The 68,609-nt window shown below is 32.1% G+C and overlaps 3 protein-coding genes across 3 annotated transcripts; 2 read left to right on the forward strand and 1 right to left on the reverse strand.

The window, feature by feature from the left end:
- Nucleotides 1-14,117: 14,117 nt before the first annotated feature.
- Nucleotides 14,118-42,706, reverse strand: LOC115879827. The gene is made up of 4 exons (XM_030896834.1): nt 42,497-42,706; nt 35,861-36,059; nt 17,890-18,274; nt 14,118-14,129 (listed from the first exon to the last, which is right to left on the reverse strand). Exons 2-4 carry the CDS (start codon nt 36,010-36,012, stop codon nt 14,118-14,120), a joined length of 549 nt encoding a protein of 182 aa, XP_030752694.1. The 5' UTR covers nt 36,013-36,059; nt 42,497-42,706.
- Nucleotides 42,707-44,559: 1,853 nt separating this feature from the next.
- LOC115879821 (adenosine deaminase-like protein) lies at nt 44,560-47,468 on the forward strand. Its single transcript, XM_030896829.1, has 5 exons — nt 44,560-44,646; nt 45,352-45,865; nt 46,796-46,948; nt 47,010-47,110; nt 47,246-47,468. The coding sequence occupies exons 1-5, from the start codon at nt 44,605-44,607 to the stop codon at nt 47,432-47,434; spliced, it is 999 nt and encodes a 332-aa protein (XP_030752689.1). The 5' UTR covers nt 44,560-44,604; the 3' UTR covers nt 47,435-47,468.
- A 7,441-nt stretch (nt 47,469-54,909) lies between these two features.
- LOC115879828 lies at nt 54,910-55,650 on the forward strand. Its single transcript, XM_030896835.1, has one exon. It carries the CDS (start codon nt 54,910-54,912, stop codon nt 55,648-55,650), a length of 741 nt encoding a protein of 246 aa, XP_030752695.1.
- The last annotated feature ends 12,959 nt before the right edge of the window (nt 55,651-68,609 follow it).

Genomic DNA, 68,609 nt, shown 5'->3' on the forward strand with positions numbered 1-68,609 from the left:
CATTCGCGAATTTCAAGTTCCAGAGCTTTACGCCCTGGGCTACTCAGAACGGTTCTGAAAGGAGCTGAGCGCGATAGTCTAGGATATGGGTGTCCATATGGCGCGGAACAGTTCTGAACTTTATAACTCAATTGATTGGAGTGAGAGTATCGCGTTCTTGAACAGTTCAGAGCTGCACAACTGCATGAATGGAGGACAGTAATAATAATGCATTTTCGTACAACAAACTTTCATTCCCTATTCTACTCCCTATGGATATGAATTTCATAAATTCGCTATGTCCAAATAATTTCGCTTTTCTTGATATACTCTCCTGATTTTATTTTATTTTTCCAGAGTACTAATACTCTCTTTATATGCTATTTTTTATTCCTAGAAGGATGATTTGAAAAATAAATATTTCGTTCATATTGTTGATGTCACTAAATAAACCCTTGTATAATATGTTATACTTCTAGATGTTTTAGTAATGCATTTTCGTACAGCAAACTTTCATTCCCTATTCTACCCTATTCCCAATTCATACTTTTAGTATGAATTTCATAAATCCCTATGTCCAAATAATTAACTCATATTTTTTAAATGATCATTTGTGCAAATTTTTATGTGTATAATCCAGATGTCACGAAGGTTTATATAATTTTTTACTAACCTTACCCATTTGGTTGATGAATTTCAAAAATTTCTTCTTATTCTTCTTTCTGTAGAATTTCATTCTTCTAGACCAGATGGTAAATGATTTTCATACAACAAATCGTTCGACATAATTTTACACTCTAAAAGGATGAATTTTCTAAAATCGCTTTGCATAACTAATTCACTAACCACTAATGTCCTTTAAACGAACCTTTGTGCTAATATTGATGTATCTAAAGCTGGTGGTATAAACTGACCCCTAAAATATCTAAAAACTTGATATATAATCTAACTGACACACCACTGACAATGACAAATAATTGATTTCTGGAGGTATTTTGTGTAGGTGTTTTTCAGGTATGTTTTAATATTTATTCGTTTTACATAAAGAAATACCGATTAAACGATATAATAATACTTCATAACAAATCTAGACATATATACCTTTCATTTAAAAAAAGAATCATCAAGATTGGTGAGGCGGTTTCGGCGGGATGGATGTAACAAAAAAACCCGTTGATCTTTTATATATGCATCCCACTTCGGTGTCACAAGCTGAATTTTTCAGGGAAGGAAGTACAAGTACGTGATATGGGGACCCTTATTCCAAAAGTAGTACAAAATTAGACCGGGAAAAAGGGCACTATCATCAAAAATCGATATATTAATACCACCGTATAGAGAAAACAAATACTTATTTTTTGGTCTAGTACAAAATAAAGTCTTCGTAGGGAGTAATTTTTTATAATTATTTACAAAAAAACATTTCCATTAGCGCTTATGACCGAAAAAAGCTTTAAACATGAATAACTCATTTCAATCATGCGAAAATTTGGTTTAAAAATAGATTTTTTTTAATATAAGTTTCATTTAACGAAAAACGAAGGCCTAAATGAAAAAAAGAAACAATTTAAAAGTTTCGCTTGTGTCTTGACAAGGTAACAAAGCAAACCCCATATTTTTTGCTTTTAAACTAATAAAGATATATCAATAAACAATTAGCGATGTAATGGTTTTTGCGCGCGCTGGCCGACTGCCGCCGCTGCGCCGAGATTTCCTATACCCTTGTATATATGACGTCATGGTGTGGCAAATGTAGCATTTTAATTCGATTTGGGCTCCCTTATATAGGATAACAGAAACATTTTCAATGTTAAAAAGCATGCGGTTTTTATTGACCATATACAATAAACAATATTACCTAAGCGCCAAAGAATGTTAGTTCTTAAAGGTTATTTCTATTTTTTCACCGGAAAGTATGTCAAATTAATGAAAATACGTATCCGAATATAAATAAAATCAGATTGTAAAGATATTTTAATTCAACTAAGATAATTAGTGTCAGAAATTCCTCAAAAAGAAATTAATTTGAAAAACTACCTACCACTTCCCTAATAAAATGTTGCAGGCGTTGTTCAGTGTTTTAATTTCCTTTAAAATGTATCTCCGAACGAATGCTTTATGAAAATGCGAAACTTTTAATTAAACAGGAGCAGATGCGATTCGAATCTGCTATCTTTATGTCGTTTTTACTAGTCAGTCACATTTAGTCTCGACTATTCCCGACTGGATAAAATGTAACATACGAAGTATAAATTGCTCACGAAATATTTTTTTAATTAACTCTTTAGAGGGCTTTTAATTAGCGGGGAGAATTTTAAAATTAAAATACTTTACACAACTAAGAGCACCTAGACATTTTTTTATTTTCGTCTCTGTTTTTTTTTGTAGAGCGTATTATTAAAAATACTTGGAAATATAGAAAAAACTCATGGTATCTGGAAGTTCGCCCAAATTGGATAATCAATAAATCATAAATAACTTGAGCAGCCATTAGCAGACAAGATTCTTCACTTTAGACTACACTTTTTTCTTTTAGAAATATAACCTTAATAAAAAGTCAAAGTCTTGTTCAATCTTAGATTTTTAAATATATTTTTATTTAATTTACACTGAAAATTCATGAGTTAAAATTACACTTTTAGGTCTTTAAGTTTACTTTTTTTAAGCAATTGAAGTTATAAATTTGACAAATTAATATAATAATAAAATTCCTATATACAGGGTTGTTCACCACATACGACACGGAGTATTGTAGCTAAACGATTAGATTTTTACAAATTGTAAGTTCTGGGTTCGGTGAAAGGCTATTAGAGCTATAATTTAAAAATAATTTTGCAAAATACCGAGTGTCTCAAATAAGTAAAAAATATTATAGTTGTATTTTTTTAAATTGAACGCCCTGTATATTATTCTATTTTTAGATTCTACAGTTGAAATAAAGGTAAATTTGATCAAGGTTTGTCGCACTTAAACCTTACCGTTTTTGAAATTTTTTTAATTTTGTGAAATTGCAGTAAAAAAATTAAGGCTTCATTTCTCCAAGTGTATTAAAGGTTTTAATACTAAATATTTAATGAAGATTATTTATTGATAAGATATTAATGTTGCTATAATAAACATTCTTCTTCTTCGGGTTCCATCTCCTAATAGAAGTTGGAAATCAACATGGCAATTCTAACTTTGTTAACGGCTGCTCTGAATAACTGGTTTCAAGTCATTCCAAACCATTCTGTCAAATTCTTGAGCCATTATGTTCTTCTTCTTCCTTGGCTCCTTCTGCCCTTTATCTTTCCTTCTATTATGTTCTGCAGCAGGGCATATTTAGGTCCTCTCATTATGTGTCCAAAGTACTCAAGTTTTCTCTGTTTAAGGGTGTTAATCACCTCTTCGTCCTTCTGAATTCTGCGTCGCAGTTCTACATTTGTAACCTTGTCAGTCCATGCAATCCTCAACATTCGCCGCGCCGATAGCACCATCTTTCGAATGCCTCAAGCTTCTGCATTCCAGCCTTTTTAAGTGTCCAAGCCTCTGAACCATAGAGTAAAGTTGCAAATATGTAACACCTTAGCATTCTTAATCTAAGCTTTAGAGATATTTTGACTTAAGCAGAGACATTTTTTGAGTTTTACAAAGGATGCTCTGGCTATTTCTATTCGAGCTTTTATTTCCGCTGATTGATCCAAGTTTTCGGTCAACCATATAGATATTTATATTTTTGTACTCTCTCCATAAAATTTTTACTGCAATTTCACAAAATTGAAAATATTTAAAAAACGGTAAGGTTTAAGTTTGATAAACCTTAATCAAATTTACCTTTATTTTAATCGTAGAAACTAAAAATGTAATAATATACAGGATGTTCCATTTAAAAAAATACAACTTTGATATCTTTGGTTTATTTGGGACACTCTGTATCTTGTAAAAATATTTTTAAATTGTAGCTCTAATAGTCCTTCAATAAACCCAAAACTTAAAATTTGTAAAAGTCTAATCGTTTAGCTACAATATTTCGTGTCGTATGTGGTGTGAACAACCCTGTATATTTTATATCAATTAAATTTTTAGTTACGTAATCGAGGGCGCGAATTTTAAATTCATTGCTGCCAACCACGGACATACTCGGTGCCGTGTTGATTAACTGCAATTTAAATTTTGCGCTGGGGATTCAGGTGGTAGCTCTGCTGTAAAAAATGTCAAATTGTCGCGTTTATTTATTTATTTCCTGACATTGTCATTCGTTTTGACAATTTAGTTTTGTATATGAGTTTGTGGTTTAAATAAATACTGTTGTGATGCTTTCAGCTTAAAAATGTTTACTAGCAGACCTTGCAGTCGAACATTGTTCTTTTTAGAACCTCTTTTAGTGAGAGGTGTACAAGATAGCTTAATAGTCGTAAAAAACTCATCGCAACTTTATTAAAATATTTCGAAAGGGAAAGCGGTTGTAATGGCCCTTTATGTCCTTTAAGTGCTGTTAAGAAGGTGAGTTTTGTTGATGTAATAATAACTGTTTATATATTTATAATTTATTTATTTTTTGTTTCCTAAAATATTTTGATTAAAAGAAAAAATATAAAAGTTGGCAACGCTGTGCCGGTCAAGCTAAATCAGGTGACTAAAACTTTATTTGGTATGAAGAGTATAATGCTATCTATTTGAAATGAATACATATTCATGAATAAGAGATGGAATCGATATCATCAACCCCGCTCTTGGCAGTTTTAAACCATTCAGTCAGCTCTAACTTAAACTTCAAATGACTTAAGTTAATTCTTTGACTTAAATAAATTTTTGTAAAAGCTTATAAATCAATACAACGTAATTTAAGTCGAATATTCTATAATTTGTTTATGCAATTATTATTTAATTTAATTTTTCTTTTGCAATTTAAAGGACGATTGCAAAATACAAGTACAATGCGGTAATAAAAAAACATCTGATGACGTTTTTGCGCCTATTGTAAACTCTTAACAACCTCTTGTGCATATTAGGCTCAATAGTTAAATATAACAACGAAAAATGCAGTTATGGTTACGACTTAATTAATAACCATATAAAAATATAAGACCGGCCAGAGATTTATGTCTTTATCACTCACTTGACACAAAATTGCATAAGTATTGTAGTACAATGCTGCAATATTACTGTTATTCTATTCTTCCTCAATATCACCATAAAAACTAACTTAAAAATATAAACACTGACGTCAGATACAACAACGAGAAATATATAATTGAAAATAAAATATAATAAGGGGATCAAAGGATCAAAGGAGATCAAAACTATATTAGGTATTTAGATGGTCTGTTTTTGCTTTGCTATAAATATGGTAATCGTTAATCATTCAGGATATTCAAAATTCTAAGCCAAACTTTCTTCCAAATTGTCAGCTTCTTTTTCTTAGGGCGACGTCTACCTTCGGAGGTTGGCGATCCAACTGGCTATGATGGTGCGTGAAACCGCAAGTAACATATAATTATCAGCAGTGATTTTTTTGCTTAGGCAAAATTTGTAAATAAAATAAAATGAAAAATATACGAAATAATATACATGTAATGATTTCTTTCAAAAATCGACAACTATGAAACTATGAGCCCTTCCCGGACACAAACGGTACATTGTAAGACAGGAAATTGAAGAGGGAAACAAGCCCTATAACATAGGATACAACATTTTAATGAACACTGCTTTTCATAAAATCAATAAAATGAAAAATATACGAAATAATATACATGTACTGATTTCTGTCGAAAATCGACAACTATGAAACTATGAACCCTTCCCGGACACAAACGGTACATTGTGAGACAGGATATTGTAGAGAGAAACAAGCCCTATAATACAGGATACAACATTTTAATGAACAGTGCTTTTCATAAAATCAAATAAAATGAAAAATATACGAAATAATATACATGTACTGATTTCTCTTAAAATATAAACACTGACGTCAAATACAAAACTATGAACCCTAATTGAACATAAAATATACATTGTGGGGATCAGGAAATTGTAGAGAGAAACAAGCCCTATAACATAGGATACAACATTTTAATGAACACTGCTTTTCATAAAATCAATAAAATCGAAAAATATTCGAAATAATATAAATGTACTGATTTCTTCGAAAATCGACAACTATGAAACTATGAACCCTTCCGATGGACACAAACGGTACATTGGTGAGACAGGCTATGATGGTGCGAGAAACAAGTAACCTATAATTATCAGGATGATTTTTTTTAATGAACAAAAATTTCATAAAATCAATAAAATGAAAAATTATACGAAATAATATACATGTACTGATTTCTTTCGAAAATCGACAACTATGAAACTATGAGCCCTTCCCGAACACAAACGGTACATTGTGAGACAGGAAATTGTAGAGAGAAACAAGCCCTATAACATAGGATACAACATTTTAATGAACACTGCTTTTCATAGAATCAATAAAATGAAAAATATACGAAATAATATACATGTACTGATTTCTGTCGAAAATCGACAACTATGAAACTATGAACCCTTCCCGGACACAAACGGTACATTGTGAGACAGGATATTGTAGAGAGAAACAAGCCCTATAATACAGGATACAACATTTTAATGAACAGTGCTTTTCATAAAATCAATAAAATGAAAAATATACGAAATAATATACATGTACTGATTTCTTTCGAAAATCGACAAATATGAAACTATGAACCCTTCCCGAACACAAACGGTACATTGTGAGACAGGAAATTGTAGAGAGAAACAAGCCCTATAACATAGGATACAACATTTTAATGAACACTGCTTTTCATAAAATCAATAAAATGAAAAATATACGAAATAATATAAATGTACTGATTTCTGTCGAAAATCGACAACTATGAAACTATGAACCCTTCCCGGACACAAACGGTACATTGTGAGACAGGATATTGTAGAGAGAAACAAGCCCTATAATACAGGATACAACATTTTAATGAACAGTGCTTTTCATAAAATCAATAAAATGAAAATTATACGAAATAATATACATGTACTGATTTCTTTCGAAAATCGACAACTATGAAACTATGAACCCTTCCCGAACACAAACGGTACATTGTGAGACAGGAAATTGTAGAGAGAAACAAGCCCTATAACATAGGATACAACATTTTAATGAACACTGTTTTTCATAGAATCAATAAAATGAAAAATATACGAAATAATATAAATGTACTGATTTCTGTCGAAAATCGACAACTATGAAACTATGAACCCTTCTCGGACACAAACGGTACATTGTGAGACAGGATATTGTAGAGAGAAACAAGCCCTATAATACAGGATACAACATTTTAATGAACAGTGCTTTTCATAAAATCAATAAAATGAAAAATATACGAAATAATATACATGTACTGATTTCTTTCGAAAATCGACAACTATGAAACTATGAACCCTTCCCGAACACAAACGGTACATTGTGAGACAGGAAATTGTAGAGAGAAACAAGCCCTTTAACATAGGATACAACATTTTAATGAACAGTGCTTTTCATAAAATCAATAAAATGAAAAATATACGAAATAATATCATGTACTGATTTCTTTTGAAAATCGACAACTATGAAACTATGAACCCTTCCCGGACACAAACGGTATATTGTGATTTACATATGTGTACATTTTTTTATTAACTAGCTTTTTTAACATAAGCTTTATTTGTCCGTTTGCAGACAAAAAAAATGCTTAACGCTTCAGGAAGTATAAAGCTTGATTTTCATGCGTCCGTTATCCGTTGATACGATGGTCTGACGGCGCTCTGATTGGTCATAGCGTTTTCGCGCTACTTTTCATACATTATTGTAGTTCACTACTGCGCATCACATCTGTAAAGGGATCCCATTTTCGTTTGTTTTATGGGATTTCTCGTTTATGAATAGAGATACAATGATGCGATTATCATATTACTTTGGTACTTTTTTATGAAACTAAATATGCTACACATAGGTTTGTTAGTTCCTACCTAGACTCCTGAGTTCCTGAAATACATGGTGAATATGTGATGCGCAGTAGTGAACGCAACGTCTACCGGCAGCCAGACAGGAGAGCAAAGCAAAAGACAAGCTTTCTTATAATTCTCTCTCGAAAACTTTGCCAGCTCTTAGACTATAAGTAAAACAGCGAAGTCATTAGGGAAATGAAAATATAAAATATCACCAGTCACAAGCAAATCGTATATCCGATGAACGGAGGCATGAAAAAATGCAACTTAAAAACTGCGTAATTTTCTGACCAATCGAAGTCTTTAAATTCAACCAATAAAATTAATATCGTATCATCGCATCGTCGGACAACGGATGCATGAAAATCAAGATTATCTCTTCCCGTCGTCGGAAGCAAAAAAACAACAAGAAAAAAAACTATTTAAAATATGTAAATGCAACTATTCGAGAACACTTTAGTTTTTTTAAACAGATACGTCTATAAAAACAGTTGTGTTAAAAACGTTCTGTTAAAATGACATCATATCCATGAATAATATCAGAAAATACAATTTACTTTTGAATTAAAATCATAGACAACAATTCTCATTGTCAGGAATACTATCGTTAGCAAATTTTACAGCAATCACATAGCAGATGATATGTTAAAGTAATTTGATAAAAACATTTTTTCAAAAACTCAATAAAAAAATGTTTTCCAATTGTTAACTTTATGATATAACTAGTAAATTAAGGTCGTGTTTGTCATGAAGAAACCATTAAAATGATTGCAATACCAAAATATCAACGACTTCCATAATACCCAAACGTCTAACTCCCCCGATGTTGGTTTAAAATTTCAGCAATAAATAGCGTTTCGTTATCACGCCTCGACTGCTTAATATTTCGCACAAATAATGGCATTTAAACTTTGAACGATGAAAGTTCCAGCCATCCGACTGCTTCTGCTCTTTAATTAGAACTATACATAAATTTAAACTTCACTTTAGACTTACATAGCAACACACAATGGGAGAAATCGCGATGACTGATTCGCTAAACAGTTTCCGAATGCGGATAAAACTGGAAACTAAGTTTTACAGTAGTAGTAATAATAATAAAAGGATCTAATGTTAATCGAATTATAAGTTTAGGATTCATTGTTTAAACACAACAATAAGGCCCGTCGCAAATTGAACCCAGCCCACGCACAGCACACGCCCAACCCATTCTTGTGTGACGACTTTTCTGTCGTTACCCAAATAGAATGAAAAAAGAATCCGTTGCTCAGGGTTAGAGGAAAGCTGGGTTCGTAGGTAAGGCTTCTGACTCATAGTGACTTTCTAATGTTGTTAAAAAATAAAAAAAATGATAACATATAGGCTGCAGAGATTTTAATATTGATGTTAAGAATTCAAATAGGTATGGTCAAAGACAGTGACAGAAGTGGATGCAGATGACTATGGCAGGAGAAGTCTTCGATATCAGCCAAAAGAACGACTGTAATATCAGGAACACCGTCTTAAGGTCTGCATAGGCCCATACAAAATGCAAGTGGGTGAAACATACAATAATTACTGCATTATTACTGCATACCATGTGGTAATTACTGAGTACCATGTGGTAGTTACTCTATAAATAAAAAATAGTTCTCAGGACAGATACTCAATAAAAAAAAACAACTTACGGTCTGAAAATCAGCTTTACATAAATATATTCAAACCATATACCGATCCAAACCAGTAATTAAATACTCAAATAAACGAAATAAAAAACGGAAATAACTGAAATAGAATTTAGTTTAGATAGGGCTATATAAAATGGTGGATAAACTTACGGTGGTCATTCCAAGAAGAAACCAAACAAATACGATCTATACTCTAGATTGCATACTTTACAAGGTTTTCAAATCTCCAAATCGGATACCCATGCAATGGAAATCGAAAAGTGGATTCAGAGTACTTTTCACTGAAAATTTGTCGGACGCCGAAACACGCGTCTTCTTCAGATCCAAATTCTCAGAAAAAAAAGACCTTCTTCTCAGTTTCAGAACCGAACTGTCATAAATGAAGTTCTATTCTCTATTCATCTAGCGAATATATCTCTATTCATCTAGCGAATAGATGCGCTAATAAAAATTAAATATCGGGACAAGTGAAATGCAATTAAGGAAGTTTAGCATATAGCGAATAGATGGCGCTAATAAACAAGACAAGTGAACTGTAATAAATGAAGTTTGATATCTTTGGCATCTAGCAAATAGATGGCGCCAATACTAAGAAATTTAAATAAAAATAGATTTTTAAATTCAATTTTATTAAAGGAAATAAAAAATGCTACACTTGATTCCACGCACACGTTCTCCTTAGCACCGCATATTGAACACAGCCCAGACCCAAGTTTTTAGTTTCGATCATGAGTGAATACGAGCAACTTCTTGATTTAGAATCAGGATCTGAGAACGAAGAAGGATTCATTTTACTTCATTTGCTTAATAAATAGAGAAAAAAATGTAAAAAACGCATATTTGCGAAAAAAGCAAGCAAAGGAGAGTTTAGATTGTCTAGCGAAGTTCCAGACAGTCTATTTAAAGAGTCTTTTCGATTAAACAGGAGACAGTTTTTTGAAGTATATGAACTAATAAAAACAGACATTACCTGTAAGGAATGCAACGCCCGAAAACCTATTGGAAGTGAAGAAAAACTAGCGGTTTTTCGCAAAAGTCGCAAAAGTAGAAGGGGAAGGAACCCACGACCCACGAAAACTGTGTTTGAACGCAACTAGATCCACGAAAAGGCTGTGCTAGGCGTGGAGTGTGTTTAATTTGCGGTACTCCCTTCTTTCCTGTGTTTTACAAAATTCCCCAAGCATGGGTTGAGCATGTGCTGTGCGTGGGCTGGGTTCAATTTACGGCGGGCCTAAATATCAGTTGTGCTACAAACATTAACAATGAAAAAATACAGGGTGTCCCAATATTCCGTGAATATAGAACTACTACGTTTGCCAACCATACCAAACGAAGCAGTTTTCTATACAAAAGTGCTTAAACAGGAAATTATTATTTTTTATTACTTATTATTATTTATTATTACTTATTTTTCTATATAAAAGTGCTTCGTTTGGCCGTTAGAGGGCATTCACTTTAAAAAAAATAAACACATTTCTTCAGATATTTTAAGAACTGTTAGACCGATTTGAATGAGATTTTGAGTGTCTATGTTTTGCTAAGTGCTTTAACATTTGACTTTCCCAAAAATCAAGAGAAAGTACGGGAAGGGTAAAAACTACCCCCACCCCTACGTAAATCTATACTAATATATAAAATCGTTAAGTGACTGACTCACTGATTAATCACGATCCTGCTCAAACCAATCAACGTAAGAAGCTCAATATAGGCATACAGGTTAATTCTAGGGTGTAGAGGTTCGATAAGAAGGGATTTTTCGAAATTCCAGTTCCAAGGGGGTGAAACCACCCCTCAAATATTACAATACTTTTTATTTAAAAAACGGTAAAGTTTCCGCTTAAACACGTATATTTCATTTTATTTTTTTATATATTTTAAGATTTTTTAAAAATGTATACAGGGTGTTTCGAAAAATCTGGTCATTGATTAATCACGATCCTGCTGAAAGCGCTTGACGAAAAAAGCTGATTTTTGGAAAACGGATTGACTTTAGGGTGCAGAGGTTACAATGGATTTTTCGAAGCTCGAATTCTAAGGGGGTGAAACCACCCCTCAAATATTAGAATATTTTTTATTTTAAAACCGGCGAGTTTTTCGGAAAAACTCTTAAACACGTATACTTTATTTTGTTGTTTTACATATTTTAAGATTTTTTAAAAATTTATACAGAGTGTTTCATAAAATATGACTATTGAATAACCACGATTCTGCTTAAACTGCTTGACATTTAAAGCTGCTTTTTGGCAAACGGATTGACTGTGGGGTGTAGAGGTTCGATAAAGGAGGGGTTTCCCGAATCACAAATTCCAAGAGGGCGAAAACGCCCCTCAAATATTACAATATTTGTTGGACACGCATAATTTATTTTGTTTTTTTTACATATTTTGAAATTTTTTAAAAAATCATACAGGGTGTTCCAAAAAGTTGGGTAATTGATTAACCACGATTCTACTTAAACTGCTTGACCTAAAAAGCTTATTTTTGGCAAACGGCTTTTTCGAAAGTCAAATTCCAAAGAGATGAAACTACCCCTCAAATATTACCAAGTTATATAATAATATCGCAATATTGTTTTTTCTCATGCTGACATAAATGTGAGAAAATGTTATCCAGTTTGTATGTTAATAGAAATTCTTGCTTTGATTTATCATCACCATTACAAATGATTAATTCGACGTAAACGAAGTCGCGGGTACACGCTAGTGTTAGTATAAATATTTTCCAATTCAACCGACGACCGATTTCTTTTTTTGTAAAATGGTCCCCCTAGGATTTACTACATTTTTTGCCCCTTGTAAAAAACGCCACATCGCATAGTTTTTGAAAAACAAAATTTTTGGAGAATTAATTTTTCCAAAGCAGACCTATAAAATATAGAGGGAGTTCCAATATTCCGTGTACATAGAACAACTACGTATATTTTGAATCAAAATAAGTTAATTACACATAATTTACCTTTATACAAAAGTGCTTCGTTTGTACCTTGAGGGCATTAACCAAAAATTAACCCGAAGTTCTAAGCTTATTGTCAAATATAATTTGTGGTACTAACATAAAATTCGATATTTTCACCAACTAGATTATTAGAGCATAATAGATTTTATAATAGAAAGTATTATAATAAAATCTCGAAATTGATAGACAGACTTCTGTTTCTGTTATATTTTATATCATTGAAATTAAAATCATCCAGCTGAAAAAAATCAGTTAGGAGAAACAAGTCCTTACAGACACATTACAAGCATCTGTTGCTTGCATTGCAACATTAGTCTTATTTATACAGAAAAATATTATGACATTAATCTCAAATGCATTATTTTATCTGTCCAAACCAGGCTGCAGTTATTCATGCTGCTCTATCATAAATAATATTTGGTTGACGTAAAAGAATACTTCATTAGATTTAAAATAAAACTGCTCAGAGCAAATGCAATCATAAATAAGAGAAACAAATTTCTAGTTTGCATCACGCAACTCGAAAAATATAAATTATATACATTCTTTTGTAATATCTGTAAAAGAACCTGGAAATTCTTTTATCGTTAAATATTCAAAAACAACAAGTTCTAAAACTCTTAACAACGACTCTTAAGAATAAAACTGTTTATATAAATATTTAAAAAACGTAAAATACTCTAAAGCATTTTTGGGTTTCACCTTATTTCAACTAAGAATTATGTATATAATGTATGTAAAAAAATGCCATGTCTAGCAACGATGTTAGTCCTCTATAAAAATCTGTATGTGTGTCATGTTTAAAATATTGTTTTCTAACAATTAAAAAGTCTTTATTCAAAATTATTGATTTGATAGGTATAGAACCTAGAAAAACAAGGTATTTCCCTAGATTAGGTATATCCCTAGTTATTAATTTATCAAATACCTGAAAACCCGAAGTTTAAAATAAAGCAGGTGCTCTTAAGCTATTTTTGATGTAAAATCAATAAAGTTTAATAAAAGGAACAATTATTATTAGTTGAATTCGAATACAATTCAGAATAATTCGTATATTCTAAGTGAAATTCAATTATTTTTCATCATATTATAGTGTATAATACACGTCTTTATATTTTTATTCTAATATTTTTAAAGTGCGCGCGCTGGGAGTAAACATTCAAGGCCGTGACACACAAGCTAGCGAGACGAAAAGTGGTAAGGACAGCTTACGGCTTAGAAAAACGTAGTGACGCGACGTGTATTTGTCAGCAGTCCAGATCTTTATCAAAAATATTGATATTTTAATACAACTTGTTAATGATTAATGGTTGTGTGAAATATAATTAAATGAAATAACAATAATTTCGTTTGCTTTAATATTCATATTAAAATACATATATGTACGTATTATTCTAGATAAATTTTAACTAAAATAAATAGTTAAATATTGTAATTTGTAATAATCAAAATTTTGTTTCATCATTAAATTTAATCAATATATTTTGAAACATTCATATTTCACCACCCACAATATCATACTTCTCTATAATATTACGGAGTTTTCTGAAAATATTTACAATCAAATTCTACTTATAAAAACTTTTTTGCCAAATTTGAGCAACTTACAGAAAATTGCTAACAAGGATTATCAGGGTCATTCATAAGGCCAGAACCCTTCTGCTGTGCTGCAAAAGCAATCACGAGAATGGCCATAAAACAGTGGGTGACCAAAAAATCTCTAGAATGTTAGAAAAATTCACCAGAGCAAAAACAGGCGAAAAAGTTCATGGTATTTGCCAAAATTTAAGACCTGATAAGCAAAGACAGAAAGACTGGCGTAGTGGGTCTATTAACAGAGCATTGTAAGCTTAATTGGCATCTTAAGCTGATGGGATTGATGTTCAGATTTTGTCAATCTGAAGAAGAAATAACAGAACATTTTATGTGACGCGACAGCCTGGGAAATATATACAAGTGGAAATATATACAAAATATATACAGTTTCCAAGTTGTTTTATTTTTTGAAAAAGATAGGACTGGGAGAATCTAACCTAGAGGTCAGAAAAAGAGCACAACAGTTCTAAAAAGGTGGTAGTAGATCAGAACGATAGCCTCCTCAAAAATATCATTTAATCTACAAAAAGTTGTGTTTTTAAGAGTGGTATGCACTGATTTTTTAAAAATTCTAACACAATTTGCAGATATATGATTCGCCGTTCTTATTTTTCAATATACGTCATGACAACCCATACAGCACATCAAATCACATTTACGATGTGTATACATTATTAGATGCAGACACAGGGTGACACAATTCCCCCGATGTAAATATACTACGTTTACACATTGTAGTTCAACACGTATGCACACAGGTTAAACGTCCGCCTCACACAATGTAGCCACAGTATAGCACTTACGTATACACAAAGTAACGGATACACAGTGTGCCATAGGATACACAGTGCTTGTGTATTACGTTTAAACTCTGTTTACACATTGCAGTTGTGACTACCGCATGTATACGTATGTATTTTGCTTCGTATATACATCTTGTGCTAGATAAAACTACTCCTTATGAACAAATTTAGGAAATAATACAAGTTTTGATGCCTAACTTTTCGTTCTTTTTAAGAATTATTTATTCAATGATCCCAATTATATCTTTTTAGAACAAAAATTAGGAAGGCAAAACTTTGTATTTTCCAAAAGAAAACACTGTAAAAGAACAGAATTTGTGTTAAAATTTATTAAAAATATAAGTACCTAGTATAACAACATACTAAAATGGTAAACACTGGTATATCGCCACGATTTGGTGGACCTCGTTTAGTCATTTTTTTCCTCTTTTCCTTCCAAGCAGTTGGTTTGTTAGCATACTCATTCATCGAGCACTCTGTTGGACTTTGTTGTATTTTATTTCCAGATTAACAATCTCACACCCTTAAATTTTATATGAAACTGATTATTGAATATTAAACATATCTGTATATTGATCCATCAATAACTTACCGAATATCAGTGTAAGAAGTTCTTTGAAGTGTTTAAATCTTTCTTTCTGGCTGCTAACACATACCACCGCTAGAAAGGAGAAAGGAGAGAGGACACATAAGATACACTTGGTCGGTGTATCTACGCTGAGGCTATCCGCGCGTGCGGACACCTTCATTTCATGCTAGAATGTAGACACAACAGTACACTATTACAAAGTGTCTATATAGATATTTATATTATGTGTATACGTCACATTTTTACAAGGTGTATACTATAAGCACAACTATGATACGAAGTATCACACATTCATATGACTTATACATTGTATGTCTCATATACCGACGTCAGATTTCATCATTTTAATAATTATTTGTTACGTTACAAAAAACTCTTTAGAATCCTGAGTGCACACGGTATACAACTAGTAAACACTGTATCACACAATTCTATCAATATAAACCTGCGTGTATCTCATATGTATATGTTAGAACTAGATGAACACTTAGGTTCACTTTAACATAATTTGTTTTTCATGTGTCTCCCTTGTAGAAACGTAATTTCATTTGGACGTGCTGTATGGGAAATTTTGTTTATTTTTTACATTTCTTCTCATTTATAATAACTCTAAATACAGGTATAAAACAATAATATGAACTTATACAGGGTGTTTGAAGAAACATTTGCCATCTCTCTTGGGGAGATTCCTGACGTAAAAATAAGATTTATGTTTTACATCAACATAGGTCCGATTCTGCTTTGTTTCGTAGCTGAAGTGGAATAGGAAGTTGAAATATTCGTTTTTTTTTATTTATTATAATTTTCCTACAAATGCTTACCGTGATTCGAACAAAATTTTGAGAGTAAAAGTTAATATAAAAGCGAAATATTTTAATCTAGAAAAATGTCAACTGATTCACCACGGACGTGCATTGGAGTTATCACTGGAATATTTTTTAAAAAAAAATAGACATGTTCATCAGTGATATTTTTCATTACCTATACCATTTTGTCACCAAAGTTGTATAGGCCGCATAATGCCGATTAAAATTAAAACTCGTATCATAATAATAACGCAATTTTATTAATCACAATTAAAGAAATTAATATATAAATAAAACTCTAATAAATTATTTATTTAATCTAATTTACTATTAAATTTTAATAATAAAATAAGTGCAAATATTTCCAGGACCGATAGATATCGATAAAAGAAAAAAGAAAAAACATATTTTTTCTTTACCGTTTTTCAAATAAGTCGAAAATAACCGAATTTTACGTTGAAAATTTCCAAAAAAAATATTTTTTTGTTTGAATTTTGAGAACCACAGGATCTTTTCTGTTTTTTTTTTGTAAATTTAATCTACTACCCATGATGCCATATTATCAAGAAACTATGTTTTTAACTAAAAACCGAGCTAAAAACTAAAAAAAATCAATTTATTTTTCCAAAAAATCCAAATTTTCAAAAAAAAATTTCGCGAAAAAAATCTCAATTGTATTTCCCGAGTCAAAATATACTATCCCTAAAAATATTTGCACTTATTTAAAACTCACCCTGTATATTAACACTGATGTTCAGTGCTACCTAGAGCAAATTAGAAAAAATAACCGTATTCAAGATAATTACAAAAGACCAATTTTTAAAAGTTTTAATATCCTGTAACTCTAAATCTATGCATATCCGTACCTATGTTTATAAGAACTTGTTTTATATTTTTTGGCGAGGAATCAATAAGTACTTAATTAACACTTTTAATGACATTAAAAAAGTTTAAAAGGTTTGTCTCATCAAGGGCACCGCAATCGACAAAATATCAAAATACAAAACTTTTAATCGGCATTAAACGACCTTCACCATTGTGATATCAAGAAGAAGAAAAAGTCAGTTGGGCCCATCCTTTTTTTAACAAAATATTCCAGTGATATCCCACATGCACTGCCATAAATCAATCGACATTTTTTTAACAATAAAATATGTCGCGCTTATACTAACTTTTATACTCAAAATTTCATTCGAATCGCTAAAAGCACTTAGAAAAAAATTGTAATAAATAAAAAAAAATAAAACCTCTAACTCCCTGTAGCTACGAAACAAAGCAAAATCGGACCTATGTTGAGATAAAAAATAAATCCTTTTTTTACATGTGCATATCTTTTGAAACACTCTGAATAAATCATGTGACAAATACGGAAATACTTATTACAAAGTAGTACAACAGTAGTTTAGTAAAGGGTAGTATAACTATCCGCAACGTCATAGATGAGTTAATCAGAAAATGAAAACATATTAACAGTTTTATCAAAGATAAATTTATAGAAAACAATAACTTACCGGTATTCGACTGGTACTCGAAACCCAAATCCAGTCATCTCCAGGACCTTGTCCAGGATGTTCAGGCTTTTTCTTTCCATCACCACCAGAGTCCTCAGCTACAGCTCTTACTTTAGGACTTCGAAAACGTCTATAAGGTTCCTCAGTGTTTGCATCTGCCAAATAATTGTATTCGCTAATCCTACCCACACTTCGTTTTTTTCTCGCGCTTGTTGTCGGTTTCTGATCTTCGTTCTTGTTTAGTTTTGCTTCGTTTTTGGCGTTGATATATGTCACTATTCGGACAATTTCTTCTCTGAAGAATTCCGTGCGAATTTCGTTTTGGAAGTTGTAACGAAAGTCGTGCTTGCTGAGGTAATTTTCTTTTATTTCAGAGTTTATGAGTCTGAAAAGAATAAAACTGTTATAGAAATTGCCAAACATTAATTTCCACATAATATAGAGGGTGGCCCATTAGCCAGAAGAAATCCAATAGTGTTGTTACCAAAGATATGAAAAACAGTTTTATATAAAAGTGCATATCAAGGTGTATTTCATAAAAATATTTGGTTGTATAGAGGGTGTCACAAAAGAATAAAGTTGAATGTGGTCTTTTTAAACTTAACCAAACCGAACTCCCATTTTTCTGTACAGAATTGCGTTCAGCATAAAATTCTGCTTATAGTACACTACTTTTATCTAAAGTACAATGCGGTGTTGCCATTCTATTTCCTATTTACTGAAACTTTAGTTAAAAACAATATATCCAAAAAATGGTTAAAACCTGGGGTGAATTTAACTTTATAAATATACTTACCCCTGTAGCACAGCCAATATTGGTAAAATATTATATTTACACATATTGGCCCAACGATGGTAACGACAGATTTTTTTAATGGCTCAATATTATTTTTCATATGAATCTGATATTGAAGATAAATATTGTCCCAATATTCCAAATTTATATATATCCAATATTTGTTTTGGGAAAAGGGCCAATATTTAAGTTTTATATTGGGGCAATATACAGGGTGGTCCGAACTGTATTCCGGAAACTTCGGCAGCATATTCTGCAGATAAAAATAAGTAAAAAAGTTCGTATAAATGTTCGTCCTAAAATGCTTAGTTTCGGAGATACAGGGTGTAGAAATATCATTTTTATTTCATTTTTTTCCAAATAATTTCTGCAGTAACGTCAATATTTGGATAAAAATTGGTGTCTGGGAGTTTTTTGAGATGAGAAATTTGATTTTGATGTCAATATGACTCCTACTAGAAGAGGTAGTACATATTTTTTAAATGTTTGAAGAGTTATAACTTTTTGTCCGTACCTGTATAAAACTACTGAGTAAAAAAATATACATTTACGACAGTTTTTACGTAAAAAATGTCTCTTGGTAAAAATCGCTACGAGTATTGGTTTTCGAGATATTTCGAATCAAAATTATCAATACCTGTCGCCATTGACATAAATTAAATATGTTGACTGAATAGTTATTAGACTGAAGTCATAAATTTGAAAGCTTTTGTGTCATAAGTTCAACAGAAACTGTTTTATCAATATTTTTTGGCAGAAAAATTTATAATTAATTTAAAAAAATAAAAATTTCTCAAATTTATTATTTCAGTGAAATAACTATCTACTCAACGTGTTTATTTTTCGTCAATAATGACATGTATTGACTATTTCCATTCTAAATATCTTGAGAACGGTTACTCGTAGCGATTTTTACAAAGAGATATTTTTTATGTAAAAAGTCACAGAGATGTATATTTTTTCCTTCGGAAGTTTTATACAGGTACGGACAAAAAGTTATTAAGCTTCAAAACAGATAAAACACATGTAGGTGGCGCCCTCTACCAGTAGGAGTCATATTGACATCAAAATCAAATTTCTCATGTCAAAAAACTCCTAGATACCAATTTTCATGGAAATATTGACGTTACTTCAGAAATTATTTAGAAAAAATTGAAATAAAAATGAAACTTCTACACCCTGTATCTCTAAAACGAAGCATTTTAGGACATACATTTATACGAACTTTTTTGCTTATTTTTATCTGCAGAATATGCTGCCGAAGTTTCCGGAATACAATTCGGATCGCCCTGTATATTTTATATTGTATAAGCACAATATATACTTTATCGATATGGAATTAATATACTAAATCTATATTGGACCCTTAAAAAATGTTGTTTCCAACATTTGACCAATATGTAAATATTATGTTTAAGCAATATAGCTGTGTTCCTGTATTCTGTATATGAGATCAATTTGTAAATACCATATTATGGTATTAACTAACTGACGTGTTGTCCTTGTCTTACATAGATATCCTTATTAGCTACTGGCATTCGATATTGCTACAAAATATACTAAACACAAAATTGTTTGGTACAATTGTTTTATTATGTCAGAATATAATTTTACAAAAAATTTTTAATAACGATGGCAAAAATATTAGAAAACTGATACCAAAAACCAATGTTATAAACTAAAAGGACTTCGGACTTAATAAATCTTCGTGTAATAAATATCGATAATAAGAAAATTATCGATACAAGTAAAAATAAAATTACAAACAACATAATTTGTTCGCAATTAACTAGAACTGAAAAGCCTAATTTTTAGATTTTTTATGCTGCTTGCACATGTGTACACGTAATCTCGCTACTGAAATAATGAACCTGGTGGTCGTTACAAGGCTTTCTTCTCTCCTGCCGATCCTCCTTGAAGCCGCTTTGTCATTGGCAATGCAATTATACGGGGATTTTCCTTCGCCTTTGTAAAGATTGTTTTCCTTTTTCCTTGTGTCAGAGTTATCTCGGTGGATTGAAGGAAATTTTTGTAACGATGTTGTTACGCACTAAAATACCTCTTCAGTGATTTTTTGCTTTATATGTAAACAATCCTGCTGTTTCGAGTTCAATAACAAGTTATTATGAAATAATATAACAAGTAAATAAAAATCGTTATTTATAACAGTTGTTTCTGTCATTTTGATGTCATCTTTCATAATCTTCTCTGTCTTGTTGGACAGGCTGTAGAATAAACAATCTAAGACACTTAAATAAACTTTTTTCTTTCAATAATATTCATGCACAGACAGTTTTTTACCATTAATACCGTATGATATGAAGTAGCATTTTCACAGAATCGAAACAAAATCTCTGCTGAGAAACATGGCGAAACAGTTTCGTCACATTTTTGATACATAATATGTTTCGAAACATTTTACCAAAATATGGTTTCGCTACATAAGCTGTAACAATAAAGATCTTAGTGTCACAAATTTTTCGAAACTTTTAAGAAATAAATGTGGCTCACATTTACAGGTTTCGTACCCGTTTTGTGCCCGAAACGTTTCCATAATTTATTTGATATTCTGGCAAATATGAGAACTTAACCTTACTTTATTGTTTCGATTTTGTTCTGCAGTTTTTGCATTTAAACATTCTTCAAGTTTTTATAGTACTATAATTAAAAAAGCCGAAGGAAAAACATTATGGCGAGTACAAAAATTCCGCCATGTTGGCTAGTGATAGCGTTTTTAACTAAAAATGTATGTTTTTATCGGCTATTGAGTTTTTAAACTCATAAGAACGCGTTCTACATCCATTGATTTATATGTTTTTATTTTCAGAACCATGATATAGAAATAAAAATAAAAATCTATATTTCAAACAAAAATATTTTGTAGTAACAAATAATGATATATGTATAGAAGAGGCATTAAAAATATGAAAGTACATTATTGAATTAAACTGTAAATTTGCTTTTGCCAGACAGTTTTTGTGTGAGAAAACATATAAACAAAGATTTTAAGACAATGAGGTCGACATTGTTGATGGTTGTTTTCATTTTGAAATCTACACACAGACATAGACCATTTTAGTTTGGTATTTTGTTTCTTCACATTTAGAAACAGTGGCTGCTTAAAACGGAAACATCTTGGACACAAATCGCAGAAAATGTTTCGAAATGTTTTGATTCCGCATGGAAACATTTCAGGAAACGGCTAATGCCAAACCACAAAAAATATATAGGTTTCGAAAATGTTTCCTATTTGTGCTGGCTGAGGCGCGCCGTTGACTCAGGAGAAGGATCGATACGGCCACCGCGTGGGGTTTAAGATTATTATTTGTTAGGCATTGTATTGTCAATTCTGACGCGTAGTGCATCTCTCGCCTAACTCTGACGCGTAACACGTGCCCGACGACTTCAGAAGTGGTTGAGAACATTTAGTGTTGGTGTTTTGTGAAGTTTTATCTGTTCCAAGTTCAGATACTCAGTTATAAATCCCAATCGCAAAATAAATCATGTTGTGAGTGGTGTCTTTAGAAGAAAGCTCTACATCGAAGTCTCAATAGTACAAAACACCGGATCACACAGTACACGTCCACAGTACTGTTGTCCACAGTACTTTTGAAATAGAAAAACGGCATTACCATAGAAAAACGACACTTGAGGACCGATACTGAAGGCTCCAGTAGACCATATGAATGGTTGGTCTGTTTTGGGTAAAAGTTTCTTGAAAAGGAATTGTCTGTTTAGAGGATATAATGATCCAAAAGTTAAGGTAAATTAATTAAAAATAAAAATAATTAATAAATTGGAACGAGACCCTCAAATAACTTATCGGTTTTGCTATATCACAATTTTAGTCGCCATCTTAGGCAAAACAGTGATCGCCATTTTCGGCACAATTTTAGTCGCCATATCAGGCAAAACAGTGATCGCCATCTGAGGCACAATTTTGGTCGCCATCTCAGGCAAAACAGTGATAGCCATCTTAGGCACAATTTTGGTCGCCATCTTAGGCAAATGATCGCCATCTTCGGCACAATTTTGGTCGCCATCTCAGGCAAAACAGTGATCGCCATCTTAGACACAATTTTCGTAGCCATCGCAGGCAAAACAGTGATCGCTATCTTAGGCACAATTTTGGTCGCCATCTTAGGCAAATGATCGCCATCCACACAATTTTGGTCGCCATCTCAGGCAAAACAGTGATTGCCATCTTAAGCACAATTTTGGTCGCCATCTTAGGCAAATGATCGCCATCTTCGGAACAATTTTGGTCGCCATCTCAGGCAAAACAGTGATCGCCATCTTAGGCACAATTTTGGTCGCCATCTCAGGCAAAAACAGTGATCGCCATCTCAGGCACAATTTTGGTCGCCCTCTGTAGGCACATTGATCGCTCTCTTCTGGTATACTGACCGCCCTCTCCTGGCATACTGATCTGAAGCATATTGATTGCCTTCTCAGGCATTCTCGTCACAATTTTGTTTGATCGTCATCTTGAGCATAATCTTAAATGTTAAACTCACGCATACTTTGTCAATAATTGTTGGTCTCTCGGTTGGCCTAAATTATTATTCTTTTTTGCTTTGTTTTGTCGCTACAGAAAACTAGCTTTCGAGGACGAAAGTTCTACAGGATGGCCGTGCTGGCTGAGGCGCGCCGCTGACTCAGGAGAAGGATCGATACGGCCACCGAGTGGGGGTTTAAGATTATTATTTGTTAGGCATTGTATTTTCAACTCTGACGCGTAGCGCATCTCTCGCGTAACTCTGACGCGTAACACGTGCCCGACGACATTTGTGGGATACCGTTTACATTTTGTGTCTAGACAGAGTCACAATTATTAGAAACATGTGTCCAAAAATATAAAAATGTGTCCAGAAATATCTACTTGAGCGTCAAAAACTGCTGGAGAATGACCATCAAGGTTTTGGTAAAGTCAATCTATCATTTACTAAAAATTGACACATAAAACTTGTCAAAAATTAGCACTAATTATAGGAAGATTTTTCCAGCACACAAATCTATTTCCAAAAAAGCAGCATTTTTTTTCTGGAGTTTTAAACTACACCATTTAAAAATCATTTTGATTCAATAAAAAACTATAGGAAAATTAAAACAACTTTCGTTGCACGTCATCAATGACACTATGCGTCGTCTTATGGAGTTTGCTGGTGGTCGTATTATGATGTGCAACGAAAGTTATTTTAATTTCCCTATAAATTACAACCTTCTTAATGCCAAGTGGCAGTAAACTCCGTAAAAAAATCTAGGGCTTGACCTAGCCAAAAATTTTATCGATTGTCATTCCCCAGCCGTCCTCGACGCCATTTTTTTTCGATCATATGGTACTTGTTTATAGTAAAAAAATAAATTCCATTTTTATACAAAATTTCTACAGTAATTAAAACATAAATCTAATAGTTTTTTTCCACATGTCTGCAGTATAACTACTTTTTTTGGAAACCAATCCTATTTAAACCCACAAACAAATTTATATCCTCATTTCACGAACAGTCGTTAAAATTTTATACCGACAGATATAAACTTTTCGCAATTTAAGCACTGGAATAATATTATCACGGCGGCCATATTTGTTTTTTACACGAATGTGATTGGAAATCACGATATACGGATTAGCGGTGCCATTCTAAAAAAGTCTATATTTTTCAACTAGAGGCAAAAATTTAATTTTGCTTTTTTTTTAATTTCGGGTGTATACATATTTTACAAAAATAGTGCATCAACAACAATACTTTTACTGGTTTACATGTTTGAAATATAAATATTTGTTTGTTTTACATTTCGGCCCCAAAAATTTAATACAACACTGAAACAATCAGTTCATAATAATTCAAAATATTTGTTCGTTTTTGCGTAGATGAAAAATCGTGGAGTTATTAAAAATTTATTGTAATAATACAGGGTGTTTCAAAAAACATGTGCCATCTCTCGTGGGGAGAGTCCTCACGTAAAAATAAGACTTATTTTTTATATCAACATAGGTCTGGATCTAGATTCTGCTATGTTTCGTAGCTACAGAGTGTTAAAATCTTAATATTTTTTGATTTATTATAATTTTCTTCCAAGTACTTTTGATGATAAAGGGCCTTTCCTAAAAATGGGTCGACATATTCACCAGGAACGTGCATATAGGTTATCACTGAAATATTTAAAAAAAAAAGTATGCACGCCACTGACTAGTAGGGCCCTTTATCTGCCCCTAATGGAACCCAAAAATATATTTGTCCCACAAGACGCTGAAGTTATCAGCAAATTTTTCCAACCAATTTCGAGAATAATTGAATAGCTAACCAAGATCCCAGCCGTTGGCCGCCGAGGCCGCCAGACTTAGAGCCTATGGATTTTTATCTTTGCGGAAGAATAAAGGTTCTTACTTTCAAATTGCCCGTATAATCTAGACAAGAATTAGAAGTACTTAGCGGTTTTGCGAGGGTATCTTTTACCCCCACTGAGTCAATGAATTCCGCGGGAAATGTTGAAAAACGGTCCCGTCTGTCCATAACAGACGTCAACATGTCAAACGCCTGTAGCAAAATCTCATATCTTGGGTTGTTGTTAATTTTTATTGTTATTAGATATAATTTAAATGTGTTGATGTTGTTTTTTGAAATATAGTTTAAATTTTTATAAAATTCTGCATTCTGCATCTCTCATTGCAAATATTATTTTCGTTTTAATTGTTACTCACAGCTAGAATTTTTTTTCATTACAGCCGGCGCCGTTCAAAGCCTACTTATCCAAAGTGGGCGAATTTTTAAAAACTCGACCTCGAAGAGGAATCGAGCAAAATATCAAGTAGTATGCTATATTTTTGGAAAGGTTATTTTAAATTCTTTTCAATAAATTAAAATTATTAATAATAAAAAAATTCTACTTAAACCATTAAAATCTACATAAAAAAGGTGCTTTGGAAATATTTTCATAGAAATATAAAGTTTTCCATAGCAAAAAAGTTACAGCAATTTGTTAAAAATTTTATTAACATATTCTTGAAAAACACCCCGTAATTCTGAAACGCTAACAGATATCGATGTGCGGTTTTCACCATCATGTTTTTGATAAAAATTGAGCTCCAGACACCGATATTAGTTTACATTTAAAAGCGTCCAGTTTGGCGCACCCTATATACAGGGTAGTCCGAACTGTATTTCGGAAACTTTTTTAATGGCTCAATATTATTTTTCATATGAATCCGATATTGAAGATAAATATTGTCCCAATATTCCGAATATATACCCAATATTTGTTTTGGGAAAAGGGCCAATATTTAAGTTTTATATTGGGGCAATATACAGGGTGGTCCGAACTGTATTCCGGAAACTTCGGCAGCATATTCTGCAGATAAAAATAAGTAAAAAAAATCGTATAAATGTATGTCCTGAAATGCTTAGTTTCGGAGATACAGGGTGTAGAAGTTTCATTTTTATTTAGACTTTTTCCAAATAATTTCTGAAGTAAAGACAATATTTGAATGAAAATTGGTGTCTGGGAGTTTTTTGGCATGAGAAATTTGATTTTCATGTCAATATGGCTCCTACTAGTAGAGGGCGCCACCTACATATTTCTTAACCGGTTTGAAGAGTAATAACTTTTCGTCCGTACCTGTATAAAACTACTGAGTAAAAAAATATATATTTACGACATTTTTTACGTAAAAAAGGTCTCTTGGTAAAAATCGCTACGAGTAATGGTTTTCGAGATATTTGGAATCGAAATTATTAATACCTCATTGACATTAATTAAATATGTTCACTAAATAGTTATTAAACTGAAATCATAAATTTGAAATATTTTTGTGCCAAAAGTTCAACAGAAACTGTTTTATCATCATTTTTTGTAGAAAAATTTATGATTAATTAAAAAAAAAATTTTATTTTTTACTTTCAGTGAAATAACTATCCACTCAACGTGTATATTTTTCGTCAATAATGACATGTATTGACTATTTCCATTATAAATATCTTAAGAACGGTTGCTCGTAGCGATTTTTAAAAAGAGATATTTTTTACGTAAAAAAAAGTCACAGAGATGTATATTTTTTCGCTCGGTGGTTTTATACAGGTACGAACAAAAAGTTATTACGCTTCAAAACAGTTAAAACACATGTAGGTGGCGCCCTCTACTAGTAGGAGCCATATTGACATAAAAATCAAATTTCTCATGCCAAAAAACTCCCAGACACCAATTTTCATCCAAATATTGACGTTACTTCAGAAATTATTTAGAAAAAATCGAAATAAAAATGAAACTTCTACACCCTGTATCTCTGAAACTAAGCATTTTAGGGCCTACGTTCATACGAACTTTTTTATTTATTTTTATCTGCAGAAGTTTGCGGAATACAATTCGGACCACCCTGTATTGTAGTTGTATTGAATAATAGTGTTTTTTTACATGGAAAATTGTGTCAAAGATAAGACAAAGCCAAAAATTTGACTATATCCACTACTCGTTAAAACTGCTTTTCTAGTTTTGTTAACATCAAACAATTTGCCCTTTATAATTTATTTTCATTGTCAGTTCGAAGTTCGAATTCATGTAAATTTTGCGAAAAAAATATATTTGTTTAATGATTTTATCGTTTTAATACTGCACGCATATTTGTATTTGTTCGAATGGGATTATAAATCATGATATGTAGGATAATACTGCAGTATGCAGTATATTTTTCCGCTATCAGCAAAAACATAATTTTGCATTTTTAATTCTACACGCGGGAATAGCCTACAGAAATATGGTCAAACGAACAGCTGCTTCGAATATTCAGGTTTGAAAGTCAAACAAAATATTATTGTATATCAAAAAAAATTGTGTGTGCACTATGTGCGCATATTTGAAGCAAAAACTTCTTACTGACAGCACTGACAGCTATTAAATTGAAGGACATGTTTGAAAAAGTGTAGTTTGAAATGTTGAAAAAGAAACAAATTAAAAAATATGTTTTACGCTATTTATAGTTGATATATTGGGTGCCAATATCTTCAGACAATGAGTTATATCATTCTTTGGTTTTGACTGCTCACTTGTTTGCTAAGATAAGCCGGGACCCCATTAGGCCTCACGCCGCGCTACGCCAAGCTATCCCACGTGAGCCCACGTGTTGCGACTTGAGAAAGAGTGAATACATGAGATCTGAGACAGACGAATCGCCCATCACACGTTTGATAGCGTTGGACGGCGTGGGGTGGCGTGTTGCCTAGTGTGTACGCAATACATGTAATTAAATGGAAAAACATACGCACCACAGATCTTCATGACATGGGACGGCATGGCGTGGCATGGCGTGGCATGGCGTGGTTGACGTGTTGGCTAATGGGGTCCCGACAATATTCGCCCAATCACAGTTGTTAAATATTAGTACACTCAACGAGGCCCTTATCCCTTATCGTCACATTAAGTCATAACCAAAGAATATTTTAATTTTAAAAATATGCTTTATTTAGTCATACTGAACAAAAAGCATCGACACGAATGGACAGTAAATGATCGTATTTAGATTCAATTTTAAAGAAATCATTCACAGCATAAATCGAATCCATTAAATATATACATTTGTGATATTATACCTTTAAGCCCCATACTCACACTTCGCTATTTCACTTCGTTCCTTCCTTGCGTCCAAAATCATATATTTACTATGGGAAAATGTCGATTTTATGTGTGTACCTTCCTCCTTCGTCAAAACGCTACTTCGTCCGTTTACTTCCTCGAAACGCTCCTTCCACGTATTGTCAGTTTTTGGAGGAAGTAGCAAAGGAATTATCACGAACACAAAAAAATATTAAAATATATAAAATATATAAATCGATCTTAGATTTCATTCGTAGTTGATTTCTTGATTTGGCAGTACGTCTGTACAGGGTGTCCCATTTTCGTGTGTTTTGCAGGGTTTCTCGTTTATGAGTCGAAATACAAAGATGCGGTTTTCACATTACGCTGTTACTTTTTATGAAACTAAAGATGCTACATACAGATATGTCCTAGCTCTCTTACTTCCTAAAATACAGGGCGAATCTGAAATGATTGCATTTATCGATCCCCTTTGTATCATAACTTATCGAAAAGGTGAAAACGGTCTCCCCTACAATTTTTCACGTAGAATGCAGTGACGTAACTATTTTTTCGTTGGAATCTGTCTTTTTTAAATTGACTAAAACTTGTTTTTTTAAAAAATATGTTTTTTTAAATATGATATTTTTGTATATTATTTTATTTTCCTTGTTACGAGCTTTCTAAAGTACTTATTTTCATAAACGGGGTAAAAATGCATTATTTAACTTTATTACATAGTCGGCCGGTTTAAATTAGGTAATCAAAACAATCAACTAATTTATTCGACGTAAAATGTTGGTTATTGGCATGTTATTTAGAAGCAGCACAAGTTCAGTTTCCGTGTAGTTTATCAAAATATCACGATGCAAAGCAAAATTATATGGTAAAATTAAGTTAAATAAAATAAGAGCCGTTTAGCAGTTTAGCAGTACCTAAATAAATAAATATAGAGTATATTATAATTTTCGAAAGCTCATAACAAGGCAAATAAAATAAAAAATAATATATAGAGTGTCCTGTTTAAAAAAAAGAACATAAGTTTGAGTAATTTTTCGAAATAGACAGCTCCCAACGAAGAACCACTTTCGTCACTGCCATTCTACCTGAAAAACGAAACACGGGCGGTGGGTAAGTACTCAATAGGTAGAACAAAACAAAAAATCAGGATATCCGGTATATACCTCTACATTTAGATGAACAGTCTAATTTTATAAAAGGTATTTCCAACGACCGCATAGTAAATACCCGATATAATACCAGTAATGTCAGGAATACGAGTATATCGACAATATTTCTTATATATATTGTAGATATTATGTATTGGTAAATTTCTATTCCCGGTATTATACCGGGTATTTACTATGCGGTCGTCGGAAACTCCTTTTATTAAAATTAGGATGTTCATCTAAATTTACAGGTATATATATATATATATATATATATATATATATATATATATATATATATATATATATATATATATATATATATATATATATATATATATATCAGATTTTATTTATCTACAAATTGGGTACTTACCCACCGCCCAGCACTGACCCTTTTCACCTTTTCGATAAGTTATAAGATAACCGAGATACAAAGGTTATCGAAAAATGCAAAAATTTCTACTAATTAAAAAATAAAAATTAAAATAAAGAAATAAGAAATAACTTTGAACTAAGAAGGCTAGGATAAATACATATTTATCCTAGCCTTCTTAGTTCAAAGTTATTTCTTATTTCTTATGTAGCATATTTAGTTTCATAATAAGTAGAACAATGATGTGAAAACAGCATCTTTATATCTCTACTCATAAACCAGAAACCCCATAAAACACACACAAATGGAACATCCTGTACATCTAGCAATCGCCAGTCGATATAAAAATAATTCACACACAATAGTCCAAAAAATTGAAGAAAAAAACAATATTGTCTTCATATTTGTGGAAAAATGCACGTCCATATTTATGTAATCGTAGCGACAAAAATAAAAAAATAGAAATAATGTGCATGATGCCTTTACAAATATATCTGAAGAAATGGGGATTGACATCATTAACGTTTAATTAGTATGTCATATTTCATGGTTTCAATATAAATTACATAATAAACTTTACTCTATTGTTTCACTCGCCTTGTACATTCATACTGATATACCTTGTACATGATACTGAAATATTTGGATTTATTAAAAAAAATATATTATTAAAATTCAATTGTTATTTTTGACACGACAAAAAATTGCAGTTTTATAAAATAGAAATTATGCGCCTTTCGGATTTTTTAAAAATTTTAGAGGTTACCTACTAGATATTTCGTATTAAACATGTAGCTGCTATATTAAAAATATTTTGTGGTGTGTTGTTGCATAACTGACTAATTTCCAAGCATCGAATGGACGAAGAAAGGAAGCGAAGAGACGAAGGAACGCGAGGAAGGAGGGAAGTGTGAGTATGGGCCTTTTTGTCAGATCAAATAAATAAGAAAAAGCTTTAGCACATAACATTTCAACAGAAAAATAAATGCTTTAGTTAACACTACTTAAAAAATAATAAGGAAATATTTACTTTACCTTTAATAACATTCTTTGTCACAATAACCAAAACTTACAAACCAAAATAACATCAATGCGTCCCGAACGGTAGTCTAAAAGCTATTACCTAATCCCTATCATCTCTACTCTTTGTCTAATTTCCCACTCCCTAGTTTACAAATAATATTTTATAAATCAATAATTATTTACGTATACAGAGTGTCTTAAAAGTAAATGTTTTGGATTTAAAGAAATATGGTTATTTTTAAATAGGCGGGTTATATCTCATCAGGGTTATAACTTCATGTTATTTCTTTATCATTTTTTAGTTTGCAATGTGTTAATTATTATGTAATAAAATGTATAAAATAATTTAGGGTAGGTATAATTAATAGAAGGAATAGTTAGCACAATTAGAATTTGCAAAAGCCGAAACTCATTATTTTCTGAAACAGGTCGACGACACGCTACTATTCTAATTAGTTCACGTCGTTTCTCAAATGATAGTTTGATTTAGCTAGTATAAATTTCGCTGACTATATTAATTACTTTCCTGTTAATTAGCCGATCATGAACAGAACCCCTCGATGCGTATAATACACATTTCTGGTTCAAATACAACGTATAGATACGCATACATACTAATGCAAGACATTCTAATAAATAATACAGACAACACTTTATTAATTAATAACATTATTTTAGTATTAACACTAATAGCACAGACAAGACATTCTAATAAATAAAACAGCACTGGAAATAGTAGAAGAATACATATATTTGGAACAACTAATACACAGCTCGGTATCTCTACTATCAGAAATCAACAGAAGAGGTAAGTTAGCATGGAGAACTTTTCGAAAACTCAATAATATTCAAATGTAGAATGCCGGTATCTAAAGAAGAAAATATTCGGCCAATGTGTACTACCAGTCATGACCTATGCATGCGAAACCTGGACACTTAAAACGGATATCATAATAAGGAAACTGCAACGCTCAATGGAACGAAATATGCTGGGAAGAACCAAGAGAGACCCTAAAAGAATAGAGTGGATACGGCAAAAGACCTATGTAATATATGTCATCCACAGAGTCAAATCCCTCAAATGGCAATAGGGCGGACACATGGCAAAATCCAGCAGAAAAGCTTGGGCATTATTACGAAAACTGGGTGGAGATAATCAAAGAACAAGAGTGGACACTCCTGTGACTCCAAACGAAATCGCCTCTAATATTGCTAATACCTCAAGAGCATCAAGGGACCGTGCACACACAATCGAAATCAAGCGACAATTAAAACAGCTTAAATCATCCTGTGCTGAGGAGACAGCATACTCCCAGCCTTTTACCTTCGAAGAAGTATTAGCTGCATTACAACATATTAAGGCTGGCAAAGCTCCGGAATTTGACGGCATCCATTCGGAATTCCTTCTGAATTGTGGTGAATTTACAAAGCGATGGTTGATGCACTTTTTCACCGACATAATTAAAACAGGCACTATTCCACAGTCACTAAAAAGCGCTAAAATCATTGCCATCTTAAAGCCTGGTAAGCCTAACGACAAGCCACAAAGTTATCGCCCAATCGCACTGCTGAGCACAATCTACAAGCTTCTGGAGAGACTAATCTACAACAGAGTAAGCCCAAAGATAATAGAAAGTATACCGATTGAACAGGCTGGCTTTCGTCCTGGACGTAGCTGCGTGGATCAGTTTCTGTCCCTAACAACTTACATCGAAGCAGGATTTCAACGCCAAGAAAAAACATCAGTTGCTTTTATTGACTTGACCGCGGCGTACGATACAGTTTGGAGACAGGGACTGATCTGTAAGCTAGCTAAAGAAATCCCCTGCCGAAGGACCGTCAGCCTGGTCGACGATATGCTCCGAAATAGACTCTTTCAGGTAAAACTGGGAGAGAAAGAAAGCAAAAAGATGAAACTTAATAACGGATTGCCACAAGGTTCTGTCTTAGCTCCATTGCTGTTTAATTTATATATCGCTGATATGCCTGCTACTTCAGCTAGAAAATTTGGGTATGCGGACGATTGGGCAATAGCTACAAGACATAAAAACCTCGAGGAGACAGAGGCTGTTCTTGCGGAAGACCTGTATTCCCTGGGAAACTACTTCCGCCAGTGGAGGTTGCAACCGAGCGCGGTAAAGACGGAAGTTAGTTGTTTCCATCTTAATAATAAATTAGCAAACCAAGAACTTAAAATAAGGTTTGAAGGTAACTGGCTGTCCCACAACAACACCCCAAAATATTTGGGCATTACACTAGATAGGACCTTGTCCTTTAAGAAGCACCTCACACAAACTGCAGCTAAGCTCAACACTCGGAATAATATCCTCCATAAGTTAAGCAGCACCACGTGGGGGTCATCCGCGACTACCTTGCGCTCCTCTGCGCTGGGTTTGGTTTACTCTACTGCTGAGTACTGTGCCCCGGTGTGGCTCAATAGTTCTCACACAGGAAAGGTGGACGTCCAATTGAACAACACAATGCGTATTATATCAAGAACAATAAAATCAACTCCCACCCCATGGCTTCCTATTCTAAGTAATATTCCTCCACCACATATACGCAGGCAGTATGCACTTTTTAGAGAATACACTAAAATTACTAACATGCCGCAACTGCCGATACATTTGGATGTCCATGACCTGGATAGGAACAGACTTCGTTCAAGACGCCCAACATTAGCAACCGCAAGCAGCTTACACCGGGACGGTTTTAAATTAACGGAGTCATGGATTAGGGAATGGGAATCAGAGTTACCAGACCACGCCGGGAATATGCCGGTTATAACTCAGAACCCACCAGGCTTTGACATGCCACGTAAAACATGGTCTGCGTTAAACCGGATAAGGACAAATTATGGGAAATGTGTCGATTCTATGTTTAAATGGGGAAAGTCAGCTTCCCCAGAATGCGACTGCAACACCGGCAGACAAACTATCCGGCACATAGTAGAAGCATGCCCGTGAAGATCCTATTCCGGTTTCTTTGATGATTTCCTGGAAGCTACAGACAGTGCAGTCGAATACATCCATAATTTAGATGTTTGTTTGTAATACTTGTTATATGTATATTCGTTTGTACATTTTAGACTCTTGTCAGACTATTATTATTGTTTGCACACATACTTGTTTCCTACTCTTTACTTCTACAGTGATTGTAATTCCATGTTTTGTTGTGATGCTTAGCCATACGATAGATAGATGGCAAGAAGAACGGACAACAGATAGATGGAACAAAAAAATGATAGCATGGTACCCACGAGGAATTAAGAGACCTAGAAGAAGACCGAACTTGAGATGAGACCATTATATTAGAAAATTAGCAGGGATAACTTGGGTCCGTATAGCCAACAATAAGGTTGCGATGAGTTTTTGCAGCGGCTATTAAGCTGTCTTGTACACTTCGCACTAAAAGAGGTTCTAAAAAGAACAATGTTCGACTGCAAGGTCTGCTAGGAAAAATGTTTAAGCTTAAAGTATCACAACACAATTCATTTAAACCAAAAACTCGTTAGACAAAACTACCCAAGTAGCATTTTCACGACTTGCGACCACATGTTTACTAAACACAACGTTGGATTAGTTACAAAAAATAGTTAGCTCCCTACCTTGGATATTAAAATAAATTTAAACGTTTTTATAACGTTGTGCCGACGTTCGACTAGTACTACAGCAAGGTAGAAGCTTCTGCGACGTCCAATAAACGTTGTCTTGTAACCTTTTTTGCTTAAGTGATCTTTAAGTGATTCGGACAACGTAGTTACAACGTTGGACAATATAGAGTTTTCCGACGTCAGTTTCAGGACCTATTCCAACGTTATGCAAACGTCGTCTGTTTTACTAATTCCAACGTTGTTTAGATTTCCTTATTTTTACGTTGTTAGGACGTCGAGTCACTACTTTTTTGCAACTGTATTGAACCATAACCTTAAATCTTAAATTTTCACTTCATTATTCTGTTCAGTCAGACAGTTCAGTGCTGTTTTTGTTTTTATAAAAATAAAACTTAATTAAAATGGGACATAAGAAAGATACATATAAAACTAAATTTAAATATACATCGACATATATTACCGATAGTTTATCCACTCCCTCGTTTATTTAGATTATAGAGGGCGGCACAAGCTAGACTCTAGGATGACTAAATTAGACAATCTTGCGACTAGTGTACTACCTGTTAAGGCCGAACTGCGACTTTATTAGTCCAGTATGCGACTACTCGAACTACTCCATCTTAATCTCCAAAACAACAAAGTGAAAGCCGCCATGATGTTAAATAAGAAAATGTTTCGTTCCTAAAATAGCAATTCCTGCTTTTTGAATACATTAACTTGAAATATTTGACCCTAAAAAACAAGCGGAAACAATTTTTTCGACTGCGAATAAATTATTCTCATTTTACTAAAAAAAAAATTCAAGAAAATTTTTAAAACTTCTTTAATTTTAAGGCCCATTAGTATTTTTCAAAGTAGAAACTATACATTTATCAATAAAGTTGTTTGCGTTTAACTTTTTTGCCTTGGGTAACGAGTTACAGAGTCGGTTAAAGTGTTTCAATAATTATATGATCTTCAAACATCCTCCACACTTTATTTTTGTTTTGTTTTCCTTTACTGCCATCTGGCATATGTCTCTAACTAAATCATAAAAATAATATTTTTACTATAATTATCCCAATTTAGGATAAAACGCGACTTGACGCCATATTATTTTTGTATTTCTGTGAATTAGGATTTTAAACAACGTTGCAGTTTGTACTAAATTAGGCTGCCAGCCAACGTCGGTATCCAACGTCGTTTCGACCCAAAAATTATTCTCCAAATTAGTGCAGACTAGGATTGGCACGAGGTTGTGCCGACGTTGCGCCCCGACGTTTGATCGCGTGACACAACATTGTCCCGACGTCCAAATGCTGCTTGGGCACCTTAATAATAGTATAGGTGTTTTTTTTAATTGGACTTTTTTAATAGACTACACAAAACATAAAATTCAAATAAGAAAGACAGAATGGGGTCTCTGAACTATTTCAATGTATATTACTCACCTGTAAATGTAATGGGCCAGGAATATTTCAGCCAGGAATATGAAAAGCACGCAACAAATCACTCGGACAGTATAACTGGGGTTTAACTGCGGTACAGGTAGTTTTTCCCCTTTTGGCACTATTTTATTGTCTTTGCGTTCGGTGGCCGACATTTTAAAAATCGCCTTTTAACGAACTAAAGTGTGAGGAAATAAATTTCCTAAAATTTAGTACTTTAACTAGATAAGTTGTGAAAGAATACTACACTCAGCAGAAAAACTTGGTCAAATTCAGAACATTAAATTTATAAAAAAATTATCGATGATCTAAAAATGGCATCGATTTACTTTTGAAATGGCGATCGATGACGTTTTGCATGTAACATTATACAGGGTGAGTCTTAAATAAGTGCTAGTATTTTTAGTGGTGGTATATTTCGACCCCACATAGGAACACGTCTATTAGTTTTTATTTTCGCAAAAAAAGATGTTTTAAATCGTCATCAAAATCGTGCATTTTCTTTTAAATTTTCCTGTTTATTTTAGAAATTTTTTACAACTGCCTGTTCACCGCAAATTTTCCCACGGTATAATTTCTTAATCTCTGAAATTCCCATGGTTACGGCACTAAAAGTTATGCAAATACAGAAAAAAATCCGGTGGCTATCAAAATTTTTTTTTTAAATTTTCAAACTTGAATAACTCGATTATTTTTAACAGATTTGAAAAACGGCAAAGAGAAAATATGTATATTTTATTGAGATCTATCTAGTAGATAGACGCTGGAATCATCGGATTCAATATGCCTGGGTTTTAATTTATGGGATCGAATCAAGAACGAACATGGATAAATAATAATTAAATGGTATTAGAATGAAATTAAAATATATGTTTTGATATTTTGACGTAACCAGTTTACCCTCTTTTTGTTTCTTAGCCTACTACTATAATTTTTAGACCATATAATCCTAAGCGGCAGCCTAACATGATTTGTTCTCTTAATATCTCCGGTTAGAGAGAAGATGGAAAGTTGCGGTTTGCGCTGATATTTTGGAAATTTTGTGCTCTTTTTTACTGTACAAAGAGAAATATAGCCTCCTATTTAATTTTTTTACGCAAAAGCGCAATATCTGTTATGATGTCAAACAACGCCCTCTAGCTACTACGAAGAACATTGTGAAAACAAAATTTATATTGGAGATCATTAAGGAAGAAAAGTTCTTTTAAACGAGCCCTAGTTTGTTTAAATCGCATAACCCAAACCTGAGTTATCCTTATTTTAATAAAAGCAAATTTAACCTTTCCCCACCACTTTATTTTATGAGATAGAGCAAAATACTCTATATCAAAAAAATTACAAATTTCCCGATGATTACAATAGTAATATTTAAAATACCTGTTCACCTGCATATTTTTGAGAAAAACCCTGTTTTCTGATTGGCTCGTAGAGAAACGCCCCCTAGCGGGCATTTTTCGAACTTGAAAATAATTTCCAGCGATTTCTCTTGGTCGATTTACTTATTAGAATTTTTTTCCCAAAGCTATACGATAAGTAGTTTCTGAGATACAGCTGGCGTCCATTCTTAGTTGGCCACCCGGCACATATTGCTCTTTCAACAGTAATTTTTTATCTAAGCCACCTAATGTTTTTTGTTTGGTATTTTACGGTTGAATGAGTCATATGTAATAATACCGCAAATATCTGTAAGCCCTTTAACAATATTAAAATATTTGAAAATAAAAAGAATGCTCAGACGTTTGGAATGGAATTTTGAACGCCCCGTATGATTGAAGATTACGATATGTATAAGTAGAAATCAACATACCGGATGCGTCTCAAAAGTCGCTCACCCTTATAACTTTTATCCTTTTTCAGTTAAAAAAAACGAGATTTGGTATGTTAGTATATGATGACATAAATTAGGATTGATTGACGTATTCAATTGTTTTTGGTCACTTCCTGTTTCACCGGAAATGACTATAACTTTTTAAGTGACCAAAAACAATTATTGAATACGTCAATCCTAATTTATGTCATATACTAACATACCAAATCTCGTTTTTTTAACTGAAAAAGTAAAAAAGTTATAAGGGTGAGCCACTTTTGAGACGCACCCGGTATAGTAAGTACCTAGCATAGTTTTGATTTCAGGACACATCTTTTATATTTAATATTTTTTTTAAAAAGACTGAATTTTATTAATTATCTCTCTGAAACTATCAATATACATATTTAGTAATACCTTAAGTGACCAGAAAGAAAGCCAAAAATGGAATAATATACAGGGTGTTCCATTTAAAAAAAAATATCCCGAACCACTTATATTTTTTCGAGCTACCCTGTACAAATCAAAATATTATTCTGAAATAGACCCCAGTAAATACTTCAAGTATGCGTTTATACAAAATTCTCAAGTTCTTTTTTAGAGGACTTACTGTTGCAAGACCCTGTAGTAGCTAATAGCTCCGTAGCCACAAATTACCTATAACAGATGCGAAAGAAAACGACTGCATCGGAAACCGCTCGGCAAACCCGACACGCCTATTGAGTGGTGTAAATACACCAGTCGTTTAGTCCGGAAACCTATGCCGTGTCGTATTCGCTTGCTTGAATGACATGGTGCGTGGTTATATATGTTTCTTTTTAAAAACGCGTGTAGGATTTTTGTTGAACTTTTGAACTGTTATTTCTAAGTTTTGGTAATTTGTATATCTTATTTAAAATGGGATGCAAATGTGTTTATTTATAAGGGAAAAAAGATATTTATAGTATAAAAAATTAATTTATTTAACAAAATTTAATTAAAAATGTGACAAAATAGTTACCTTTCTATTGGTTCTATCGGACTTTTTTCGACTATATAAATCTTTATTTGTAAACTTTAATACATCAAATATTTTCAATCTAATAAATCATTTAATGATGTAAATAAGAGGAAATTTCTCACATGGGTGGTCAAATTCTATAGTTTTCATTATATCAAACAGCCTCTGAATGTTTTCTTCAGTGCAAAACTCATCAAAATTTAATATAAATAATTTTTCCAGCCTATAAATAAAATGAACAAATTTTTCCACTTTCATGATCAAAGGCTTTTAAATGGGTAAATAATTTCGAGTTATCCAGAGATTCGGATTCTTTTGCAAATTTTAAACCAATATCACATTGATGTATTTGAAGACCCTTTTTAATGATATAGTCAAACATAATTAAAGGCATTTTGAGTTGAAAACATTTCTCAGAGGCTGTTTGATATAATGAAAACTATAAAATTTGACCACCCATGTGAGAAATTTCCTCTTATTTACATCATTAAATGATTTATTAGATTGAAAATATTTGATGTATTAAAGTTTACAAATAAAGATTTATATAGTCGAAAAAAGTCCGATAGAACCAATAGAAATGTAACTATTTTGTTACATCTTTAATTAAATTTTGTTAAATAAATTAATTTTTATACTATAAATATCTTTTTTTTCCTAATCTCCTACGAGCTGATATAATATGACGAGCAATCTATTAAATTACTGTGAGATTATACAGAAAAGTCCACAGACTTCCAGACATAGGAAAATCAAGTCCATTTAGCGTGTGTCCAAATTTTGACAAGTTTTCAAAAATGACAGTTTTGTTTAGACTGACGTTTAATTTCACCTGACTTCTCGGTGAATGATTTCTTTTTATGGGGGTACATAAAATCTAAAATTTATGGCCATGAAGAAATTCAAAACTTGGAGTAGTTAAGGCAGAAAATATTTAATGCCTTTGACACTGTCACCACTGATATGTTATCCAATGTGAGGAGGGGATTTTATGATCGTTTGGGTTATTGTTTAATGCAAGAGGGAGGCACTTTTGAACAATTTTTGTAATTTTTTAAATTTCATTATCCTGTTTTTTTACCGTTTACCTATTACCTACCTTGAAGAACATGGGAAAACGAAGGTCCTTTCAGGACCACAAATATTTTGATTGAGAAAATTGGTAACTTTTTTTTTGGATTAAAAAACAAAAGTTGTTAATATAATACCAATTTAAAAGTGTTTTAGTAGTTTTAATACACACTATGATATAAAATATATTATTATTATAATGTACATTATTAATACTATTGTTCATTCGAAATGGCATTAAGGCCCAATTGCAACAATGATCTAAATTTTTCTTAAAGATAAGTAGAGCTTAGAATGAGCTGTATTTATATTTACTTTAATATTCACCTTAAATGAGGGAATTTGACTGATACAATTTTTGAATATGAATTGTTTTTAACGATACTAACAATTTTAGTTCAATTTTTAATAAAATTTATTTAATATTAATAGAAATCCAAGAGATTTGAAACCTCTTTTAGCGGAACGTATTGATTTATAACATTCTCAAATGAATTACAGGTGCCCGTATTTTCTATGAAAATCACACAGCTTTTTTCATAGTCGCTGCAGTTGCTATAGCTATAAAAAACTAATTTTTTAAGGTGTGAAAATTGCGACGCGCGCTAAATGAACTTGATTTTTCGTATGTCTCGAAGTCTGTGGACCTTTTTGTATGCCTCAATAACATATTGGTGCAGATTATTTTCACCCAAATAAATAATAACCCAAACTATACATTGATGCGGATTGTCTATGGACTCTTTCTGAAGGTCACAGAAACCTGAACGCGTAATTCGGTGTTCTTTCGCATCTATTGTAGTTAATTTGTGCCGTAGCGTTCTATCAGAATAATAATTCTTAAAGTTTTAATAAATTTATTCTCAGAAAATTCCTACGCATTTAATTCCTAATAATTCCACCCCTACAGTCCCCTACTAAATATTGATTAAATGTTTCGCCTAAACTTTTGACACTAATTTGCCATTGAAAACGGTAAAAGTTCGCCAACTATATTCCAAGTCTTAATAACGATTTCTGATTTATGCAAATTAGATTTGGTCTGATTCTATTCTTAGCTCGGAGTGTATAAGTACTTTTAGAAAGATAAGTTAATTTAGTATAGTAATCCAGTTAACATTTTATTTCCATTATTAAGTGGTTGGGTATAAATAGACTTAAATCAGATTATATAGGTATTAATATTATAACACACAAAATTCCGCCACCCTAAAAAGTTGACCATGTTTGATGTTTCATAACTTTTTATTTTGTAATCCGATAATTATTTTTTAATGGCTTATATTCTTCGGTTAGGTAGGTTTATACCGGGATAAATCAAAACGTTGTTTTTTTGTAAAAAAACACCCCGTGGAAAAAATGAGACGGGCATTTTAAATAAAAAAACACTTTCCTGTAATCTCAGATTTATTCCTAACATTTTATTTTTTGAATTATCCCATTATCTCTATTCTTTTCTGAGCTACACATTTTTAAGTATTGATTTCAGAGATTCTTTTATTGGCAAAACAATTTAATTAATTTAACACGCTACTAAAATTATTTATAATAATTTTAATAGCGTGTATCCACCTCTAGCTGCAATAAAATTTTGAGGTCTTTGTCTTATCGAATGAATAAGGGTAGTTATTCTTTCTTGATCTAAAGCTTGATGATTAAAAATTTGTAGCTCATAAAAGAATACAGATAATAGGATAATTCAAAAAATGAAATGATAGGAATACATATAAGATTATAGGAAAGTATTTTTTATCCAAAATTCCTGTCCCATTTTTTCCACAGTACATCAAACTTGGTCAAAATTAAATTAATTAAAAAATAATAATCTATAGTTCCTCTATATGATATTAAGCTCATAATATAATATACTAATAATAAAACAATAATCATCATGTATTGAATTTAGTATTAATTATTTATTTTAATTTAATTAATTTTTTATAATTTATGTGAGTTTAAAATAAAAATTCAAGCTGAGTTTTTCTGAAATTTGTAAATTAATTTTCAGTAATTAACAACAAAGTATTAAGAACCAATAATTAAATTAAATCAAAATAAAATTGAAAAGGACTTCTTTTAACATTATGCTATTTATATCGTTTCAATTGGTATTTATTTAACTATTCTATTTGACTGAAGGCATTAAAATAACAACGTTTGACGTACTATATAAAGGCTCTTAAATAAATAACGCAGTTTATAGCCAATGCAATTAATAGGTGCATATATTAAAAAAAAAGAAAAAATATAAAGTATATTTTTCTCATTTAAATTTTTTACTTGAAGAACCAAATTGTAGTTTCGATTTTTTTTTAATTTTAATTCATATTAGTATTATCTTGTGGTGATGATATCTTTAAAAAACTAAAAAATAATAATAACAGAATTTAGTTAACAAAAAGCCTTTGTGAGAAAAAAAGGGGGAAAATTTTTCCGAAATTAAAAAAAAATTTCTCCTATCCTAAATTACTAAAAAACGGTATTTTTTTTATCTTTTCTGATGTGTTATTCTCAAAACGTCACACAAGAAGAAAACTAGAACTGAATTTTAAAAATAAAACAATATTTTGATTTTTTTTGTCACTTGAAAAATTGTAAAAATTGTAATATTTATATTCGGTATAAATAATAAAACATATATAAATATTTCAAAAAAAGTTTAAAAAGTATATTTTCAATTTTTTTTTGTGCGAGTGCTAATTAGTGCTAATTTATTGAGAAATTCCAGAAATAAAAGCTAATAAACAAAATGCAAACAGACTAAAAATTAGAATAAAAACCTGAGATGGTCTTTGTAAAATGTCAGACCAAAATTAAACAAGAATTCAATTTGACAAATAAAACAACTTTTCGACGCACTACATCGCGAGCGCGCCAAATTTATGCGAAAAGATATAGAGCTGACGCAACACCGCAACCGGACACTGCAAACGCCGGAAACGAACTGAAAGCGCGCTCAAAAAGCTGCGGAGCGCGACGAAGTTTGCAGAGCAAGATAGCCGCGCTCTAGAGTCACGTGGCAGGCTCTATTTGTTGATTTTCTGTCGCCAAACGTGATACTGCGGTGAAAAAATACTTTAGTTTCTCTAATCAGTGCCTTCTATTAAAAGATCAGCCTGCGGGCGAGATTTATGACGTCACGCTAGTTAGATATAACGGATTAATAAATATGTTGTAGAATACATGGAAAACATAATTATTCCTCAGATTTTTGGTTTATATTTTAAAAATGATATAGTTTACATGAAACATACATAATATACAGTTAATAACTACAACATATATACCTATTTATGGTAATAAATACTTTGGCAAATAAACTATGAACCACACAAATGCAGCAAATGTTTTACAATGTACAAATCATGTATAGGTACATAAGATAATGGGTAAAATGTAAATATATTTTAAATTTTGGGGTTTGAAAATCGATTTAATTTAACAAAAAACATTCAATATCTACTAATAGTGATGTATTATTATTTGCATTCACAAAATTTATATGTATATTTTGCAAGTATCAATGTTCGAAAAATTATATTTGCAAATAATACAATATTATCTAAAAAAAGGCGTCAGCGACGGCTATGAAATGAAGATCGCTGGCATTTTATTTGTAAAATTATCCTAAAATTTTTGATTTTCTTGGGATTTTTAGATTCGGGAAAAACGCTGATTAAGTTTTCATTTGGGTTTTCATTATTTTTATTTGGTTTAAAAAAACGTTTCGGCTAACTATAGCCTTCATCAGTGTTGTTTCATATGAGAAAAATAGTGTCGAATATAATCCAAAAAATTACATATACAATATAATTCACACCTCATAATGTTTACTGCAATTAATAAACTAATATAAACTTATCAAAAGATGACCACATATTTTTTAAAATTATTATTCTTAATACTAAAATTATCTACATTGACTATGGAGTACGCAGTAAACATTATGTGCGTGGTGTGAATATTTTATATGTAATTTTTTGGATTATATTCGACACTATTTTTTTCATATGACACAACACTGATGAAGGCTATAATGTTAGCCGAAACGTTTTTTTTAAACCAAATAAAAATAATGAAAATCCCAGGAAAATCAAAAAATTTAGAATATTTAGAAACAAGGTTCAAGAATATCAAATTTTCCAAGATTGTAAAATTCTAGTTAATTATTTTATGTGTACAGTTATTTAGGGAATCTCATCGATGTTCATTTCCAAGCCAACTAGACGCCGATTTTTTTCGATGATACGGTATAATTCTTACGTAAAATGTAAATAACATTAGACCAATTAAAACAAAGAAATATGAATTTCTTAGTATTTTTAGTAACACCTTTATTCTTAAAACTTAATTTTGTATTATGCAAATATACCAATTTTATTGTTATTTTATTCATATTGTATTCAGCCATCACTTAAATATTTGATATTAATTTGGTATTATAAATAATCAACACTATTCATTAAAAATTACTGATCAAATATATGTTATGTTTGACATACATTATATATTATCAAACAAAAACACATTCTTCTTTTAAACTGTATCAGTCTTGTCTTTACAAAAATCTTTTTTAAAATTTGAACTCAAAATAATAATCTTTTTCATGATCTTTAATATACATATTCTTTATTTTTCTCTAGATCATAATACCTACTTACGTGTTTGAATCTATCGAAGCTGAACCAACAACACTTGGAGTGGAGATTCCACAATATGAATAAAATAAACATAATTGTCCAAAACTGGACAATTATGTTTATATGTAGTTTTGTCCACCAAACCAAAAACTATGCATCTTACAGGATTTTTCTAGTCTTCAATGTGGCAACGCTGTCCGAGTTTGAAGCCGGTTAGTGGTTATCAGCTATGCTTGAAATGGAGTCGTTTTGTGAGAAACTACCTAAGATTGTAAGTTAAAATCTTCATTTTTTGTATATATGTTAACGCTGTTCCATTCAGAATTGAATAAACGCTGTATAAAGTAATTTTACTTATGTATATTAGTAAATAAAGTTAAAATCCATTTTTAACCTCAAATCTATCAATTGCCTCATTACTATGTTAATTTGATTATTCTTATTAGAAACAGACAAAAAGACCATAAAACTTAATGTTATATATATTATTGAAAATAACCAAATAGACGATTATTTCTTATTTTTTACAAAGACTAGTATAATTATTAGTTACACAGGGAACGAATGCTGAATTGCCAGATCGTATAATAAATCAGAAGATATGATCGTAGTCTGTACTGCATAAAAATAAATGTGATTTTTTTAATTCCCTTTGTAATAATTCGTTTTTTATGAATACTTTATAACAATTAATAAAACATATAATTATACAAATCTAACATTTGGATCCGGAACTATGATATTGTGTTTACACAAATCCTATTGAAAAAATATTTTTTCTATGTAGGTATATCAAACTTTCAACATAAATTAGAACCATTACAAATATTTTAAAATCAAAATTATCCAACCATATTTTTCAAGCTGTATTCAAGTGATTCGGTTATCAAACAAACTGCAATGTAATTTCACATACTTATTAGAATTAAAAATTACTGAAAATTATAAACAACAATTATTATATGAATTTTTACAGGAATTGCATGCCCATCTGAACGGTTCTCTCAGCAGAAACACCTTAAGACAATTAGGATGCACTGACGATGCTATACTAGAATATCAAAGCGAACAAACCACTATAGAGGAAGTCTTCAAATTATTTAAAGTAGCTCATAAAGCAACCAGTACCAAGAAGAACTTGTACTTGAGCACCAAAACAGTGATTAAAGAATTCGCTGAAGACAACGTGATTTATTTGGAGCTTAGAACCACTCCAAGAAAAGAACTGGATATGACAGAAGAGGAATATATCCAGACTGTCATCAATGCTATTATTGATAAAGAATCTCCTAATATTATTGTGAAATTATTGTTGTCTCTGGATAGAAGAAGAAACCATCAAGAACAATCGGAAACTCTAGATGCTATTATTAAATTCAAGAATATGTATCCGGATATTGTGAGAGGAGTGGATCTTAGTGGAGATCCGGCGCAAGGAACATTTTATAGAGACCTTTTTGAGAAAGCTCGAAGGAATGGTTTATTCTGTGGTAATATTCTTTTTTTATTGATAATACCGGCGTTATCGTTTATATTTTGCATATAGAGGTTCAAAGACAAAAACAGTACCTAGATAACTTTTAAATACTATTGTTTTTCGAAGTATTCTCCACGAAGAGAAATGCATTTTTCCATCCGTTGGAACCAATAATTCTGAAAGCAGTTATTCCATTCGCTTGTTGGTACCTTCAAAATTGCGTTTTTGAAAGCGCTGACTGCATCTTCTGGGAACTGGAACCTTTGAACACGCAGTTCATTCTTAATTTTTGGAAAAGCAAAAAAGTTGTTAGGACTTAGGTCGGGACAGTATGGAGGATGGTCCAACAATTCGAGGTTTTCTTGCTTTAAAAACTTAATTGTTTTTCGAGCTGTGTGGAAACTTTCATTGGAGCATTATTCGTCGTTTAGGGTTGGTTTTTCGAAACTCAGCTATTAGTTCTGGCAAATAAAGAGATATAATATCAGCAGTAAGATCAAAGAACTGGATCTTGCAGAGGAATTGTTGCTATATGACCCGCTTTTGAGACAAATGTTACCACCATATTTTTGGATACGCTTCGAGAATGGATAACTTTCGTCGGTTTTGGTTCATCTCGGAACACCCAATCAGCCGATTGACATTTATTTTCGGATTCATAACTTAATATTTTCTCGGCTTTATTTCCATTTTTTGACTGACTCGTCAACTTCAAAAATCCAGTTTAGGTACAACTTTTAACAAAGCGATCTAAAACTTTGGCGTTAAGTTAACTAAAAATGACAGTTAATTTTGACATTTGATATATGTTGACAGGCGCCTACTATGTTTCTATATGCAACATATAAAAGACAACACTCGTATTGGTATTTTAGTTCATCGCTATAATTGATCCCCTTTTTTATTTTCCTTAAGGTATAATTTCATTTATATAAAATTTCAGCAATTCATTGTGCTGAAATAAAGAACAACACGGAAGTGATTGACATACTAAATTTTAAACCTGAGAGACTAGGTCATGGAACATTTCTTCATCCTAATTACACATCAAATGCAGAAATATGGAACCTGTACACTAAACTACAGATTCCTGTAGGTAAATACCCAAATTATATACATAAATTAACTGTTTTATTAATTTTTTGAGCAATTTGCAGAGTGCTGCTTGTCTTCAAACGTCATATGCCTTACCTCAAAATCGCACAGAGAGCATCATGTTCAAGAATGGATGAAGAATGACTTACCATATTGTCTAGCTGTAAGTCATGTTAATAACTTTATTGGGATTTGGGAATTTACTTGGGGAGTTATTCTGCTTATTGGCTAGTGTGTTTTGAGATTAGGTATTTTAAAAAAAATTATCTTACATTTTTTTCCTTCTTTTTTTTTCTAGACTGACGATAAAGGAGTCTTTAACACAACACTTTCCAAAGAATTTCTACATCTGCAAGAATCTTTTAACTTAAACAAGAAAGATCTATGGAAAATATCAGACAATGCTATTAATTACTCCTTTGCATTGTCTGAAGAAAAGGAAATGCTTCACGAAAAACTTAAGCTATGGAAAATTCAAAATATGTGAATGATTAAATTTGATAATAAAGCTTTTTGTGAGATATCAAAATTTATTTTTCCATCACGTAATATCCATCCATTCCATATAGATATATAAAAGCTCAAAGGGTTTTTTGTTACGTCCATCCCGCCGAAACCGCTTCACCAATCTTGCTGATTCTTTTTTTAATGAAAGGTATATATGTCTAGATTTGTTATGAAGTATTTTTATATTGTTTGATGGCTATTTCTTTGTTTAAAACGATTAAATACTAAAACACACCTGAAAAACACCTACACACAATACCTCCAGAAATAAATTGTCATTGTCAGTGGTGTGTCAGTTAGATTATATATCAAGTTTTTGGATATTTTAGGGGTCAGTTAATACCGTCAGCTTTATATACACAAATATTAGTACAAAAGTTCGTTTAAATGACATTAGTGATTATTGAATTAGCTACGCAAAGCGATTTTTGGAAACTCGTCCACTTAGAGTGTAAAATTATGTCGAACAATGTTGTATGAAAATTCGCGTTACTATCTGGTCTAGAAGAATGAAATTCTACAGATAGAATTAGAAGAGATTTTTGAAATTCATCAACTAAATGGATAAAGTTAGTAAAAATTTATATAAACCTTCGTGATCCCTGGATAATACACAAACAATATTGCACAAAGGATCATTTAAAAAAAACAAAAAAAAGACATGAGTTAAAGTAGTGAGATCAATAATATGAACGAAATATTTCTTTTTCAAACAATCCTTCTAGGAATAAAAAATAACGTATAGAGTATTAATGCTCTTGAAAAATAAAAATAAATCAGGAGAGTATATCAAGAAAAGCGACAATTGAATACCTCAAATATCCAATTGAAAACTTTATATGTCAAAGCTATTTATTTTAGTAATACAGTTTATATGGGACCATAGGTAGGGTTCTATCCGCACAGTGTAAATTAATTTCACTATTTATTATTTTCTAAATATTTTCTTTTACCTACCTATATTTTTTGGAAATTTTTAAACTAAAATAACTCCGTTACTTTAGAGTTATTTGAAAAACAGTAAAAAGAAAATATGTTTTATTTTACCGAGATCTACCAGCCCTGAAAATATTTGTACTTATTTAAGACTCGCCCTGTATAATACCAAGAAAATCGACAATAGCAAACTTTCATATGAAATACGAATAGCTCTAAAACTGTTAAAATCGTAGTTTAAATAGTGGATTTTTGTAAGGCTCACTAGCTCCATCTATAGGCACAAATTACCTATAACAGATGCGAAAGAAAGCGACTGCATCGGAAACCGCTCGGCAAACCCGACACGCCTATTGAGTGGTGTAAATACACCAGTCGTTTAGTCCTGAAACCTATGCTGTGTCGTATTCGCTTGCTGGAATGACATAGTGCGTGGTTATATGTTTCTTTTTAAAAACGCGTGTAGGATTTTTTTTGAACTTTTGAACTGTTATTTCTAAGTGTTGGTAATTTGTATATCTTATTTAAAATGGGATGCAAATGTGTTTATTTATAAGGAAAAAAAAAAGATATTTATAGTATAAAAATTAATTTATTTAACAAAATTTAATTAAAAAATGTGACAAAATAGTTACCTTTCTATTGGTTCTATCGGACTTTTTCGACTATATAAATCTTTATTTTTGTAAACTTTAATGCATAAAATATTTTCAATTTAATATTTTAATGATGTAAATAAGAGGAAATTTCTCACATGGGTGGTCAAATTTTATAGTTTTCATTATATCAAACAGCCTCTGAGAAATGTTTTCAACTCAAAATGCCTTTAATTATGTTTGACTACATCATTAAAAAGGGTCTTCAAATACATCAATGTGATATTTGTCTAAAATTTGCAAAAGAATCCGAATCTCTGGATAACCCGAAATTATTTACCCATTTAAAAGCCTTTGATCATGAAAGTGGAAAAATTTGTTCATTTTATTTACAGGCTGGAAAAATTATTTATATTAAATTTTGATGAGTTTTGCACTGAAGAAAACATTCAGAGGCTGTTTGATATAATGAAAACTATAGAATTTGACCACCCATGTGAGAAATTTCCTCTTATTTACATCATTAAATTATTTATTAGATTGAAAATATTTTATGCATTAAAGTTTACAAAAAAATAAAGATTTATATAGTCGAAAAAAGTCCGATAGAACCAATAGAAATGTAACTATTTTGTCACATCTTTAAATTTTGTTAAACAAATTTTTTTTACTATAAATATATTTTTTTTTCCTAATCTCCTACGAGCTGATATAATATGACGAGCAATCTATTAAATTACTGTGAGATTATACAGAAAAGTCCACAGACTTCGAGACATAGGAAAATCAAGTCCATTTAGCGTGTGTCCAAATTTTGACAAGTTTTCAAAAATGACAGTTTTGTTTAGACTGACGTTTAATTTCACCTGACTTCTCGGTGAATGATTTCTTTTTATGGGGGTACATAAAATCTAAAATTTACGGCCATGAAGAAATTCGAAACTTGGAGCAGTTAAGGCAGAAAATATTTAATGCCTTTGACACTGTCACCCCTGATATGTTATCCAATGTGAGGAGGGATTTTATGATCGTTTGGGTTATTGTTTAATGCAAGAGGGAGGCACTTTTGAACAATTTTTGTAATTTTTTAAATTTCATTATCCTGTTTTTTACCGTTTACCCATTACCTACCTTGACGAACATGGGAAAACGAAGGTCCTTTTCAGGACCACAAATATTTTGATTGAGAAAATTGGTAACTTTTTTTTGGATTAAAAAACAAAAGTTGTTAATATAATACCAATTTAAAAGTGTTTTAGTAGTTTTAATACACACTATGATATAAAATTTATTATTATTATAATGTACAATATTAATACTATTGTTCATTCGAAATGGCATTAAGGCCCAATTGCAACAATGATTTAAATTTTCCTTAAAGATAAGTAGAGCTTAGAATGAGCTGTATTTATATTTACTTTAATATTCACCTTAAATGAGGGAATTTGACTGATACAATTTTTGAATTTGAATTGTTTTTAATGATACTAACAATTTGAGTTCATTTTTAATAAAATTTATTTAATATTAATAGAAATCCAACCTCTTTTAGCGATTTATAACATTCTCAAATGAATTACAGATGCCCTTATTTTCTATGAAAATTACACAGCTTTTTCATAGTCGCTGCAGTTGCTATAGCTATAAAAAACTAATTTTTTAAGGTGTGAAAATTGCGACACACGCTAAATGGACTTGATTTTTCGTATGTCTCGAAGTCTGTGGACCTTTTTGTATGCCTCGATAACATATTGGTGCAGATTATTTTCACCCAAACAAATAATAACCCAAACTATACATTGATGCGGATTGTCTATGGACTCTTTCTGAAGGTCACAGAAACCTGAACGCGTAAAGGCTGATTCATGGTACACCGGGCCGTACCCGTGCCGGGCACGGACGGGGCACGGACGCGCTCCGGCGAAGCTTGGCCCGTGCTCGGCTTAGCATGAATGCATACGTATAAATAACATTTGACAATATTTGGCCGTGCCTTCACCGTCGCACGGCCCCGGCCCGTCACGGTGTACCATGAATCAGCCTTAATTCGGTGTTCTTTCGCATCTGTTGTAGTTATTTTGTGCTATAGGTAAACAATCATTTAAATTAAGGCATGAACGATTCGAGGTGTAACGCGAACGTAGTGGCGGGAAAAAGCTAGTAATATTTTTAAAATTCAAAATATAGCAGTGTGTCGGAGCGTAAACCATCAAACATATTCTGTCAGACACAATAATATATTATGTCGCATTATTAACAATATGCATTCAGACAAGAGAAACTGAAAATGAAAAATTGAGCCCGCTTGTGATATATGATTATAAGGAAAATTTCAGACCAGTACTTTTTAACCAATCAAAATGGTTTATTTTGACAGATCGCCATGACAATATATATATTTTAAAGATTTTTGTTAAATTTGAATTTCGCCGAACCGTAACCATATTCGGAATTATATTTTACTATTTGAAATTTTGTCTAGTGTTGTTACTTTATTGGAAAATTCAAGAAATTATGGAACATGTTATGATTGTATTTTATAGAAATAATATACATATTATACAGGGTATTTCAAAAAACATGGGCCATCTCTGGTGAGGCAAGTACCTACCTTTAGCGTTTCGAATGAAATTTTCGGGGTAAAAGTAAAAAAATAGTAAAATAAGTAAATAAATGCGACATATTTTAAAGCTAAAAAAATGTCGCCATATGCACTAGGGGCATGCATATGGGTTATCACTGGAATATTTTTCTAAAAAGGGCATGTACGCCACTGACTTTCTTTTCTTTTGTAAGTGAAATAGTGTAAGCAGTTTAATGCCGATTAAAAGTTCTCTTGGTATTTTGTCGATTTCGGCCTCCTTGACGCAATTTTTTAAATTTATTAATTGCCTTGATCCAAGTCTAACAGCAACCTTTAAAAAAAATAATATCAGTAACTTAAGAAAGTTTTGAATAAGTACTCATTGATTCCTCATCAAAAAATTTGAAAAAAAGTTCATATAAACATGGGTATGGAAATGCAGAGTTTTAGAGTTACAGGATGTTAAAATTTTTAAAATTAGTTAGGTTTTTTGTAATTATCTTAAATGTCATAATTTTATTATTTGAAATTGCTGTATGTTGGACTAATAGTAATAATAACTAATAGTAATAATATTTAATAGTAAATTAGGTAAAATATACAGGGTTGTTCACCACATACGACACGGAGTATTGTAGTTAAACGACTAGATTTTTACAAATTGTAAGTTTTGGGTTCGTTGAAGGACTATTAGAGCTACAATTTAAAAATATTTTTACAAGATACAGAGTGTCCCAAATAAAAGAAGGAATAGGTAAGAAGTGGTATAATACAACGGAGAAATGAAGCCTTAAAATTTATACTGCAATTTCGCAAAATTGAAAATATTTCAAAAACGGTAAGGTTTAAGTGTAATAAACCTTAATCAAATTTACCTTTATTTTAATCGTAGAAACTAAAAATGCAATAATATACAGGGTGTTCCATTTAAAAAAATAGAACTTTGATATTTTTTATTTATTTGGGACACTGTATCTTGTAAAAATATTTTTAAATTGTAGCTCTAATAGTCCTTCAACGAACCCCAAACTTACAATTTGTAAAAATATCATCGTTTAGCTACAATACTCCGTGTCGTATGTGGTGAACAACCCTGTATAATTTATTAATTTCATTTTTATTTTAATTTTATTATTACTTGTGATTATTAAAATTGCGTTTATCTCATCAAGGAGGCCGAATTCGACAAAATATCAAGAGGTAACTTTTAATTGGCATTAAACGGCCTACACATTTTTGATATCAAAAGAAAAAAAGTCAGCGGCGCACATGTTTTTTTTTCAAATATTTCAGTTATAACCCATATGCACGTCCCTGATGAATTTATCAACACTTTTTTAGCATTAAAATATGTCGCACTTATAGTAATTTTTACCCTCAAAATTTCATTCAAATCACTAAAAGTACTTGGAAGAAAATTATAATAAATCGAAAAATTATTAGGACTTTAACACCCTGTAGCTACGAAACAAAGCAGAATCGGACCTATGTTGATATGAAAAATAACTCTTACTTTTACGTGAGGAATCTCCACACGAGAGATAACACATGTTTTTTGAAACACCCTGTATAATTGAAATGTCGAATCTATTTATCAAAGGTTTATGGTTCCGAGAATACTATAAATTATACGATTTATGTTCTAATTAATAAAGTGGGTTTAAGCAATATAATTACCGATTAGGATAATATAGTACTATCTCTAAATCATAAGATAGGAATATATGACATGTTTGATCGAAATCGGGATTAAACCATAGATAAAAGAAAATAATCTACTATTAAGATAGATATGAAACTTAATAGTAAAATTTTGGGTCAAAGCGCCCCTCCGTGTTTTTAGTGGAGACTACGTTTAACTCAGCGCCTTCGCCTTTTCTGCTGTAAATGTTTTTTATGTTTATATTTGAATTCAAAGGATTTATTTTTAAAGTTACACTGATATATTAGTATATCAGAGTAACTTTAATAGAACATAAGAATATATATATTTTACAATTTATTTTTTTATTTATTTTACAGAGTTTCATGTAAATGATCGTAAGTCGACTGGCTGTCTAATGAATAGACCGAGATTTATAGATTTTAAAGCGAAAGAAAAAAAATCAAACAACGAATACATACCATATATTTTTCTTTTATCTAAGATACATACCTTCTCGTCTTTTGGAAACACGTAGGGGAGGTCGGGGCATGATGACGAACGGGGCAAGATGACGAAGTACTGATTTAAAAACTGCGGCGAATCCCGGAAATCCCATTTATTTCTTTCTATAAATTTTTAGGTGTATAATACGTCTGGTTACACATAGATGGAGCTATAGGCTTTGCATCGGGTTTAAAAAATCATAACCGCTTTTCACACCTGTTAGATGTAAACATCCAGCTCCAGAAAATGCTACCGCAGGTTTGAAGAAAAATAGAAGCCCCTTTCATAGTTAATCTTGATTATTGTGACACAAATATTAGAAGGTAAGATACAACCTAATTTCACTTAATTACAATTTAATTTTTGCTGTTTTCTAAAAAATGCGTTTCCTTGGGGTTGAGGCAAGATGACTGAATTTAACCTGCCTCCACTGTGTATAAAATTAGTTAAATTCATTTTTGATGTTTTGCATTGGTAAGAACTTATAGCACCGTACAGATGTAATTTTTTTCGCTCTTGGTTAGAAGACGTGCTTATTGCCGCGTTGCACTCTATTTTGCACGACCATATGTCAGTTAAAGCTGCCAGTATTGAGCATGGAATCTCAGCGACAAGACGTTATATAAAAAGCAAAATAACAACGAACCAATTCCTCTTAGTGGTGGGAGATTCAGAAGAACGTTTTCTGATGCTCAGGAAGCTCAGTTTATGACTTACCTAACTGACCTGAGTATTAGAGTATTTGGAATTACATCAGTACAATTTAGAAAACTAGCCTACGAATTCGCTAAACTTAACAACATAAACCATCAGTTCTGCAAAACCACAAAATTGGCAGGCACTGACTGGCTTAAGTCGTTCATGAGTAGACATAGGATAAGTCTTAGGACCCCAGAGTCGACTTCGCTGGGACGATTATTCGGATTTAATAAAGTTGAAGTAACCCGGAATTTTTGAGTTACTTAGGAGAAACTGATTAAAATAATAATTTTACTGCTGACCGCATTTATAATGCAGATGAATCGGGATTATCAACGGTTCCCAATAAAAAGCCAAAGATTTTATCACACACTGGTTCTAGGAGAGTATCAAAAGTTGCTAGTGATGAGCGTGGAAAAAACACTACCGTTGTATGTGCCATGAATGTCCAAGGGAGCTACGTTCCACCCTTTTTATTTTGAAGAGTTAGGATGCGACCAGATCTTTTAAATGGATGTCCTCCAAACTCTGCTGGTATAGCTCAACCCAGTGGATGGATAAATACAGAAGCCTTTGTCCTATACCTTAAACATTTCGTGAAATTTGTTCGCCCAAACACAGAGACACCCGTATTGTTGATCGTTGACAATCACTCGTCTCACACTTCACTGGAAGCTATCAATTATTGTAGGGATAATGGAGTGGTTATGTTGGGACTACCCCCGCACAGTACCCACCGCCTACAACCGTTGGACGTTGGGTTTTTTGGACCTCTCAAGACTTTCTATAGCCAGACTTGTGATAACTATTTGGTAAACCACCCGGGAAAACAAATCACCGATAAAGAAGTTGGTAGGTTGTTCGGGCAAGCTTATCTAAGGGCTGCAACTGTGGGAACAGCTATAAAAAGTTTTTCCGCTTGCGGCATTGAGCCTTTTAATGCTGAAATCTTTGGAGATTCCGATTTTGCGCCTTCTATGGTGAGTGAGAGGCACGTAACTGCGGACGAGTTCTTAAGCAGTGACGATGAACCACTAGCAGTTCCTGGGTCTTCAGGCTCAAATAGAATTGATCAAGCCAAAACAAAAAACAATGAAATACAAGATGGTAAACCACCAGCGGTTTTCAACAAAACTGAGCCAGAAAAGCTGGTGAATTTAATTCTCCCAGGACCCTCAGGATTGAATAAAATGGATTCTGCAAAGAATAAAAACGTTTCAGAAACACTGTAGATGTTGAACCCCCATTGCTTTCTCCAAAAAAATCAGCCGGCAAGGTCAATGAATTTGACCCTTCCTGGACCTTCAGGCCTACAGCAAAAAAAAAATCTCGCAAAAACAATGAAGCACAAGCTCTTGGCACTATGAGTTCATCCAGCTCCAGTCAAACAATCTCTAATGTTGAGAGTAGTTACGCTACTTGAAATGAGACCCTTTCCCAAATATACACGTCCCATAAAAAAACTACCTCAAAAAGACTAAACAAAGGGCTTCTGTTATCACCTCAACACCCAACAAAGAAGAACAGGAAAGGAAACAATGAAAAAACTTAAAAGAAATTAAAAGAAGGAAGGTTGATTCTGTGAAAGTCAAGAGAAATGTATTTCAAGAAAATCGTGAAAAGCAGGTAGGAAAGAAGAAGAAAACTAATGACATTTTTTGTCCTGGCTGCCAGGAATCTTATATTGAGCCTCCTACAGAAGACTGGATTCAATGTAACACGTGCGAGAGTTGGTGGCACGAGTCGTGCACAGCCTACGAAAAAGATGGCACATATACCCGCGACATTTGTTTATAATCGTCATCGTGCCCCTATAGGCTCGTCATCTTACCCCGGTACTGGGGCAAGTTGACGAAAATGCACTTTTTGTTTTTTTCTTTATATTTTTTCAAGAGTATACTTTATTTTGTTTTTTATGTTTTATTATGTACCTGAATAAATGTACTAACAGATGAAATGGGATCTTTTTTTTTAAACCCGTTAGTTCATGTTTTGGAGCCTTTTGTATTTTACTTCGCCAACTTGCCCCGATCTCCCCTACATTTTTGCAGTTTTGTTAGTTTCTTTGCAAGATGCAACACAACAAGAAAACACCATTTTTACAGTTAATAAATACTAAAACTATTTCTGACTGTGATATTTAAAATTTAGATAGATAGAAAATTAAAAAACAAACCAGTATTTGCAAACGCAGGCCCAAATTCAATAAAATCAAAAAAAAAAATTTTCCTGCGAAAATCAGGCTTTTTCACTGAAAGCGTATTTTTGATTTATCAGCAGTCGTCGTCAAGTTGACAATATACAGGGTGTTTTCGAATTAGTCTCAAAAAATTATGGTGTGATTCCTCATGTGTTCTTAAACAATTTTTATATATAACCATTGGGTCTAAAGTACTTCCTTTCTGATATACAGGGTGTTAAAATTAAAAAAAAACGATTTTTTTGCTAACATAAATGGCACACCACTGCTTTTTTAAAGAAAATATATTTTTCTTTGACTGGCCATCCTTTTTCAACAAAATTGATCTTTTGAGTTTTTTCTTGTTCATCAAACGGTTGTCGAGAAAAAAAATAAATATACTTATTAAGAGCCTGCCTTAATTCGTTTTCTAACGATTTTATATTATTTTTTTAGATTAATTAGGAAACACCCTGTATATGCATATCATAGGCAACCAAATAAACTAGTAACCTCTAAAAATTATTTTCCTACCACTAGCGACATACTCGCGCCGGTTCGAGGCCGATGAGATCGGATATCTCGTGAGTAAGAGTTGATTTAGACACCTGCCAAGTCGGTAGGTCATTGACCATGATATAGCCGAGAACCGCGGTTCGGATTCCGCGTAAACAAAGTAGGCCCCGTCCAGATTAGCCCTGGCAGCAAAAAGGAGACGTTAACTGAAATCTTTTACTTTACTTTATAAATAAAAACCCACATTATCATTATACAGGGTGAATCTTAAATGAGTGCAAATATTTTCAAGGCTGGTACATCTCGGTAAAAGAAACATATTATTTTCTTTTTACCATTTTTCAAATAATTTAAAGTTTTTTTAAGAGTTATTCAAGTTTGAACATTTAAAATTCATTTATTTAAAAAAAATTGAGAGCCGCCGGATTTTTTCTGTATTTGCATCCCTGTTAGTGCCGTAACCATAGAGTAAAGCCGTAACCATATCAGAGATTAAGATATTATACCGTGAGAAGATTTGTAGTGAACAGGCAATTTTAAAAAGTTTTCTAAAATATGCAGGAAAATTTAATAAAAAAAATATTTTTAATTTTTTGGCGAAAATAACCTCATAGACGTGTTCCTGGGGTCGAAAATATTTGCACTTATTTAAGACTCACCCTGTATAGTCTCTTTCGCTACAATAATGTAAGGCAATTGTAAATAAAACGGTTATGAATAATTAATTGTAATTTATTAAAAAATAATAAATTAATATGCTTAAAACGATTACAACAAGTTTTTATTACAAATACGTATTAAATTTATATATCACTAGACAATAAATAATTAGACATTTCCGAATCAAAGATGAAAATAAATAGAATAGTAAACGAAAACAAACAAAACAATTTTCTCAGTCTTCGATATCAACCAGCAAAAACAGACAAAAAACGAATTATAATATAATTACCAAAAGCTAATACCACATATTTATATTGGAACAAAAATCGATTAATATAACAAAAAAAAATCAAGCAAACTAGTTTTGATTTACACATAAACTGCTATTAATCTCCACATGTTAAATATATAGTCTGGTCCATTAAATTATTCTAAAAACACTTGAATCTATGGCGTAACATTATGCAGAGAGCGTCTCAAAACAGTTAATTGCTACCGAAAATTAATTTTTATGAAACCTAAATGGCTATTACGAACTACTCTAGCTTCTTATGTCACCGTTTTTCGGTTTCTTTGATACAGAATCATTCAGCTTAATTATTTTTATAATGATGTCGAAGATGTTTAACAGTGCTTTCTTAAATATCATTTTGACATTTAAGATTACACTGTATAGAACTAAAAAACGGTATACATTTACATTTAGGTATATTTTGTACTACTACTTCATTGTGTTGTTGGACATATGTTATATACAGTTTATTCAACATCAAAATGCATCAAATGCAAACTATAATACGACAGTAATATAATACCATACGATCCAAAAAAAAAACGGCGTCAAAGATGGCTGGGGAATAACAATCGATGATAATTTTGTCGAGGTCAAGCCATAGACATCATTTACTTGGTTTGTACCTTTCTTTAGGCCCGAAGAAGGTTTTAATTTCCTTTATATTGAGTAAAAATCATTTTTAAATGGTGTAGTTTAAAATTCGAGATAAAATATTTTTTGGAAATAGATTTGTACCTGTTTGGAAACGTTCTATCCTTTTTTAATCTTTGGTATAATTAGTGTTAATTTTTGACAAGTTTTATGTCTTTGACATAAAACTTTTTCGATCATACGGTTTTAATATTCACACTGTTTGGCATGCTCCACGTATTTGTATTCAGTGCATCTAGGTGTTGAGTAAGCTTTACAGTCATTTTGAACCGCTTTGTATAACAGGTAATAACAAAATTGTTGCATAGACCACCTTTCATTGTTTTTTATTCAGTACAACATGCGCAAAACTTCGTTCATATCTCCCGAACAGTTGAATATAGCAATATGTTTTATATAACCCTGTACAAATTTATGCATGTATTATTATCTGACAAACGGAGCTGAGGCAGCAAAAGAAATGCGGATCCATTGTAAAAGGTTTTCTAAAATATACACGAAAATGCACGATTTTCAAAATCTCTTTTCGAAAAAATGTTATCATATTATACGTGTTCCTGGGGTCTGGGGTGAAAACATTGGCTAGGCATAGTTCTTGTTGTTTGATGTATATTTATTTTTTAGCTGATTTCCTTCATTGTCTCTATTCTAAATGGTAACTATTTTCTAAAGATATCAAACGCTTAGGCAAAGCTGGCAACGCCGGGAAAATTTATCAGTTCAACCAACCAGATTGGTGGAGATTTTCGCAGCAGGTTTCGTTGCCAGACGATAGTCATGCGCGTAACGTTTTTTATTGGCCAGTGCTATACCACTCCCTGGAAATAGTGGAAATATTGACTAGTATTGAAATATCCAGTGGCAAGATTATTGTATTGTATTTTATATCTTTAACTTGATTTATGCAGACAATGCAAATGATCTCCAAATCCTTCTAAATAAGGTTAACAGTGAAAGTCAAAGACTGGGTTTAAACATAAATACTACAAAAACTAAATTTATGGCTGTTAGCAGAAACAATATTCCGAACACCAGAATTTACTTAAATGGAGAGGTCATCAAGCAGGTCACACAATTTAAATATTTGGGATGCATGGTTAAAGAAACGTGGGATCCGGATCAAGAGATCAAATGCAGGATCGATCAAGCAAGATCTACTTTTCTGAGACTGCAAAGATTTCTCACAGATAGGAATTTGAACTTCGGCCTTAGATGGTGAATGGTGAAGTGCTATGTCTGGTCCGTTTTGTTATATGGTGTGGAAGCATGGACACTGAAGGTAGCAACAATAACCGGAATTGAAGCTCTTCGAAATGTGGACCCTACGACGAATGCTAAGAGTGCCCTGGGTCGACTGTGTGAGGAATGAAGACATTCTCAGAAGAGCTGGTCTGGAACAACGTGATCTCTTCGAAATCATCAAGAAGAGGAAAATAGCCTATTTGGGACACATACTACGTGGAGAACGCTATCACTTTCAGCGTCTGATCCTCTAAGGTGGGTAAAATAGAGTGGGGGCAAGAGGGATAGGACGAAGGAAGTTATCCTGGCTGAGAAATATTCGTCATTGGACAGGCATACAGGACTTCCAAGCACTCCAAGTCGCGGCAGTTAACAGAACCATCTGATGAGGAAGAAAAAGATGAACGCCTACGCAGGAATCTGCACGGCACCGTAAGAAGAAACTTGACTTGTGCATATTATAATTAATACACCCTTTCTAACAAATATTTAGGAAATCACTAAACAAAATGTAGATACATGCAAAGTAAAAGAATATTATAAACATTACTGGAAAATATTATAGAAATTTCTAACGAATTTTTATAAAACACCGTGCAACTGGATATTTTATGAACGAAATCGCCTGTTTTTAGAAAACTGCATTCCTTTTACCGTTGACCCATAGTTTTAAATGTGTTTTTCAGACTATATAAGCTTTAAATTTTCTTTTAAATGATACTTCACAAATTGATATTATTTTTTAACGGTTTTAATCCAACAATTTCGTCATCATCCCGTATAATATACATACAAATTGATACAACATTGAATAATATAAAGGCAAACTTATACATGTCTGTAGTAAAAATGGAAATAAATGTTAATAAAAAAGAAAGAGTTAAGAAATTAATATTTTAAAAATATTAATATTACATTATTCGTAGATAAGAAATAAATTTATTAATGATATAATATTTTAAATACGTACTATTGACGCAAAATGTCCCGACAATATTAAATATTATCGAAACATTCTTACGCCGCGCCGTTTTATCAGGCATTTGCAAAATTCGGCAAAAAATAGTAAAGACATTTTAAATCCTGTATAAAACAGAAAAAAAAAATAACATTACATGCTTAAGGCTAGCTTATACTCTCCATCTGGTACAAACACATTCACTACATATTTTTGTATACCATAAAGAAAAATATATATAATTTAATAATATTTTACCTATTTTTTATTCACCACTATATTTTTGGAAAAATATACTCGTATTAGTAAATTAGTAAAACTAGAAACACTAAGAAAATCTAATGGATTTATTTTTTGTCAGTTGTTTAACTGCCTTAGTTGTTGCCAGATAAACTATATTCATATATTAATTCGTAGACATGTATATCTTTTGGTATACAAAAACAACTGTAGTAGCAGTTATTATAAACAAATCTGTATAACAATACTTTATACATGCACCATTCCATAGCTATAAAATTACTTACAATTTCAGTGTGTACATACATCTATTATTATTGCTTAACTTGTTTCTTTTTGTTATATCTCCTATAACGTTTATATATTATACATGTAATACATTATATTCTATGTTTCTGCGCATTAGACAACAGAGGCATAATATATGAAAGACGACGCCGATTTTTTTTCTAAAAACTTTCCTTTGAATAAAAAAACTAAAGAAGCAATTTAATCTTTACATATAAAAACCTTGTTTGTTCGCGATTGACTTTTGGAACGCCAACGTTGGACCAGTTTGGTCTAACTTCAGATATAGGATAATTTACCTCAATTCATAGTCGCAATTCTTTTTTGCAAATTATTTGTTTATTATAATATGACAAAGAGTTATAACGTTGATTGAAGAAGTAAGAGGATGTGCAACCAATCAGTAGTTGCCGGAGACAGTGTTGCCAGAACTACGGATTAATCCGTAGATTTACGGGTTTTGGGTACAGTACGTTAATAATACGGATTTTATAGCATTAAACAATTTAATATAATATTATATGATTAAACAAAGAACGGCGTCAGGGTTGGTTTGGAAATGAAGATCGCTGTTATTTCATATGTAAAATATTATGGTAAATGTCAACAGTCGTCATTTCGCAGCCAACTAAACGACTTTTTTCGATCATACCAAATATTCAGTATCTACAAAAGAATTTTTATTTTTGTTGTTTATTATATATGTTTAACAGGAAAAAATTTTCAATATATAACGCGGATTTTTCATCCAAAGATATTTTCGTCTAACATATTACAGATATTACACATTTTAATGTGGCAACACTGTCGCTTTCTGTTCCACACCGTCTTCGATATACCTTCGCTGACCGAATTAAAGAAAATAAGTGTTTTATGCGTTGGCCCCAGAACGATCGGTGTCACCACCATACAGCACTTGAGACGTAAGGGGAAATCACATCAGACTTGTAACGAATTCCCTCATTTGGTTGCGTATCTGCTCAATTCTTCCAATCAACACTTATACCCTAGCCACAGCAACGCGTGCACGTTTGTTGATATGCTCCTTCCTTATTATTTTTATTCAAAGAAACTTTCCAACAACATAACCTAATTTTATGATGTCCATATAGAAAAATGCTACTGCTCTTGTATCAAAATTGATTCAAACTGATTGTCTATATATTAATTACATTTAAATAAGATACAATGTCCCTGATAAATAGATTTAAAGGTAATAAGTTCTGGTTAATTTCTTACTTAGTGAAATTTGAAAAATAATAGATGTGGTGATTTTTCGTAAGTATTACTTTTCAAAATTTCGATGAGCAAGAATATCGTGAAACACTGCATAAATAAAGCTCTAAATTCTTTCGTTACGCATTCTTGGTCATAAAAATAATACAGTTTACATTTTCCTATACTGAAAATTTAGGTAATACTTAAAAATGATTGAAATGTTTAAACATACTTATTTCAAAGTGTAGTTTTGGTTTAAAATAAAGCATATGACAGACTGCATTATTAGGAAGAACTGATAAATATTTGGAAAATAAAAAAAAATCATATTCTTTTTTGAAATAAGCACATTTAGGCCCTGATTTGAAGGAAAATTATCTAACAACTATAATATATGCTTACTACAGGTATCTTAGATCAAGTATTATTGATGTTAAGATTCAGATACATATATATACAGAGTTAGTCACGGTGATGGTTGGTTAGATGGTTATGGAAAACCAGTTGACCTGATGATTTCGTCTCTTTAGAGGCATCGCTTCGAAACGTCGAGGGCGTCATCCTTATGCCGAAATCGACCAACAGTTTTTTTTTCAATATCAAATCCTTAGTCCCATCCTGATGAAGATGTAAACGAAACGTCGTATCCAAGTTTGTAGGATGGAAACGTGTGCACCTCACATAGCCTACTCACCAAATTTGGTCGCGATCGGATGACATCAACTTTTGACGTTTCTTGCGTCAAAACTATCTGTCACAGTGACACCCCAAGTAGCATTTGGACGTTATCTAACGTCGGGTATACGTCGCGTTCAATAAACCCGACGTCGGTTCGACCGCCTGACGACCCTTATTTGCACCTAAATGGGGAATACAGATTCGGGTCGCCTCGACGTCGGTATCTGACCTAATAGGGAATGTAATTCTACCAATTACCAACGTCATATTACGTTGGATTTTAGTCACTTAAAATTCGTCGCTAAGCACTTACGTTACGTTTGGTTTCATATTCGCTACTAAAAATACATAAAAACCTAACCAAACTACCTAATTACAAATGGTTTCATAATCACTCCTCGAATATAAAGTGCCTATCTAATTTCATATTATAATAATTCTGAATCAATTATCCAGACATCAGTTTTGTCAACGGAAGTCACTTTCTTGATATATCTGGTTAAAATACTCCGGAAAACAACGAGCGCCTTCAAAATTAGGTAGATTTATGAAATAAAAATATCTATAAAAAAGTAAATCGCAAAATATTTTTTTTATTTTCTAGCTGGTTTAATCATAAAACTGTACTGTGGTTCCCCCCAAACTCAACCTTATCAATATTATTCTATTAGAAATCGAAATGTGAATATAAATTTTAAAAACAAAAAACGATTTTAAAATGGCTGACAATCGGATACGTGTTAAGAATGGCGGATTTCTGTGTCCGACTTAATATGAACTACCAATATACCAATTCCGACCGGGTCTCCAACATTAGTCGTCTCACAGGACCGAAGTCATCAAACCGGACGACCGGCAATCGTATTATGACGTATATAATTCCAACGTACGCCACGTAACCTCACTTTGCGTATCAGTGATTTGTGGATTTGTGCAACTATATTTTAGCTTTTGTTTTCTCCTTAAAAAAAATGGGCAGCCACTTTTTTAAGCCTAACCGCACATGTCGGAGGAGGATGGGGTCTGCTGGTTTCCTAAGCTAAAAAATGAAATTAAGATGCACCAGTGTAATGCAGCATCTCTTCCGGATAAAAAGCATTTACGGGTGGAGACAAAACATCACTACTACTATTATTATTTTGCAAAAGCCTCGACCTCTTTCTGTAAAATGTAGATAAATGTCTAAATGCATTTTAGTGTTTTTTTAGGCATAATAAAAAAATTAAGTTTGTTTACAAAAACTTTTTATTAGGTTATGTTCATGATGTTCATTAGGTCGCAAATGCTACTTAATGGGTTGTATTTACCGACGTAAATAGAGATACGTAAATTAGGTTATAAATATGAACATAAAATACAACAAAATATAATTGGACGTTACTTTAGGGATTATCAGTGAGACGTATCCTATTCGGACAACGGGTAGACGTCGGGCTAGTTCAAGTATATGTACGTCGTGCAAGCCAACGTGGGAACGACGTTGGGAAATTAATAAAAATGGTACGTTGTTATTTTGTACGTCGACAGATCGTTGGATTTACCGACTCGCATCCAACGACGTCGCTTTTAATAGAAAAGCGACGTCACAGGTCGCATCACCAGCACCCGACCTAAATTTGCACAAAGTCTGACGTCGCTTCAGGTCAGATTTAGTTCGAAGTCAGATAGATGCTACTTGGGACATGGCGTACACAGTTAAGTTGGTTAGTTTGGATTTAAATCAAAGATACTACTGTTTTTTAAATGAAACGACAACACTGTAACTGTAAAAATAATTTGCGTCAATGGAGGACATGCATTTATGTAAGATTTCAAATTTTCAAAAAAAAAACGTGTAACCTACCATTCACCGTGAATCACCCTGTATAAATAGTTTTAAAAATAATGTGATGATTATGTTAGCTGTTAAATAACTTTCCATCATTAGTTTTTCTTTCTATCACTCACTAACCATGGAAAGTGAAATACAATTATTATCTTAAATTTAAAAGTGACTAGAAAATATAATTTACACAATTTCATACTTAAAATCTTTGCAAATCAACAAAAACTTTTAAAATACATAATTAACAATCGATCAGTTACTATTTTGTATAGCATTTTTTTTAATTAGCTACATAATTATTTTCTTTTGTTAATAATTTTTAATATAACTTAATAAATATTTAAAGCTCATACTTTTTCAATAATTTATTTCGCAACTAATAAAATATATTTTTTTGTTATATGGTTAAATACATTACAATAGATTATTATTACCGAGTTTAGTTTTTAGTTTAAGTTTAAATGCGTATAATTTTTTGGTCTCTGAACATTTAACCTGATCACTGGTATCATTAAATGCAAAAAAACATAATAATTTAAACCCAGTTATATATAGATGTAAATTAAACTATACCTACATATTGTAATCATATCAGTGCCAGTTACAACATATTAAATACTATCGGTTCTAAGTAAGATATTACTGTTAATTGAAGAAATAAGAAGATGCGCAACCTTATGGCCGATTTCATGGCATAAAACCTGTCCGAGATGTAGCTGGCGATACTGTCGTCGCTAGTCGGCCTGTCTGAGATTTAGTTCAGATCTGCGCCACTGCGCGCTGAAGAATGAAGAATACTGTACCCAAGGTTATTAAAAGATAAAGTTGTCTCGTAACTCGATCCGCCATTATCGAAAACATCATCTACTACGTCATAGGAATGATACCACTCATAGATAAAGGGATAAAAACTGCCGACAGTGCATTTCCGAATCGATATTCATTGTGTACTTTATTGTTTATAGTGTATGTCGTCAATAGTTTTCAGTTGTTTGTATATCTCTCTTTGTCGGTTGCATTTTATTTTTTATTCCTTTTATCTATGATTTTATACGTTCTGTCTACGTCAGAAGGATGCTATTCCGCTTCACTCCTATTGGTCCAAAAAGACAACCTTATCTTTTAATAACCTTGTACTGTACCGTAGTTCTGCTTTCAGTCGACAGAGTGGGTGGTAGCCGGAGACAGTGTTGCCAGAACTACGGATTAATCCGTAGATTTACAGATTTTACATTACAGTACGTTAATAATACGGATTTTCTATCATTAAACAATTTAATATAATTTTATATGATTAAACAAAGAACAGCGTCAAAGTTGACTTGAAAATGAAGGTCCCTATTATTTCATATATGAAAAATATTATGGTAAATGTCAACAGTCGTCATTTTCAAGCCAACTAAATTACTATTTTCTACCATACAAAATATTCAGTACCTATAAAAAATTTTTTATATTTGTTGTATATTCTATGTTTAACACGAATAAATTTTCAATACACAAACGCGGATTTTACATTCAAAGATATTTTAGCAACATATCACAGATATTACACATTTTAATATAGCAACACTGTCGCTTTCGAATTAGAGAAAATGAAAGTTTTATGCGTTGGCCGCAGAACGAGTAGTGGCTCCACCGTACAGTACTTGAGACGTAAGGGGAAATCAAATCAGCCTTGTCACGATTTTGCCCATTAGGTTTCGTATCTTCCCAATTCTTTCAATCAACGATACTACTGTAAAATAAATACTAGAGCCTTCGAAATCAAGCAATCCACGTGTAGCGTAGTAACAGTAGTACCCAAAACCGATGTTCCAAATTCAGTAGATCTATCACATATTGACTAAAAATGTTCGAATAGCAACTTTGTAAATGTAAGCAAAATTTAATCTGAATATTATACCATAGATAAAAAAAATAAATTTAGGCTGGAATTCTCGGCTTCACGTCAAAAGTTATAATTATTTTCGAACGCATATATTGTAGGGAGCTACTAGCGGTTGTTAAGAATAACAGCAAAGAAAAAAAACATCCTGGTTGAAAAAATACCGAACAGTGTTTAAAATCTTTTTAAAGTTATTACTGCAATCTTGTGAGTTTAATTTAAATTTTATTTAGGAAAACCCGTGATAATCTATCTAAACTAACTCAACTTAAAAAAGTGATGTGTGAACAACTACCAAAAAAAAAACACCGTGGGGGTAAAATATCGGTTTCCAAAAAGTGACACATATATTTTCTAATGTTGGGTTAAACCTGGGAGATATGAGTTGTTATTTGCGACTCAACATTATAATAAATATAATATTATGATAATTATGCTTCTTTATTATATTTATTTTAATTCTTCTGGTTACTTGGTATACAAAATAATGGTTACAAAATCCCGCTTAAGATGGACTGGTCACATATGCAGAATGCAAGAAAACCGCATACCAAAATCTCTGCTTTACGGTGAGCTTGTAGACGGTAAAAGGAGGCCGCGTGAACAACTCAAAAGATACAAGGATATTTTCCACAAAAACTTATAGGGAATTAACATGCAGAATGAGTGGGAAAAAGCAGCTCATAATCGAACGCAATGGAGAAGAATTATAAACTCAGTTAACAACGACAACCAAAAAGTAAAGAGGCGACAAAGCACAGAATATCTAGCTACGCAACAGAAGCCTCGTTACATGTATAAAACTGTAGGTAGCAAAAGGAGACAGGCTTTTAAAGTCTGTCTCCAAACCAGATATTTTGGGGCGGTAGTTTCGCTACTACATAATAGAGGGCAATAAATTTAAAAGAAAACAGTTTTCTACAAACAAAATTTAAACGAATTTTGTGCACTGTTGCCATTGTGTAATTCATATTGTAAGACTTCCTGATAAAGCATACCTTCAAATTTGCTACATCAGTTAAACATATTAAAATAGATCAGAGCTCTTTTTTCAAACGTTTAAGTATTTAATTTGCCATGTCAGTTGGAATTAGATCTTACGAGCTGAATTACAATCACTTCATGACGTTTGATTGTGTAATTGAATCCTAAATTTTGATTGTAATTCGGCGACGATATAAACGTTCAACAAAATGACGTTCGATTGTATTCATACCGTATAATCGGGAAAAACGGCGTTAGCGATGGCTATGAAATGAAGATCGCTGTCATTTTATGTGTAAATTTATATGGGAAATGTCATCAATCGTCCTTTTCCAGCTAACTGGACGCCGTTTTTTTCGGTATCATACGGTATTTGATATATTTATACTTGCGTATTACTCATGACATTACAATATTATGGTACCATGAAGCATATCAAGTGGCAACATAATATAGTACCATACTACATACATGGCGTTTGATTGGGCTTAAAGTTGGTTACGTATCTTCGGTGACATTGTAATATGATGGTACTGTGATGCATATAAAGTGGTACCTTAATATAG

This window comes from Sitophilus oryzae, unplaced genomic scaffold, assembly GCF_002938485.1.
Source record: "Sitophilus oryzae breed Bouriz unplaced genomic scaffold, Soryzae_2.0 scaffold_1588_pilon_pilon, whole genome shotgun sequence".
NCBI lineage: Eukaryota > Metazoa > Arthropoda > Insecta > Coleoptera > Curculionidae > Sitophilus > Sitophilus oryzae.

Excerpts from the sequence above, each read along its gene's own strand:
- LOC115879821 (XM_030896829.1), top strand. The coding sequence starts at position 44,605 with ATGCTTGAAATGGAGTCGTTTTGTGAGAAACTACCTAAGATT. Across the intron at positions 45,866-46,795 it reads AAGGAATGGTTTATTCTGTG|CAATTCATTGTGCTGAAATA; the intron begins GTAATATTCTTT and ends ATAAAATTTCAG. Across the intron at positions 47,111-47,245 it reads ACTTACCATATTGTCTAGCT|ACTGACGATAAAGGAGTCTT; the intron begins GTAAGTCATGTT and ends TTTTTTTTCTAG.
- LOC115879827 (XM_030896834.1), bottom strand. The coding sequence starts at position 36,012 with ATGTCGGCCACCGAACGCAAAGACAATAAAATAGTGCCAAAAGGGGAA. Across the intron at positions 18,275-35,860 it reads CTGGCCCATTACATTTACAG|ACTCATAAACTCTGAAATAA; the intron begins GTGAGTAATATA and ends TATTCTTTTCAG.
- LOC115879828 (XM_030896835.1), top strand. The coding sequence starts at position 54,910 with ATGCGACCAGATCTTTTAAATGGATGTCCTCCAAACTCTGCTGGTATA.